The sequence below is a fragment of the Phyllobates terribilis genome, unplaced genomic scaffold, assembly GCF_046119375.1.
Source record: "Phyllobates terribilis strain yellow unplaced genomic scaffold, ASM4611937v1 Scaffold_3__8_contigs__length_932513732, whole genome shotgun sequence".
Taxonomy (NCBI): domain Eukaryota; kingdom Metazoa; phylum Chordata; class Amphibia; order Anura; family Dendrobatidae; genus Phyllobates; species Phyllobates terribilis.
This window is the reverse complement of record NW_027362763.1, coordinates 536209142-536281230: the sequence shown is the minus strand read 5'-3', so window position 1 is coordinate 536281230 and position 72089 is coordinate 536209142. Positions and strand designations below refer to the sequence as shown.

At 45.0% G+C, this 72089-nt stretch overlaps 1 protein-coding gene across 2 annotated transcripts; it reads right to left on the bottom strand.

The window, feature by feature from the left end:
• Positions 1–12776: 12776 nt before the first annotated feature.
• Positions 12777–41711, bottom strand: TNFAIP3 (TNF alpha induced protein 3). 2 transcript variants are annotated; one of them, XM_073671325.1, is made up of 9 exons: positions 41415–41711; positions 28036–28337; positions 24080–24270; positions 22366–22513; positions 21631–21801; positions 21321–21501; positions 20053–20540; positions 16516–16724; positions 12777–15280 (listed from the first exon to the last, which is right to left on the bottom strand). In XM_073671325.1, the coding sequence occupies exons 2-9, from the start codon at positions 28331–28333 to the stop codon at positions 15035–15037; spliced, it is 1932 nt and encodes a 643-aa protein (XP_073527426.1). In that variant the 5' UTR covers positions 28334–28337; positions 41415–41711; the 3' UTR covers positions 12777–15034. The 2 variants fall into 2 exon arrangements, with proteins under 2 accessions (XP_073527426.1, XP_073527425.1); XM_073671324.1 differs by having other exon boundaries at positions 12778–15280; positions 19663–20540.
• Between the last annotated feature and the right edge of the window lie 30378 nt (positions 41712–72089).

The window sequence follows — 72089 nt, the reverse complement described above, 5'->3', positions numbered from 1 at the left end:
GAAAATGGGCTGATGCAAAAGTTTGGGTACTCTTGGAGATTTATGTACTCAGATAACTTTGACCAGCTTCCTGTGATGTCACTTCAAATTCTCCCTTACTTCCAGGCTCTGGAAACTGGTGGGTAGGCATGGCGTGCTGCATGAGTACATGGGGCTTACAATGCAGGAGTGGCTCCATTCATTACAGCTCTCCCTGCAGACCCAGTCCTCCTTCTATCTGTATGTATACAGCAGGATGTACACACACTCTTGTATACCCTATGTACTGTATTTTCTCCTTTTTATTTTATATTTTTACTTCTAGATTCTTTTCTTCTATTCTTCCAATCTATTTTTTCCTTTCCTCTATTCTAAATGTAATACATTAACAAAAAAAAAGTTTTCACCAAACACAAATAAATAAAACTTGGTTATCCAACACACACACACACACACATACACACACACACACACACACACACACTCACACACACACACACACGTGCGAAAAGTACAGTAGACACACACACCACCTGCGTGAAATATAAAATGTCCTACTCTTCCCAAAGATGGTATTCAGCTTAGGACGCTCACTCCTTCCTTGCCTCCGACACTAATGGTGAGGGAGAGGATCCCACCTTCCTCTACCTAAGCTGCTGCGATGCCCTGCGCATAAGTGACATAGCGAATCAGAAGAACTATACTACATTTCTAATTGGAGGTATTTTATTACACATACTACATATTGAGAAAAAATCTTGGAGTTAGGAATACCCCTTTAAGGAAGGCATGGGGCCTGGCCAATCTCTGAGCAGCCTAAGGGAGGCATTTGGGCTGGCCTAGCCCAGTGTAGCCCAAGAGAGACATGAGGCCCCCCTGAGCCAAGCACAGTCCAAGGGCGACATGAGCCCCAGTGGAACTAAGCGCAACCCAATGTTGCCATGAGGCTTGGCCTAGCCAAGTACAACCCAAGGGAGCATAAAGCTTGGCTGAGCCAAGTTTACCCACCGCTTATCCTATCAGGATGAGACAAAGTTTCACCATTGAGTTGTGTAGTCAACTGCCATTTTACTATAGAATATTACATTGGGTTATTAATCTGGACGAGCTAATACTATTAAAGGGGTGCCCCAAAACTAACATGGATTTTAATGTCAAATGTCTGTCTATTTAATGTAATAATTTAATAGCTTTTCTAATATACTGAGGCTACACTACTGAGATGACACCTTGTCCAATTTTGATTTTGTTACATACCTGTCCCTGGTCTGGACTGCTCCATTTGCCCGGTCCATTGAACTTTTGGGTGCTCCACCTCGGGCTTTGCATGTGGCATGCCGTGTTTCCAACTGATGACCTGTCTGGGCCTATTTAAAGAGGTTGTCCATCATCTCCTCCTTCGGAAGAATAAATACTCCAGAGGCAGTGGGTGCTGCAACTCGCCGCTCACTCCTTCTTGATTATGAATACGTCTGAAGGCGGGGACAGTGATTGGGTAATATGCTCACGTGTCATAACAACCGCACATGAGCCCCAGGAACGCGAGTGCTGACACCGCTGGAACGGAGCTGGCACGGGAGATGAGAATAAGTGTTTTTATTTTATCGGGGCCAAGCATTGAGAATGAGAAGGGGTGGTCCAAATAGTGGACAACCCCATTAAGGGCTTCTAGGACACACACCTGGACCTTGCTATTGAATCTGAGAATAGACTTGTAGTTTGTGTGTGCACAGCAATCTGGCTGCGGGCTGCAGATCGTCTCCTGTAGACCAGTGGCTTCTAGTGCCTCTACCTACTTTTCTGCGGATTTTTGTGACTCCAGAGTTCTGTTGGCTACCTATCCCTGGTCTACTGGACCTCTTCTCAGTGTCCAGGACGTCTTCCTGGCTGTGTGCAGCTTCCTTGGTTGACTTTTCTTTTTACTCCGGAGCGCTACCTGCCTGCTGTTTCCAGCATTGCACTACTTACTTGCAATTTCCTGACGTCCACTGCCTGCCTGCGGTTTCCTGCACTCCGCCTCCCTCTGGTTTCCTGACATTCTCCGCCCGCCTGCGGTTTTTGCTGACGTCCTCCGCCTACTTGCACTCCGCTTACCCGTGGTTTCCTGATGTCCTCGGCCTGCTTGCAGTTTCCTGCACTTCACCTGCCTGTCTGTGGTTTCCTGTCATCCTCTGCCTCCCTGCGGTTTCCTGCACTCTGCCTGCATGCGATTTCCTGACGTGATCCGCCTGCTTACTGTCTTCCGCATTCCACCTACCTGCCTGCGGTCTCCTGCCCCTTAGCTGTCCATGTCCTGTGTGGTTCTGCTGTGATGACCCACATGGTCCGTGTGCCCCCAGACCTTGGAAGATCCACTTCACGTAGTGAGTGTAACAGATTTCTTAAACGTGCAGAATGACTTTGGGAGGAATTTATGATGGCTGAATGCATTGTAGAGTTGCATATTTTTGTGCAACACATATTTGGACAAAAATTTGCAACTTACTGCCGACTTCTCTATATTTCTAAAAAGTGGGTGGAATTTACTAGGATGGAGCAAGGCCGCCTGTGGCTTGACAGATTCACACCAGTAACTGTCATAAATTATAGCTAAAATCTACGTTGGCTTAGAGCTGGTGTAAATTTTCAGATTGTAATCACAGTGAGCCCACGCCATTTGTGTAGCTTGTTTAACATGAATATCACCAGCAATACCATTCATATTGGTTGTGGCTACATCTATATATGGGAGTCAGCTGTGGAGAGGTCAGATAACTGTTGCAACAATTGGGGCATGACATCACTACAGCTGTAACACTACCATGACCACCTGTTCCCATCATGGTGTCTCAGTGGTTAACATTGTTCTGCAACACTGGGTCCTGGGGTCCATCAAGGACAACATCTGCAAAGAGTTTGTATGTTTTCCCCATGTTTGCAAGGGTTTCTTCCAGTTTTTCCAGTTTTCTCCCACACTCCAAAAACAAACTGATATGGAATTTAGATTGTAAAGGCCCCGTCTCACATAGCGAGATCGCTGCTGTGTCACGGTTTTGGTGACGCAACAGCCACCTCACCAGTGATGTCGCTATGTGTGACACTTTGCAGCGATCAGGCCCCTGCTGTGAGGTCGCTGATCGTTGCAAAGTGTCCTGGACCATTTTTTGGTTGTTACCCTCCCGCTGGTCAGCACACATCCGCTGTGTGTGACCAGCGGGAGCAGCGATCAGGCTGGTAACCATGACAAACATCGGGTTACTAGGGGCACACGCACATTTAGTAACCCGTTGTTTATCATGGTTACGAGCCTGCTAAAGTGAGCGGTAACCTCCCGCTCACCGTAGCAGAGTGGTAACCATGATAAACAACGGGTTACTAGGTGCGCGTGTGCCCCTAGTAACCCGATGTTTATCATGGTTACCAGCCTGCTCCTGCTTCAGCAGGCTGGTAACCAGGAGCAGGACATCGTGGAAAGATTCTTTCCACGATGTCGCTGCTCCCCTGATCGTTGGTGAGCCTGCCTGTTTGACAGCTCACCAGCGACCACATAGCGACGCAGCAACGATCCCTGACAGGTCGTATCATTGTCGGGATCGTTGCAGTGTCGCTAAGTGTGATGGAGCCTTAAGCCTCAATGGGGCCAGTAATGATAATATCTCTAAATGCTATGTCATATGATGGCGCTGTATAACCAGCCATAAATAAATTATTGGAACAAATCTTTTTTTGTAGGTTCGGCAAAGTTACTTACCGGTAGTTATTTCATGGTAAGATCAAACAAAAATGGAATTGTTACTAATCACCAGTAAAATAATCACTTATTTTGACACCAACATATCCATAAGATCATTGCAATAAACCTCATGGTTTTTACTGCAATAAAAGCTTTTTGTATTAACATACTCTAAGGCCCATTCACATGTCCATTTTACACATATGGTAGATATAATAATTCAACACACACTTCTTAAAATGCTTGTTTATTGCCGTGTAAAAATCATACCAAGAAGAATAATTTCAGAACTTTTTCTACCTTTAACCCCTTACCGACCTTGGACGGATTGATATGTCCAGTCGATTTTGCGCTCACAAAGGTTGTGCGCACGTGATTGCCACTAGGTGTCAGCTGATTCTGACAGCTGACACCCAGCACTCAGTGCCAGGAGCGGTGCCCACTCTTTAACCCTCCAAAATGATGCGATTAATATTGATCGCAGAATTTAGAGAGCAGGCAGTGGGAGGAAGCCCCCCTCTGCCCTCCGATCGGCACCCCCGTGACGTCATCGTGGGGGCCCGATCGCTGCCATGGTGTCCCGATGTCGTCACCAGAGCTAGCAAACTTGCTACACCATGTTCAGAGCATGGTGTAGCAAGTTTGTCTGTCAGTGCAGTGCTGACAGCTTGTAAAGCATAGCATTGCTATGCTTTATAAGCAAGCAGCCTGCAAAAAGTGAAAGTCCCATAGTGGGACAAAGTAGAAAAGTAAAAAACAGTGAAAAAAAATTTGTAAAAATCGAAGAAAAAAAAAAATCACAAAATATTAAAAAAAAATAATAAAAATATATTGTACCCATAAATAAATATTTTTTATGGAAAAAAAAGTGCACATATTTGGTATTGCTGCGTCCGGAACGATCCGATGTATAAAACTTTCCCACTAGTTAACCTCTTTAGTGAACACTGTAAAAAATAAAATAAAAAATTAGGCAAAAAACGATGCTTTATCATCATACTGCCAAACAATAAGTGGAATAAAACGCAATCAAAAATACGAAAGTAAATAAAAATGGTACCACTGAAAAGGTCATCTTGTTCTGCAAAAAAAAAAGCCACCATACAGCGCCATCAGAGGAAAGATAAAAAAGCTATAGCTCTCAGAATAAAGCAATGCAAAAGTAATTATTTTTTCTATAAAAGTTTTGTGTAAAAGCGCCAAAACATAAAAAATTATATAAATGTGGTATCGCTGTAATCGTACTGACCCGAAGAATAAAACTGCCTTATCAATTTTACCGCACGTGGAACGAAATAAAATAAATCCAAAAAATCAATTCCTAAATTGCTGTTTTTTGTTCATTCTGCCTCCCAAAAGTCAGAATAGAAAGCGATCAAAAAATATCATGTGCCCATAAATGGTACCAACAAAAAAACAAGCCCTAACATGACTCAGTCGGCCGAAATATGGAAAAATTATAGCTCTCAAAATATGGCGATAGGCGGAAAAAAAGTGTCCTTTAGTGCATGACAGCAGCCAAACATAAAAAAAACTATATAAATCTGGTATCGCTGTAATCGCTGTTTTGTTCATTCTGCCTTCCAAAGATTGCAGTAAGGCTCGGCTTACATTTATCCTGGTCTCTATGCTCAGCGCTTACATCGGAGTTTCCGTGTAAATCTCTGAAATACATGATTCAGACAGAACCCTCCGCGGGAGATACCCTATATTGAGGCAGATGGTGACACTGTGGACGCCATTTGGCCTATGATCCTGTGGTCTCCATTTTTTTAGGCGTGCAAAAAAAGTGCCACCATCCACAGTTGTGTGCACCTCTGGAAAAAAAGGACAGCACTGAACAAAGGCCAGACGGAGTTGAGAGTAACTCTGCTATATCATTATAGTGAATAGATCATTTGGGGGTTTCATCTGAATCACGTCACTCAGAGATTTAGATGGAAACCCAGATATAAGTGCTCAGCATAGAGTGCAGGATAAATGTGATACCAAACGTTATGTAAAATGTTCCTAACAAAAGCTTCAAATCAATCCATAAAAAAGAAAGTTTCCATTCAGATCCGTCATCTGTCAGTGGAAATATACGGGCTTCCATGTTACTGGTAGCAAAAGAAATGCAGCGAATTCTGGGCTCCCAAATCTAAATGCCCCTTTGAACACCAGTCTGCCTAAACCGTAGCTAGCGTCCACATGTCTGTAGCAGTGAGAGCCAGCCTGTCTCCAGAAGCACGAGCTGGGCACAACGTACTGGTCACTACAACGTACTGGTCACTACAATGGCAGTTTGCAATTTTCATTCAGCAACATCCACTGCTGCTTGTTTCTGGAAAACACTCATTGATTCAAAATCGTCACTGTAGACAAATTCCCAAAGGGGTATAATTTCCAAAATGAGGTCACTTGCACTTAGGGGCTCTGTATATGGAGCTCTGTATATGGAGCCCACATACTATTCTAGGAAAATCTGCTCTCCAGGAGGCAAATATGACTCTGTCCCTCCCGAGTCTCGCCATGTGGCTAAGCTGTACTGCACAGTCATGGCCAAAAGTTTTGAGAATGACACCAAAATTATATTTTCACATGATCTGCTGGCCTCTGGTTTTTATTAGTGTTTGTCTGATGTTTATATCACATACAGAAATATAATTGCAATCATATTATGAGTACCAATAGGTTATATTGACAGTTAGAATGAGTTAATGCAGCAAGTCAATATTTGCAGTGTTGCCCCTTCTTCTTCAAGACCTCTGTAATTCTCCCTGGCATGCTCTCAATCAACTTTTGGACCAAATCCTGACTGATAGCAGTCCATTCTTGCATAATCAATGCTTGCATTTTGCCAGAATTTGTTGGTTTTTGTTTGTCCACCCCTCTCTTGATGATTAACCACAAGTTCTCAATCGGATTAAGATCTGGGGAGTTTCCAGGCCATGGACCCAAAATCTCTATGTTTTGTTCCATGAGCCATTTAGTTATCACTTTTGCTTTATGGCATGGTGCTCCATCATGCTGGAAAAGGCATTGTGGGGCGCCAAACTGCTCTTGGACGGTTGGGAGAAGTTGCTCTTGGAGGACATTCTGGTACCATTCTTTATTCATGGCTGTGTTTTTAGGCAAGACTGTGAGTGAGCCGATTCCCTTGGCTGAGAAGCAACCCCACACATGAATGGTTTCAGGATGCTTTACAGTTGGCATGAGACAAGACTGGTCGTAGCGCTCACCTCTTCTTCTCCGAATAAGCGGTTTTCCAGATGTCCCAAACAATCGAAAAGGGGATTCATCAGAGAAAATTACTTTGCCCCAGTCCTCAGCAGTCCACTCCCTGTACCTTTTGCAGAATATCAGTCCGTCCCTGATGTTTTTTCTGGAGAGAAGTGGCTTCTTTGCTGCCCTCCTTGAAACCAGCCCTTGCTCAAAGAGTCTCCGCCTCACAGTGCGTGCAGAAGCACTCACACCAGCCTGCTGCCATTCCTGAGCAAGCTCGGCACTGCTGGTAGTCCGATCCCGCAGCTGAAACAGTTTTAAGATACGGTCCTGGCGCTTGCTGGTCTTTCTTGGGCGCCCTGGAGCCTTTTTGACAACAATGGAAGCTCTCTCCTTGAAGTCTTGATGATGCGATAGATAGTTGACTGAGGTGCAATCTTTGTAGCTGCGATACTCTTCCCTGTTAGGCCATTTTTGTGCAGTGCAATGATGGCTGCACGTGTTTCTTTAGAGATAACCATGGTTAACTGAAGAGAAATAATGATACCAAGAACCAGCCTCCTTTTAAAGTGTCCAGTGATGTCATTCTTACTTAATCATGACTGATTGATCGCCAGCCCTGTCCTCATCAACACCCACACCTGTGTTAATGGATCAATCACTAAAACGATGTTAGCTGCTCCTTTTAAGGCAGGACTGCAATGATGTTGAAATGTGTTTTGGGGGTTAAAGTTCATTTTCTGGGCAAATATTGACTTTGCAAGTCCAGTAATTGCTGTTAAGCTGATCACTCTTTGACATTCAGGAGTATATGCAAATTGCCATTACAAAAAATGAAGCAGTAAACTTTAGAAAAATTACTATTTGTCTCATTCTCAATACTTTTGGCCATGACTGTACAGCCACATATTGGACATTTCTACATTCAGCAGAAATTTTGGGACACATTTTGGTGCCATTTTTACCCATTTCCCTGTGTGAAAATGTAAAATCTGAGGCTAAAACAAAATTTTGGTGTTAAAAATGTAATTATTTTTTTCTTTACAGCCCAATGGTATAAAATTCTGTGACCCACCTGTAGTGTCAATATGACACTGCACCTCTAAACGAATTCATTGAGAGGTATAGTTTTTAAAATGGGGTCTCTTATAAGGGGTTCTGCTGTTCTGGCCCCTCTACCAATATGACATGGCACCTTCAAACCAGTCCAGCAAAATCGGAACTCTAATATGGCGCTTCTTCCCGTCTGAGCTTTGCACTGTGCCTCAAAAGTAGTTTTTGTCCACATATTGGGTATCGGCGTACTCAGGAGAAATTGCACAACAAATTGTATGGTGCAATTTCTCCTGTTACCCTAGTGAAAGTGCTAAATTTAAGGCTAAAAAAAACATTTATGTGGAAAAACATGATTTCTTTATTTTCACGTCTCAACGTTACTGTAACGCCTCTCTCCCCCGGCAGAGACGCCGACCCTTCTTCGCCGTGGTCACCGGCCGAAGTGTCCCACTCCATCTCCCTCTTCTGAAGCTGCCCGGGTACGCGCACAAAGCGCAGATACCTGGGCACTGTGCTTAGGGTGCGCATGCTCCCTTAAAGAGGCCACACGTTCGCCGTCCTAAAGTGTCCCCAACCAGTGGCTGGGAGACACTTAGTGTTTAAGGCACCTCCTCCAACTTGAAGGTGCCTGAGCAACATTGTAAGTTTGTTATTGTTAATTCTCAGGTCCCAATGTGTGTATTCCTATATACCTAGCTATCAGCCGTGCCCGCCTGCCTATCAGCCGTGCCCACCTGACTGTTCATTAGCCGTGCCCGTCTGCCTGTCCATCAGCCATACCTTCCTGTGCTTGCCAACTCTACCATCCCTGGCCAATGCCTGCCTCCTGTCCCTTGAGAGTCAGCTGCCCTTCATGCTAGGTCAATCCGGGAGTAGCACTTGGTTCCACCTCCATCGTCTCTCGTCGTCAAGCTGCCGTACATCCGAGGTCAGACATGATGAGGTCTCTAGTCGTGCCCCTCCGGCCTCTCCTCGGATCACGGCACAGTGGTTCCACCACCCATCCCATTACAGTTACAAACTTCTGTGAAGCACTTGGGGGTTCAAGGTGCTTACCACACATCTAGATAAGTTCCCTGGGGGGCTAATTTCCAAAATGGTGTCACTTGTGGGCGGTTTCCACTGTTTAGGCTCATCCGGGGCTCTCCAAATGTGACATGGCGTATTCCAATTATTCCAGCAAATTTTACATTCAAAAAGTTAAATGGCGCTCCTTTCCTGCCGAGCCCTGCCGTGCGCCCAAGCCGTAGTTTTCCCCCCAAAAATTGGGGTATTGGCGTGCTCAGGAGAAATTGCACAACAAATTTTGAGGGTCCATTTTTTCCGGTTACCCTTGCGAAAATAAAAAAAATTTGAGTCTAAAGTAACATTTTTGTGAAAAAAAGTTAAATGGTCATTGTTCTCTTCTACATTCCAAAAATTTCTGTGAAGCACCTAAAGTGTTAATAAACTTCTTGAATGTGGTTGTTTTGAGCACCTTGAGGGGTGCAGTTTTTATAATGGTATCACTTTTGGGTATTTTCTGATATAAACGCCCCTCAAAGTCACTTCAAATGTGATGTGGTCCCTAAAAAAAAAAAAAAGTTTGGTTCCAAAATTGTGCTGATGTAAAGTAGACATGTGGGAAATGTTATGTATTAACTATTTTGTGTGACATATCTCTCTGATTTAAGGGCATGAAAATTCAAAGTTTGAAAATTGCAACATTTTCAACATTTTCGACAAATTTCAGATTTTTTTCACAAATAAACGCTAGTCATATCAAATAAATTTTACCACTATCATGAAGTTAAATATGTCACGAAAAAACAATCTCAGAATCAGTGGGATCCGTTGAAGTGTTCCAGAGTTATTACCTCATTAATTGACACTGGTCAGAATTGTAAAAATTGGCTTGGTCATTAATGTGCAAACGACCTTCAGGGGTAAAGGGATTAAATTTGGCACAACGGTGACATTACCTAGAACTGGAAGTCCCTCAAAAATTTATGAAAAAGCAAGACGAAAATTGGTCTGGGAGGCTGCCAAGAGGACAACAGCAACATTAAATGAGCTGCAGGAGTTTCTGGAAAGTACTCGTTGTGTACTTCATATGGCAACAATCTCCCATATTCTTCATGTGTTTGACCTGTGGGATAGAAAGGCAAGATGGAAGTCTTTTCTTACAAAGTAAAACATCCAAGCCTGGCTATGTTTTGCCAAAACCTACATCAAGTCTGCCAAAAGCATGTGGGAAAATATGTTATGGTCTGATGAGTCCAAGGTTGAACTTTTTGGCCATAATTCCAAAACGTTTCTTTGGCGCAAAGACAACACTGAGCATCACCAAAAGAGCACCATACACACAGTGACGCATGTTGCATGCAGCATTATGCTTTGGGGCTGTTTTTCGACAGCTGGAACTGGAGCTTTAGTCAATGTGGAGTGAATTATGAATAGTTCTAAATATCACTCAATTTTGCAACAAAACCTTCAGGCCAAGGAAATTTACTTTCCAGCATGTCAACGACCCTAAGCATACCTCCAAATCAACAAACGAATGCTTTGACAGAAGAAGATCAAAAGTTTTGGAATGACCCACCCAGAGACCAGACCTGAATCCTATTGTATCTGTGGGTTTACTAGGAAAGGGCTGAACACAGGAGATGCCCATGCGATCTGCTAGATTTGGAACGCTACTGCAAGGAAGAGTGGCCAAAGATTGCCAGTTCTAGATGTGCCAAGCTGATAGACTCATACCCAAAAAGACTGAATGCTGTCATAAATTCAAAGAGTACTTCAACAAAGTACTAGTTTAAGGGTGTGCATTTTTATGCAACTACATTATGTCAGTTCTTGTTTTTCAGAGTTCAGTTTATTTCTCAACTGATTTGTACAGCTCTGAAATGCATTTTCTTGGTAAGATTTTTTTACATGCCAAAAACTAGCATTTTAACAGGGGTATGTAGACTTTTTATATCAACCGTATATGTTCTACGGCCCTGTACCCAATATATTTTATATATGATTTTATTTGGACATTGCAACTTTTTGAGATTTGGTTTATGCTAAAAAAAGGCTATAAACTGATTAATAACGGCCATATTGTAGAAGTGTGAATATACACATGTGGTCAAAATTGTTGGTACCCCTCATTTAATGAAAGAAAAACCCACAATGGTCACAGAAATAACTTGAATCTGACAAAAGGAATAATAAATTAAAAATCTATGAAAATGAACAAATGAAAGTCAGACATTGCTTTTCTGCTTCCACAGAACTTTTAAAAAAATTAAACTCATGAAATAGGCCTGGACAGAAATGATGGTACCCCTGAAAATAATGTGACAAAAGGGACATGTTAAATCAAGTTGTGTCCACTAATTAGCATCACAGGTGTCTACAATCTTGTAATCAGTCAGTGGGCCTGTATATAGGGCTACAGATACTCACTGTGCTGTTTGGTAAAATGGTGTGTACCACACTCAACATGGACCAGAGGAAGCAAAGGAAAGAGTTGTCTCAGGAGATTAGAAAGAAAATTAAAGACACGCATGTTAAAGGTAAAGGTTATAAGACTATCTCCAAGCAGCTTGATGTTCCTGTCACTACAGTTGCACATATTATTCAGAAATTTCAGATCCATGGGACCTCCCTGGACGTGGCTGCAGGAGGAAAATTGATGACAAATGAAAGAGACGGAAAATACGAATGGTAACAAAAGAGCCCAGGATAACATCTAAAGAGATTAAAAGTGAACTTCAAGCTCAAGGAACATCAGTGTCAGGTCGCACCATCCGTCGTTGTTTGATCCAAAGTGGACTTCATGGGAGACGACCAAGGAGAACACCATTGTTGAAAAAAATATAAAAAAGCCAGACTGGAATTTGCCAAACTACATGTTGACAAGCCACAAAGCTTCTGGGAGAATGTCCTATGGACAGATGAGACAAAAATGGAAGTTTTTGGCAAGGCACATCAGCTCTATATTCACAGACGGAAAAATGAAGCATATCAAGAAAAGAACACTGTCCCTACTGTGAAACATGGAGGAGGCTCTGTTATGTTCTGGGGCTGCTTTGCTGCATCTGGCACAGGGAATCTTGAATCTGTGCAGCGTACAATAAAATCAAGACTATCAAGGGATTCTAGAGAGAAATGTGCTGCCCAGTGTCAGAAAGCTTGGTCTCAGTCGCAGGTCATGGGTCTTGCAACAGGATAATGACCTAAAACACACAGCTAAAAACACCCAAGAATGGCTAAGAGGAAAACATTGGACAATTCTGAAGTGGCCTTCTACGATCCCTGACCTAAATCCTATTGAGCATCTTTGGAAAGAGCTGAAACATGCCGTCTGGAAAAGGCAACCTTCAAACACGAGACAACTGGAGCTTTGCTCATGAAGAGTGGGCCAAAATACCTGTCGAGAGGTGCAGAAGTCTCATTGACAGTTACAGGAATCGTTTGATTGCAGCGATTGCCTAAAAAGGTTGTTCAACAAAATATTAAGTCTCAGTACCATCATTTCTGTCCAGGCCTATTTCATCAGTTTCATTTTTTTTTTAAATTCTGTGGAAGCAGGGTTGAAAAGCAATGTCTGACTTTCATTTGTTCATTTTCATAGATTTTTAATTTATTATTACTTTTGTCAGATTCAAGTTATTTCTGTGACCATTGTGGGTTTTTCTTTCATTAAACGAGGGGTACCAACAATTTTGACCAGGTGTGTAACTTGATATTTGAGTTTTCATGTTATTTATCACAAGAGAAATAGACATTATTATATTAAATAATTTATTAATCTAAAGTGAATGTTTAATATTCAATATTGTGCAAGAATAAAATTTCAATACATAATGTGGGCAAATAAATAATATCATTATAACACACGCTGTTGAGTATGCAAGAAAGCTGAAAATAAGAAAATAAACTAAGCAACTGTCACAAAAGGTATATGAGGTTCTTCCCACCTGCTCAGCCATCTCACAATACATCATAGATTACTTTCTAATAGTTGACTGGCCTAATGATTGTTCTGTTCCCATAAGAATTTGTCAGCCTCTGTAAACAGACCAGTAATCGAGGGCCAATCTACTTTTATACAGTCGATCGGTGCTCATTAAAAAGCCTAAATCGACCCATCTAAGTGGACCATTAAAAGATACAGTCTCTTGGAAAGATGAGCAAAAATTATCTTTTTCTTCTGCCATTGTAAACTATTTTTAAGAAAGACCTTAAGTCCTTAGAGAATAGAAAATGCCAAAACTTTTACACAGAATGTCATAAATTTTCTACGATAATATAAAAAGCTGCAAATAAAATATGATGAGATATGATATGAAGTGACTATTCTTTATCAATAATAATGGTCCCTTACTTTCGTCTTTTATCTACTGAAATGTGACTTTTAGGGAAGTACAGTGAAATCACTGCAGAACTGATTACAGGGAAATTCCTGTGAGAATCATAGTTTCCCATGTGAGTTCTCCCCTGGGATCATTAAGTCTGATGTCACTGTTGTCTCTCGTGGGTTTCTGAATAAGGATATTGCCAGTCAGTGCCTGTGATAAAAATGCTGCTGCAAAGGGCACAGTCTGCAGCATCTCTCGTGACTTTCCCTTTAACTTATATCTACATGCTGGTTCTCCAGACTCCTAGTCACAATTTGAAATGTATACCTTTCTCGTTTGATACATATAATGTGTACATAAAAATACTTTTTCCACAGATTACAGATGGTGAGTTTTACAATGCTGGACAGAAACTCAATAAAGGGGTATTATTCTTTTTATTAAATTGCTTTAATTAGTTAGCATGAAAACGAGCCAGTTTGCAATTGACTTGTTTTTTCAGTCAGCTGTCATTTTCCTTGTGAGTGCTTTTCTCTTCCATGATGTACAGCTGGTTTCCAAAGAGATTGGAAAAATAGAGATTGGCTGAGTGCACACAGTAGTTACATTCAGGAGAGAGCTTGATTCCTGATATCACAGCCACCTCTCTCCAGCCTATTGATTTCTACACAGCAGTTAGCTGCTCACCTCCCTCTCTGCTCCTGATAAGCTGCAGTAATAAATCTTGCAAAATCACAAGTCCCCACCATAGGCTTCTTCTAGAGAAAGACTCCAAATCATGGCTTTTACTTTCCTGTGCTGTTGCTTCTTCATATGCCCTGTTATCTGGGTCTGTAAATATAGTGATAACAGTGTAGACTCAGAACAAACCACTGATAGCTGATTGTGTTTCGGCAGAACTTGTGCTGAGCTTTATAGTTCTCCTAATACTAAAGTTCTGCTACTCACCAGAACTGTCACTCAAGGAGGAGTGGCAGTCCCCCCCCCTTATACACACCCATAAACCAAGCAGTAAGGAGACTGCAGATATGTATCTACAGCAGCGTTCACAAGCATTTGCAACTAAAAATGTTCAGAATTCCTGCTTGTGCACAAAGCTTGTGAATTACTGTATGGAAAGTTTAATCTATGCAGCAATGTGGGAAAACCAGATCTCTCAGTGCAGTAGTGCTTGATTTCAGCTAAATGTTAAGTTTTAGTGACAATTACTAGAATTAGAGACACAGCTCTGAATGATAATAGACTGTAAGACGAGCAGTATCTCTGGACTAGTGCATGGTACATACAGCAATTTGCTTTAGCTGTAAAGTAGCATTCAAAAATGAACATATACTTTAAGCACTTTAATCATTACTGGGTATCAGAAGATTATATAATTTGTACACAGCGTGTACCCGGACATCAACTGCCATTGGGTTCATCGGATTCTTAACTATTCGGATTTATTACAATATTGCAAGAGCATAAATACCTCAACAACAAAAAACAACAACCAGTAATTACAGACATGCATAAAAAAATAAATCTATTAAAGGGACAGTAGTATTTGCAGCATAATAAGAACAGTGATTCCACAAAACACAATTTCTCTTTGTTTTTCTGAGTATATTTACGTAATTACATATTAATGAGATAAATACTAAATTAATATCTTTAACCAAATATTTAGTATGAAGCAGTCTCTTCCACAATGTCTTTCTTATGGAGTGTTTAGAAGGTAGCACCATTGGTGGGTGTCCAGGTTTTTTCCAAGTTATCCATACATCTGTTTGAACTGGTAGCATTCATTGCAAAACCCATTGCACTTGTTATTGCCGTAGTGATCACACCCTGGTGCCCGACACCGCAGCTTGGGTGTATCTTCTCCAGATAACTTATGATGGCTTCCTCTGTGCTTGCACTGCTCACAAAGTTCATCATTTTTGCCTGTAACTGGGTTTCTGCAGACATCTCTGGCACAAATTTTCATGTGATTGCCAGTTCGACTTTGTCCAGATCTCTGAGGATAAAAATGATTTTGATTTCAGACATGGACAACTTCAAAACATTTCCTAAAACAATTACTCCTATTAAAAGGAAATCTATCACCAGATTTTTGATATGTAACTAGAGAGCAGCATGATGTAGGAGCTGAGACCCTGATTCCAGTGATGTGTCATTTTCTGGTCTGCATGCTGTCATTTTGATACAATCACTGTATTCTTTACTGCACATCTAGCAATGTTCAAAATGCTGGGCCCTATAACACCACATATAGCACTGATTAACAGCTTGTCTAATAGTAATAATCATCTGCTGATAAAGCACTGATTGTATTGAAACAGCAACACAGACTTACTAGGATAAGTGACACATCACTGGAATCATTCTCTGACGCTACATCATGCTGCTCTCAGATTACATAGCAAAAACCTGCTGAGAGTTTCCCTTTAAAGGGACTCTATGCTGAATCTACACTGTGAATGCACCATGTTTGATTTCTATATTATGATAAAATTCTTTCTGGATAATAATAATTTCTAAAAAAAATGGTGCCTTCATATTCTTGTGCTCAATCCAGTTTATTTAATTGCTGATCTTAAGGAGGCTGTCCACTACCTGGACAGCCCATTTTCTAATTAAGTTGTCCCCCTTGTAATATTAAAAAGTGTTATGTCACATTGTTAGGTCAGTTGAGCCCTGCAGCAATCAGCGGCCACTATTGGGATGCTGTGCACTTATTTCCCTTTGACAAGTGTAAGTAGTGAACGCAGCAGCCCAATAGCGACCGTTGATTGGCTGCATGTGTCATAACAATGTCACGTGAGACCAGTGACAACATCGTTGGAACAGGAAAAGTGCAGAAGTTAAGTATATGTTATTTTTCAAGGGAAATTACTTCTTTTAAATTTTCCATCATCACAAGGATTTTAATATAAGGTTTTATTACATGCAAGATATTAGCGGAGTTGTCCAATACCCGGACTACTTCTCTAATGTCGTGCATGTTGAAAATCTTATATTAAAACCCTTGTGATGATGCAAAAGTGGTCATCTTGCATGCAGTCAAAAAGGCTGGACTAAACCTAATCCGCAAATTACATCAGGAAAATATCTCCCTGAGCTTGGTTGCATCTGCAACAATAAGACCTGAATACTATCTGGTAATTGGATTTCTGATTAATCCTCTGACCAATGATACTAAAATTGCAGTGAACCTAGATGGTTTTAATACATGGGTATATCAATAACTACCTCTGTTGGTCTTTGTATCCGCTCCTCTGAATTTCTTGCTTCCTGGTATCTTTGGTTCTGAGCTTCAATGTAGCACTTCTGGCAGAATCCCTCAAACAATGTGCTGCCTAACGTGCTGCACTCCCGGCCCAAGCACCGACTCATGTTTTTGAAGGCAGCCACACTGACATTGCTTGGTGCTGATTTGTTGGATTTATTCAATTTAACTCCTGGAAAATATAAAACACATTATTAATATTAGTGGCACATATAACATCCGGACAGCATGTAGAGACTAACTAGAACTGTTCCCTACTACTATCCTATGAATGGGGAAAGCTCCTACAGCTCGTTCCATGTACGGAGGTGGCTTTACACCTAATCACTTAGATGTGTGGGAAAATTCAGTATTTGCCTAGAATTCTAATACCTGTCGCCACAGGCTAATCCTGCTGTAGCAAGCAAGAGAACCAGTATTTTCATATAGACTGACTATGGTTTATAAAAATGCCACTCAGGGTGAGATATAAATGCTCAAAATTAGGCTGTGGCCTAGTACAGAACAGAGGGAGATCTAATAAATGGCAGCTCTGGAGTTTGGGTGCAGGAAAACCATTGGCAAAGGATAACAGTGTACACAATACATTCCATTAACGCTTTTTCTATCCATTTCAGTTACAGTGCAGTTTGCAGACCTGAATATACATCTATTTTATCATTATCTGCAAATCCGCATTTCACATCTTAGTTTTTCTCATTTTCACAGAGCAAGAAAGATGTTGGTACTACCTCACCCTCATAAACAACTGTTAAGTTAGACTTCAGTAAGCAGCTCCCCACAATGAAGTGTGGGAATATATACTGATTTTTTATAGCTTTAAAGCATAATACTCCTTTGTATATACAGGTAGGTCCAGAAATATTTGGACAGTGCCACAAGTTTTGGCATTTTAGCAGTTTACCAAAATATATTCAAGATACAGTTATACATTCAAAATGGGGTTATATAATCAATATGGGCTTTGATGGTATTCACATCCTAATTGGAGTAAGGGTTTAGGAATTACAGCTCTTTAATATGTAGCTGCCTCTTTTTAAAGGGGCCAAAACTAATTATCTCAAAAGCTCTTTAATGGGCTGCACGGGCTATTCCCTTGTTAATCCATCATCAATTAAGGAGGTAAATGGTCTGGAGCTGATTCCAGGTGTGGTGTTTGTATTGGTAAGTTGTTGCTGTGAAACCACAGCATGTGGTCAAAAAAGCTCTCAACGGAAGAGAAACAGACCATCATTAGGCTGAAAAAAAAAATAAAAGAAATTCATCAGAGAGATTGCAGAAATGTTAGAAGTGGCCAAATCAACAGTTTGGTACATTCTCCAAGAAGAAAAAAAGATCGAACAGGAGAACTCGGGAACTCATAAAGGCCTGCACGTCCACGGAAGACAACAGTGGTGGATGACCACAGAAACCTTTCCATGGTGAAGAAAAACCCTTTCACAACATCCACCGAAATGAAGCACACTCTCCAGGAAGTAGGTGTTTCAGTATCTAAGTCTACTATAAAGAGAAGACTTCATGAGAGCAAAGGTGTAAACCATTAATCAGCCTTAAAAAAGAAAGGCCAGATTAGACTTTGCCAAAAAAACATCTAAAGAAGCCAGCCCAGTTTTAGAAAAGCATTCTTGGGACAGATAAAACTAAGATCAACCTGTACCAGAATGATAAAAAGTAGAAAGTATGGAGAAGGCTTGGGATGGCTCATGATCCAAAGCACTCCACATCCTCAGTAAAACATGGTGGAGGCATTTTGATGGCATGGGCATGCATGGCTTCAAATGGCCTTGGGTCACTAGTGTTTATACTTTCTGCTCAGATTAAACCAAATGCAGCAAGGTTGATTGGACGTCGCTTTACAGTACAGATGGACAATGACCCAAAGGCAAAGAAGTGGAATATTCTACAATGGCTGAGTCAATCACCAGATCTCAACCCCATTGAGCATGCATTTCACATGCTTAAGACAAAACTTAATGGGGTATTACCATCTTTAAGATCCTATTCCAATATGAAGTAGGTGTAATAAAAATATAAGCAAATGCCTCCAATTAGAAATGCAGTATAGTTCTTCTGATTCACTATATCATTTACCCCATGTGCAAGGCATTGCAGTAATTAAGTATCCATGATTACAACCACTAACTGCTGTCACTATATGAGTGGTTGTAACCACGGACACCTAAGCTACTGCAATGCCTGCACATGAGGTAAGCAACATAGCGAATCAGAAGAACTATAATACATTTCTAATTAAAGGTATTTGCTAATATTATTATACCTACTACATATTGGGATAGGATCTTTGAAATGGGAATACCCCTTTAAGGCAGAAAGATCCACAAACAAGCAACAACTGAAGTCAGCTGCAGTAAAGGCGTGACAAAAGCATCACAAAGGAGGAAGCCTGCAAAGGGTTCTCTTAAAAAGTATTAAAAATGAACATTTTATTTATAGTAAAGTTAATTTGTCCAATTAATTTTGAGCCCCTGAAATGAGTATACTTTATAGAAAAATGGTTGCAATTCCTAAACGTTTCACAGGTTATTTTTGTTCAACCCCTTTTATTAAACCTGGAAGTCTACACTTCAATTGCATTTCAGTTGCTTCATTTTAAATAAAAAATAGTGGCATGCAGAGCCAAATCATAAAGATTCAGTCACTGTCCAAATATTTCTGGACCTAACTGTATAAACCTGCACCTTTACTACTAAAAAACAGGGCTATGGAGTCGGTAAGCCAAACCTCCGACTCCGAAATTTCCATGACACCGACTCCACGACTCCACACCCTCATACATGGCTCATGTTTAAGTGATAAATTTACTGTAGCACAAATTAATCTCCGCTAAAAGTCTAGACCCTTAGATCAGGAATAGGACAGACATTTATAGGACATTTCAGAACTTTCCCAAATTCTTATGAAAAAATATTCCCCACAAACTGCATTGAACCACTGTACCCAACTTATTATATATTTTAGGAGTCGGAGTCGGACCATTTTATACCGACTCCACCAAAATGGGCTCCGACTGCACGACTCCGACTACACAGCCCTGCTAAAAAATATGTAAAATATTTATTTTATTAAGGAAAAGCAGAGAAATTACCTACCACTGTTTTCTTTATACTCAAAGAAGCATAGAGTGCAAAATCCTTCATTTTGTAGTGTACCAAAATATTGGCAACCAGGTTTTTTACATTTGTGGTAAGCCGTCCTCTCTTCTACATTGTAATTTGTCCCAGACTGTGACCCATGGCTTGATGTCTGCCTCTCATTGCTAATGGCCTCTTGACCTGATAAATTCACAAGGCTCCTTGACAAATTGACAGGATCAGAGACAGACCTCTGATGAAGCAAAGGGGGGATGCTGGAACTGTGGCAGCGTTCTGTTGTTCGTTTAAAGCAAGAACTGCAAATACCGTTAAAAGTTCTTGTGGTGTGCTGAAAACATATATTGCACCTAATTATGTCAGTAGTCCTAACCCTATCAGTATTGTTACCTAGCTGATGATGCCTGGCATTGTGACAGTGTTCACATAGTCCATTCAGCTCCACATTCAGTGTAAATGGGCAGTCGGCTGTTTTACATTTCATTGCATTCGTTTCGCTGAAAATAAAAAGGCTGGGTGCTGTTGCCAGTGCTGCAGCAGGGTCTGCCAACGACTCGTCTGTTCTTTCACATGACGGATCATGATATTCAGGCTTGAGATGTATAGATTCACCCATCTGTATTTGGGCTTTAGTCCTGTCAGTGGATTTCTGTTTCTTATCGAAGCACTCATGGCAGTAGGGCTGCGTGCTGACCGACATGAAGAAAGGACAGTTTATTGTTTCACATTTCACTTCAACGAGAGACAGCTGAGGAAGGGAAATCTCAAATCGGCTTTTTCCACCTTTGGTCTCTTGCCACCTCTTGTATTCATGCTGAACCAGCTGAAAATAGTCTTCTACCAAATTGATTTCCTTTGGTAAATTGCTTTCATCAAGCCTGCAAAAAATTAACAAATTGACCTATTAAATATTTTCAGACAAATTAAAACTATTGAAGAAGGTTTTCCCTATAATTTCATGGGCCAAGGGCAGTTGTCAGCACATGACAAGACCAAGATTAAAGGGAACCTGTCATGTCTGCAAGCGCTAATAACCTGCAGCTGTATTATTAATCTGCAGGTTAATAGCATTACAATGCAGGAAGGTCGCCTTACTGAAAGCACGGCTACCAGGAGGAAATTAACTTTATGCCTCTTAGGAGCTGCCGGCTTTCAGTCACAGAAGTGTACCTGAAGCTGCTTCAGTCACCACTCAGTACATAGTGAGTGGCAGCTCTAAGCACGCCCCTGCACTTTGATTAACAGCCCGTTCTGCAACGCAACTGTGCAAAGATAGCTGTCAATCAAAGCGCCAGGACGTGCTTACAGCAGCTGTTCACAATACTTTGAGCTGTGACTGTAGCCACTCTGGGCACGCCTCTATGACTGAAAGCCGGCTGCTCCTGGGAGGAGTAAATTTCATTTTCTCCCAGTAGCCACAGATTCATTAAGATGGCCAGACAGCAATGGAATGCTATTAACCTGTAGATTAACACATATATCTGCAGGTTAAAAGTGTTTGAAGACTTGACAAGTTCCTTTTAAATGCCGTTTCATTTAACACATATTTGTAAAACAAAGTATTGGTGGCATATTTCATAGAACACGACGGTTGCTAGAAATGCTGTATGTCACTGACTGTGTAAAGCAATGTGCATGCATTATAGAGAAGAACCAACCTGGCAGTGTTTACTAGGTGAGTGGTGCCAGACTCCCAGGACTGCACCGGCACCTCCAGCACATGCAAATACTCCTTCATCAGCTTCTCCCTGGATTTCTCTTCATGGTCCGTTAAAAAGTGCACTTTCATATCTTCAAATCTGCCTCTTTCATTGAACACCAATGGGACAGCTCGGATTTCTGTGTGGATAGCAAGATTTATTAGCATCAGTATGGGAAGTTAAATACTATTCATGAAATAATACTACAAAGTAAAATAAAATGTAAGAAACTAAAATCTTTCTTGTTGTTCAGCAGAGCTGTACGTACCTGGTCCTGTGTCTTTCATTGTGACAAGAGGTGCAAAGTGCTGGCTGTCATAGCCAAGGATAATAGGGTATCTATAACATTCCTGTGCAGGCCAATGAAGAGGTAGGTAAATTCCAGCAACATTAAGAGGTGAAAAACTGGAGCCAGACTCCATACTTCTGAACACGTTATCTGTTGAGGAAGAATTTACAATAGTTACTAATATGCTTTCAGAAAATATAATATACCTGTAAAGGACGGAGCCACGTCTGCTGATGGGTTGTATCTGGGACTGCACTTCAGTATCGATCACTTAATGGGGATGAATGCAATATAAGCCTGTGGACAGAGGTGGCACTGTTTTTGGGAATAAAGCATTTTCTCCCACTAATGCTGGACAACTCCTTTAAGAACTATTTAAATATGTCTACTAAAGGGTTTTTCCAGAATTCTCAAATATTAGCTAAAAGGAGTAAATAGCATAAAGTAACTAAAAAACTAGTACTTAGCTGATGAATCCCCTTCTGCTTCAGCGCTGTTACTATAGTGCCCCCATTGCTACTTCCTTGCAGCAGTCACATGCTGTCTACCTACGAGACCACTGCTTCCGCAGTCTATGACATGATCGACTGTGCTAGAACCCCAACGCATTTATCAGCAAAGTAATAGTTCTTTTACTTTTTATGCCATTTACTCTCTTTAGCCTATTTGTACACCCTGATTCATACATTAAGTCTGTAATTTTTGTTTTCTTACCTGCAATAACAATAATTGACCTCCGAAGGATGTTGGCCAACACAAATATGTGAATCTCTTCTAGGCAATTGTACTGTAGGCCGCTGTGGCCTACCGAGGTATCCGTGGATGCCATATTGACAAGATGCTCCCATTCTTCATCCCAGTTCTATAGTTAAAAAAATATAAAATTAATTATTGATTTCATTTTTAGAAAAAAAAAGTCATATTTGTGCAATCTGGTTAGCAACATGACAAACATTAAAAATTAAACCAAGTTAAAATGATATTCATATATGCCATAGATGCATGTGTAAAAGTCTGTGATCTTAGACCTCTATAGAACGCTGAAATCAATGGCAATTAACGGAGAAATCTGTCAAACTAAAATCTATGATCAGTTCAAAAGGGGTTTGATCTCTCTATATAGATGTTTCATTCTGTAAATTGATAGCGGTCCGAGATAACAGACTAATTTACAATAACAGATCAGAAAGTAGTTTTAAAGGGGTATTGCCATCGCGTACACTTATGGTATATCCACGGGACATGGTAAAAATGTATAGTGGATGAGAGTCCCACTCAGGAACAGGGCTCTGATCCGTGCCACTGCTGGACTTGCATCTATCATATATTTACAGCATATTCTGTGAATATTCCATGAATGTTTAAGGTGGGAATGCCCCTTTAACTAGACTTATTCTTAGGGTATGTGCACACGATCCGGACAAGCAGTGCTTTGGAAGCAGCATACTTTATGCTGCGTCCAAAGCGCTGCGTTTTATTGAAAGCAGGTGAATCCACATGTGTTCATTGAACCATGCAGATTCACCGCATTCAATATGTTGTACTGATCAGATTTCTCTTGCGAAGAATGTATTGAATGTGGTCTTGAACGACGCACCGCATGTCTGTGTCTGCTGGTGATCCGCAGACACAGATGAACAAAAAACCTACAAAGAAAAGCCGAAAAAGGTCATATAAGGACGGGACTAAAGATGTTCCATAAAAAACCTTTATTAGTATAGTCCATGGTTATTGAATGGCACTGCAAGGAGGAGTGCACACACACAATTACATAAAATTATTAAAAACCGGACCTAGGCCATAACATTTTTTCCAAGTGGTCAGCCATTCATGGTCTGGGCAGATATATGTCAATTTATTTAATGTGTGATTGACATTACTCGTCCCTACATTGTATTGACATATTATTACTGCCATAGTCCAGTATTTTTTCTAATTAGGCACAGATGAACGCATAGTGGACATGGGATTTCTAGAAAATCCATCCACTATGCTGTAACATCTCGCCGCTGCTTATGCAGCGTCACATTTAAAATAAGTAACTTGTGGGCTAGAACTGCTTAAAATTATACAGCAGTAGCCCTATATACATCATTTGATGTATGAATATTCATTTATAAATAATTTTTATAAAACAAGAGTTTTTTAATTATATTAATAAAAGCTAAATTTTATTCACACATCTTTTTCTTTCTTTATACCCTTTCCGATCTATACTAGCTATTTGAATCAGTGGTGACCACTAGTGTGAATTTCGTCCATTATCCTAATCAGTATTCTATGTAATTTGCAGCGTCAAACCTGCTACGGCTCCTGATTGTGGGCACATATCCTTTAAGCTAAAAACCGCCATTTACACGGCCATAATCAGCACTGCCTGACTTCTAGAAACTATCTTGTTTCAATAAAGACTGCTGGAACATCTTACCCGTGTGTCAAATCGCAGTTCTGTCTGTTGAAACACTGTGGATTTCACGCAGTCCAGCTGCCAGCGGAATTTAAAGTTTCGTGTATCTGTTGTCTTCAGGACATTGTGCAATGTTTTCCGGAGCACTAAATCCGTGTCCTGTACACCCCACATATACATGGATGCAGCATGCATTAAACAGTTGCCATCACCTACACAGAGGTAAAGATAAATAAGTAAGATATACAATATGAAGTTATAATTGTAAAATATAAACTATTAAACCTAAAAAAGACAACTAAAAAAATTCTGTCATACTCTATACTGGTAAAAAGAGGTAAGCACAGTGCAGTGACTCCACTAAAAAATAAAGATGTATACCGCAGTACTGAAGATCTGTTATAATGCTCAGAGCAGGGGTTTCTCCCTGATAATTATACATTTATAGATGCGGCAGAGCTGGGTTTGCCATATGGGGGAGATCTAAGAACACTTATGCAATAAAATACAGGTGGTTGTGTTCATTTTACTACGGGGCTGTGAAAAGCGCCGGGTGGAATCTGACTAGAATGGGCAATTACTGCACTTTTTTTTTCTTCGTGTGTGCATTACCTTTACTGAGTTATTTCAAGTCAGTAAAATGGCAGTCTATACAATAATAAAAAGTGTAACATTACAGATTCAGCTTTTCCATTTGTAACGGATAGGAATTATCTATAAATAAGTGGTTAATGGTGATTAGTGGTTATTGGTTAATGGTTATTAGTGCTCTGGTTAATGAACATGTGATTATTAATCATACAGTCTATAAAATAACAGTGCACCATGATTTCTCCATATGCACAAGTCTTCCCCACTATAGATGGGACAGGAAAAATATATCTTTGTACCACTATAGATGGTAAATTCAGCAAAATCCCACTGCTCACTAACTGGGAAATTTCCCTCCTATTGTCAAAAGAAGAACAAAGCTACGAGTTGTTCTGCACACACAGAACCAGCAGCATAAAATTCCGTGTCACTTGGAATTTCCCAGCGAGAGGCTCTGCGAGAAGCAATTGGCTGAAGTCTATTGTACTTTTTTGTTCTTTCGACATTGTAGCAGACAGGACTTTCCAAAAGGGTGGGGACAAGCCTGGCAGGATTGCATATTCATCAAGCAAGTGAAATCAGTGCAGCCAATTCATGCCGGAGTTTTTCTTCTGTCTTCTTCTCAAGTTTCAATTCTGATATGACCATCTTCCTCATATCCGTCATTCTTATATCCTGAAGTATATGGGGGTGAATCACTCAGACTTTACTGCAGGGTATTCAGACATGGCAGCTCTTTGCTGCGTTCCCACGATGAGTTTTTGACGTTGCAGATTTTCTGCACCCATTAAATAAAATAGGTAACTTGCATTTTTTTTTAAAAATATGCAGTGTAAAAAACTCACCAAAAACTTTTCGTGGGAATGTAGCCTTAAAGCTGTCAGGTATTCAGGCACTGGTAAACCATGTTCCCACCTAACTGCGGTTTTCCTCATGTGTCTGCCCCAAAATACGTAATAGCAATCTGTTCTGATTATTGCATTTTGCTGCATATTTTAAATGTGTTACATCTTTTTTGTGTGTTTCTGGTGTCATTTTTTTTTTAATTTTTGAACGTTGTGATTCTGCACTTAAAAATGCGATAGCGTTTTTTACATGCATTTTTTTTAAAGCCTATAGACAAAAATGCACTCACTTGCCTTGAACTTTTAAAAAGTGGGAAATTTACTTTGAATTGCAGAGACTTTTAGAAATATTCCCCAGTCCCACATTTTCTAACTTGGCAATGCCAATGTCACTGATTAGCTCTACATTGCCAATAGCAAACATTGCGTAAAATAGCGTAAATGCACAAACTGTTCTATACTTGGTCCTATGAACAGGAAAGCATGAAGAGGAGAGGTCAATATCCTGCACTTTGGATGACACAGGAGGTGTATGCAAGACAGACAATCTCAGACTCCCTTAGGCATTGTAGCTAAGCAGTAGTTGTATTAGGCTGTGTTCACACGATGCGTATTTCATGCGTTTCCGCGGCGTTTTTGCAGTTGCGTAAACGCCGCGGAAACGCATGAAAAACGCATGGTAGAAGGGCAGCAATGTTCCCCAATGGAAATCCGCATGTGCTGTGCCCATGATGCGGATTTTTCCGCAGCGTTAACGCTGCGGTCAAAAATCCGCAGCATGTCAATTAATTTTGCGGAAACGCGGCGATTTCGCCGCCATTGACTTGCATTAGAACGCGCCAATTCCGCAAGACTGCATCTGTACTTGCGTAATTGGTGCGTTCTAATGTGCGGATGGTACCCGGGTGTGGAGGAGAGGAGAGTCTCATCCACACCCAGGTATCATTAAAAAAGCTGTAAAAAGAAGAATAAAATAAAAAATAAATGTATTCTTACCTTCTGTCGGCCCGCGCAGCGCTCCCGCTTGGTTCCCGGCACTTGCAGTGAGTTGTAGGACCTGCGGTGACGTCAGAGTCATGTGACGGGTCACGTGACGCTGACGTCGGCAGGTCTTTCAATTCAAAGTTGCCGGCAGCCGGGAGAACGGAGTGAGCAGGACAGCACGGGCCATCGGAGGTAAGTATATACACTTTCTCGGTTCACACTGTATAAATCCATGCTGTTTGCATGGATTTATATAGTGTGACCTAGTTGTCAAGCACTTTCCAGGTGATGCTAACATCGCCTGGAAAGCGCTTGTCAATCTGCATGCGGAAACGCATGTGAATCTGCATGTGGATCCGCATGTATTCTGCAGGAAAAACGCATGCACAATCTGCATGCGTTTTTTCTGCCAGGGAGATGCAGAAATGATGCAGAAATTTTCTGCTTCATTTCTGCATCGTGTGCACATACCCTTATTAGACCCACAACTGCAGGCAAATGACACAGATCATTGTCACAAGGGACACAGACTGACTAACCACCGTCTCACCAGTCACCTGACAATGAAGTAATACTAAACTGCTTCAAATAAAAAATGTTGAAAAATGTTCCGCATGTATAATGAAATACTGTGATTTCAAGATCTGGATGTCAACAAGAATGTTTCTATTCAGTGACAGCAATGATCTACCGTGTTTTGAAAACTGTGAAATGAAATAAAGTAGAGAGTTGCAGAACTTCTCAATATACAGGTATTGGACATAAAACTGCAAAACACCCCTGGATGTGTATTTCTATGCACAGGAGAATATTTTAGCGACAACATATGAAGATAACTTTGCATTCAGATTATACGACTAAATTCACATCATACTTTTCATCCTATTAAAAAGATTTTTTTTTTGTCATGGAAAGAAACAATGGTTGTCAAACAGGATCCCTTATCTTGTAGAATCATAAATTTACATTATAAAAAAAATGATCTGTCAGGATTCCGTTGTTCAAAACTGTTGATAAAAATATATCCTGACGGACACTTGAAAGGGATCTATTAAAAAAACAGACATCTTAAAAGGGTAGCCAAACATGATGTGAACAAGCCCTGAGTCAGGAAGATGCTGTGTGTTATCCTTGTTAATGTCGTTTGTACGGAGACCATCAGAAATCACACTTGTAACATAAGATAGCAGGAGACCATGAGAAAAGTACAAAGAAGCCCCCCAGTCTGTCATCTGGTTTTGTATTGAGCCTTCATTATTTAATGGCAATGGGGAAAAAATGTCCAGAAATATTTTATACACATAGTATACCATATTTAACATTAAATAAGATATTTAAGAAAAAAGGCTCAAATACATTGTCAGCTTTGCCAAAGACCCTCTAGGATACTAGTCCCCCCACAGACAAATGCCCCTATACCATTCATGAAAATCACAGTACAATACAATCCGCACAACACGTCTTTCTGTAAATCTAATAGTAGTCACACACTAAGACCACCGAGATGCCACAGCTACACAGAGGCAGTGGTTACATCTATTAGAAAGCGCTTCTTACCATTTGTCCGTAAGGGGGCAAGTTTCTTCACTTCTTTACATGCATTTAGCTTCTTGTGACTTTCCAATGCAACTTGCATTGATCTATTGAAAAGAGTCTTTTGCAGAATCTCTCGAAATCTTGTGCAAAACTGACAAATCATGAAGAGTTCTATAGTGAATCGGTGCATGGTCCGGAAGTGGTGGATGATGCCATTGCTGGGCTTCACTATGTCCTGTGGGGTCCTCTCTCGGATTTTCACAGCTTTCAGCATATTGCTCATGTACAAGTCTTGGGGAAGGACCTGCTGTGTTGCCATCTTTCTGTTGAATAAGAAAAGAAAATAGTTGTAATTCTGTACCGATCATCCACTGGAATCTGTAAATGTTTCTTTTTTACATGAGGCACAGCTGAAAAAAATCCCCTGTAGTTACAAAAGAGTTACAATAAGTTTCCAACATTTCACAAAGAAAAAAAAGAGACTTAGTCATACGGGTCTGAGGTCATTCAGATAAGACAGAATCTAGAGGGAAAGTACTACATGCTTTACACACAGTTCATTAATAGTCTGCCATGACTATAATTATACATGATGTCACATGTATACCCTCACTGCCTGTAGTGATGACCGTAACTTCAGCACTGACATACAAGCGGCCCTGGGAAGATGCACATTCACATGCACAGATAGCGAATGAATAATGCCACACAGCTCTGTATATGAAGCTGGAACTATATAGCGGGATTTTCCACTGTCGCCGAGCATGTTTTTACATGCCGTAGGCACTAGTGTTACAGTCCATCCCCTGGGAATTAGCCATTTACTCCCTCAAATTATTAGTAAGGGGTAGGGGGTGGAGAATTCAGAAAACCCCTGTTACGAAGAGAACTGCAAAATGAAAAAAAAATGGCCTACTGGCTGTTTATAGAAAATGAGGCAGCTTCCATTCATGGACATGTAGGTACCTCCAGGTGCAGGAAAGTCCACATCTGGAAAATCCCAAGAGCCAGGTAGCCAATACACCTAAACATCTGGGTTTATTTGTCTAGTGACCTTTGGAAGTTCCAAGTGGTTGACTAAGGGCGCAGTCAGACAGACGTATACCACGGACAACGATAGCATCGCAGTGCACAGACTGGCCGGCACCTTTCCTGACCCAAGCGTGACAGCTGCATACAAATACATGAAGCTGTCACGCTCAGGTCAGGAGAGGTGTCAGCTAGTCCATTGTTTTCTCATGCCAATTCGCAGATCTGCACTGCCCCATAGTATAACATTGCCATCCAATAATAAATCACATAGCACTCAGCCGTGTTATAGGTTCATGTGAGCGAGCCCTAAAAAAATTGTCTTATCTTCACCTATAAGGAGTCCCCTCTAAGCAATGTATGCCCATGTCATAGTAGTGGTGCGCTGCTTACTACTTCTACTTATCTGTGACAAACTGAGACAGGGCTCTGTTTACACTACGAGAAACAGCTTTCAATCAGCTTTTTGGTGTTTTTTTATGAAAGAATATTGTGCTCTGCAGCTACATTATTCTTACTGTAAAAAACTGCAACCCCTAAGGACCTCATTGAGTCGTTGGGGTTGTGAGAGTGCTATTCTGTAGGACTTACACATGTGAATACAGCCTGTGGAATGAGATATAACATATATGCAAATGCTCTTTAAATGTTGTGCTTCTAATTTACGCTTCACTTTTTTTTTTTAGAAGTCTACAACCAGTGCCTTGTCTGCACAGATCTATAGGGGGCATATAAACTTTTTTGTGATTCAGAGCAAAACCTTAAAAGTACAAGGTTCTAGTTTCACTATTTCCCACATTTGTACTTTTACTTTTCTACAATGGTAACATCCCACAAAGATACACAGTCTATTACATGCTGATATTTCTGATTCAGGTTTATGCTGCTATATGGCTTGACTCACTCAATCAATCGCAAGGCAGCTTTCAGTTTTCAGAACAATTTAAAAAATAATATGATCTTTGATTGGTTCTTTAAATACAGCTAAAGGTGCTCAAATACCTTAGACAGCAGTGGTCTGACACTGATTTCTCCCAACTCCCTCATATACCAGCATACATGTGTTTCCAACAGGGAGAGGGGAGCAAGACATTGCCAGTTATCCCTGCAGATGGCTTATCACAATGGGCAATGAAATTCAACAGCCTAATCCTTCTTTCCACAAAAATCAACTGCCAGATCCTTGTATATAAGATATTTGGCCAGTCTTATGTGTATGGAGGCCTTAACTGAGCACCTTGAAAATGGAAAATATATTGCAGAGACAAAACTACTGATTTTAGTTTATGAAAGGGAGTCTATCATGTCCAAAGCTGTGCGGCCGCCAAACTGAAAGCCTGGCTACTGGGAGGAAATAAAGTTTATTCCTCGGCTTTCAGTTATAGAGTTGTGCCAGAGCGGCTTCAGCCACTACTCAGTACAGCGGTAGCTGTGATCGCGCTCTGGAACATTGACTGACTGCCGGCTCTGCACACATACGCTGTAGAGCCAGCTGTAAGTTAATGTGCCAGAGCGCACTTACAGCTGTTACTCACTGAGTGGTGACTGAAGCCGCGCCGACAAACCTCTATGACTGAAAGCCGGAGAAATAAAGTTTGTTTCCTCCTTGTAGCCATGCTGTGAGTATAGCGGCTGCATGGCTTTGGAATGCAATTAACCTGCTGAGTAATCCTATATCTGCAGATTAATAGCGTTTTGGGACATGACAGGTTTTCTTTAAATTCAATCTCTTTAATTTAAACAGTATGGGGAACATTTACTAATGCCGGCATATCCCTGTCTTAATCATTAGAGCACTGGAGTGAAAAGCAAGCCCCCTCCTGTCTGCTGGCATCTCTCTTAATTAGTATTCCTGGCTCGAAGTCATGTGTGTGTCACGTTCCAACAATAACATCACTTTGGGCCTAGTAATCAGAAGAGGCAGTAAGGATGGCATTAAGTAGGAGGAGGCTCACAGAGCTCTTATCCAGTGTCCACAGACTACCCATGTCCACTCTGGACCTGTCTGGACCAGGTTCCTGCAAATCTTTTTTCTCAACTCTATAGAATGCAAAAAATGGAGCACCAAGTCAGGGGAACTCTTGTGATTATTATTATCCTCCCTATTTATTAATTTTTTTAAATACTTATATCAAAAAATGTTTCACTATGTAAAGTGTTTGCATTTGTAAGTTCATATAAAATTAATGATCTTATTTTTTTTTCCTATGCGTGCATGTGGTTAATATTTCTAATTGTGGTCAAAACAATTACAGGGCAATCACCTTCTGATAGCAGCACAAACAGCTCTGTAACAAGGGTTGTCTGAGCATAAAATCTTCCATTAAGTGGTAGGAATTAAGGTACACATTAAAGGAAACCTATAAGAACATTTTTACATATGGAAGTTGTGGTATGGCAATATGAGTACTTGTCCCTCAATAAAATAAAAAAACAAAACCTTTTTTTGTAGAGCTCTGTTATTTTCAAACAAAACAAAACAAAACAAGGGTCATCTCTTCTTTCCCTGACAATCCAGTGATGACACTCCAGTGGTTCTCCCAGTCTTTGTTTACTATAGATTGGCAATTGTATCCTGCAGTTAATCAGTGGCCACAGCAGTCATGTGCTGTACAATTAGGAAGAGCACACAGCGATGGAAGCCATGATTCCAGTGGTAAGGCCATGACACTGATGTGACTGGCTGCAGCGGTCATGTGCTGGCTTGTTGTAAACAACGACTGGGAGGACTACCAGAATGTCAGCACTGGGTGTCTGGTGGGAAGAATGAAAGAGCTCCGTTTTCCTGGTGGAAAAAAGGGATGAGTAGCATTTCATTGTTTTAGAACATCTGCAACTGTTGGATAATCCCAGTAAGGAAACCGGAAAGCTGATTGATGGTGCCTGAACCAAGAGCAGCATGAATCAGCTGTCAGGTAAATATGAGACTGAAGACCCAAGATTTAAAAAAAAAAAAAAAAGACAGTGGCACTGTGTTGCACAATACCTGCAAGCCACAAAGACCACAGTAAACAGCTCTATTAACAAATATCAAGAGAACAATAAGGCTATGTGCCCACGACGCAGAAATGCTCCGGATTTTTCCTGAGCGTTTCTGCATCTCCCTGGCAGAAAAAATGCATGCGGATTATACATGCATTTTTTCTGCCAGGTAGAAGCATAAGTGAAGCGTTTTGAACATGCGATTTCGCATGCGGGTTGTCAAGCGCTTTCCAAGCGATTTTAGCATCACTTGGAAAGTGCTTGACAACTTGGTCACACTATATAAATCCATGCAACCGGCATGGATTTATATATTGTGACAAAGTTACAATGCCGCAAATGCTGAATCAATAGTAAAAAAAACAAAAAAAACATTATACTCACCTTCAGATGGCCCCCGGTCTCCTTAGCGATGCGTCTGGTATCTTCAGTGGCTCCCGGTGCTCTAAAAAGGACCTTTCCATGACGTCATTTAGTCATGTGATGGTCACACGACCATCACCTGACCGCTGACGTCAGCGGTCACGTGACTGTCACATGACTAAATGACGTCACGGAAGGTCCTTGCAGACCACCGCCGGAAGCCAAGGAGACAGCAGCGCCGCTCAGAGGAGACCGGGGGGCGCCGGAAAGGTGAGTATAACAGTTTTTTTTAATTTTAATTCTTTTTTAACTACAGGTACTATGGTACCCGGGTCTGGAGGAGAATCTCTTCTTCTCCAGACCCGGGTACCATCCCACATTGAACCGCATGATATTCGCATGTGCACGTGTAGTCATGCGGATGTCATGCGGTCCAATGCAAGTCAATGGTGGCTAAAACACCGCGATTCCGCAAAATAAATGAACGTGCTGCGGATTTTTCCGCAATGATAATGCGCAGCGGAAATTTCCGCAACATGTGCACAGCACATGCGGATTATCATTGGGGAACATTGCACACCTTCTACCAAGCGTTTTTAAAGTGCTTCCGAGGCGGAATTGCCACTGCGGAAACGCTTAAAAAATGCATAGTGGACACAGCCTAATACTTCAGTATAGGCAAAGGGGAAAAAAAATCTGTTTATTCACATAAGTTCCTTAGTGATGCTGCTCATCTATGCTGTTGGGGATGGGCTCTAGAAAGAATGTCTCCTTCCCTCCCTGACAGCTGACAATATAGTCTATTTTTTCTTCCTCTTCAGCAGGAGATCTTTCAGTTATAGAGTGTTTGCATCTTAACTCACAAGCAGAACAAGAAGCTATTTCTACTGGCTGCTCTGCAGCGACCAGAGACTATAACTGAGCTTTGGTGTCCGCCAGCACTCAGGTCACTGCACCCAGCTCACTAGGTGGAGGTTCACATTTCTATACACTGAACACCAGGTGGATCCACACTAGATAAATAAATGTAATAACTCTTCACTTAATCATTTTTTTACTGCATGGAAAAATATGTTATTTTTATTATCAATACAAGAATAATAATGGATATGTCTCCATGGTTTCTGTACTGTTTCTTTTGTCCTACGTTTATATAGATATTATAATAAGTTTAAGAATGTTCTGATGTTAAAGAAGCACTCCTTCCATCAAAGTTTTTATCCTCTTTAATATATTGCAATCATCATATTATATAGCCCTGTGTACTTAAAATTGCTCATTCTGCCCTGTGTACTTAAAATTGCTCATTCTGCCCTGTGTACTTAAAATTGCTCATTTTGCCCCCCAGATAATTCTTCAATTCTTTCCTTTTCCATTAGGTCTATGATATAATGTTATTAAAAACTGTCTAGCTGAATCCTTCTAAGTTCTATGTAGAAACAGGAAGTCTCTTTTCCATGCATGAGTCATCACCCTCTTCAACTCCTGACCCAGCTGCTCCGCTCCTCCCCCCTGCCAGGGACTTTGCAGTGATGTAGAATTGTAGTTCTAATGATAACTCATGAAGGGATCACATTCTAATAATCATATGTTTTGAACTGAATCTCCTTTCATTACCTATTGTACGTTCTTGCTTATCCATTGTTTATTTACTTCTTATATTGAAAAATAAATAAATCTTTAATTGGAAAATAAATAAATAAATAAATAACTGACAATACTGCACATCATGTATACACCCGGTGGGATACCCTGAGCTACATAAAACCTCTAGAAACAGCTGAATCGTCACACTATGAATGACAACATTTTTTCCTTTGCATCTACCGGAATCCTGCTGTTTGTTTTTCATACAAGTATATCGGCAGGTGGAGGTGTAATGTGTTCCTGAGAAGTCAACTGTGAATGCTATAAACCGCAAGTAAAAAAAACAGGGAAACAATGTCATTTTTATTAGTTCTGTTAGTGCTTTTTATATTATAGGCTGGTTTTCTATTGTTGATGTGGGTTCTTATAACTTCTAAGCGTATGTTCACACCATGTTTTTTTCAAGACAGTTTGGAGCAGGTCTACCCCACCTGAAAAAGCACTAACAATACGCTCAGAAGAATGAACATATTCATGTCTATGTAAAAAAGACCTGCTGTTCAAATGTTCAGGCTTCTGAGCGTCATTTACCAACTCCAAGTTTCCAAATATGCCAAGCGACGAAAAGAAGTGAGCAGACCGTTCTCCTGCATCTTTTGCTTTGAAGACGCTCTACATCACACATGTCAAACTCTGGCCTGTGGGCCAAATTTGGCCCGCAGGGTGATTGGATTTGGCCCGCGAAATTGGCACTGCCCCCCTCCCCCGGCATTGCACCTTCAACTGTATCAGCATCTCGGATTTCGCGCCCACTGTGTAGAGCAGTGAAGAGCTGCAGAAGACACGCTACAGAGACCGGAGCAGCGGGGGATCGGGGTAGAGGAATTTTTTTTTTTTAATGTGGGGCCCATTATACTGTATGGAGGCTCATTATTCTGTAAGGAGGACTACGTGGGCCCATTATTCTGTAAGGAGGACTATGTAGGGCGCATTATTCTGTAAGGAGGACTATGGGGGCCCATTATTCTGTAAGGAGGACTATGTAGGGCGCATTATTCTGTAAGGAGGACTATGGGGGCCCATTATTCAGTATGGAGGACTATGTGGGGCCCATTATTCTGTATGGAGGACTATGGGGGCCCATTATTCTGTATGGAGGACTATGGGGGCCCATTATTCAGTATGGAGGACTATGTGGAGCCCATTATTCTGTATGGAGGACTATGTGGAGCCCATTATTCTGTATGGAGGACTATGTGGGGCCCATTATTCTGTATGGAGGACTATGGGGGCCCATTATTCTGTATGGAGGACTATGTAGGCCCATTATTCTGTATGGAGGACTATGTAGGCCCATTATTCTGTAAGGAGGACTATGTAGGGCGCATTATTCTGTAAGGAGGACTATGGGGGCCCATTATTCTGTAAGGAGGACTATGTAGGGCGCATTATTCTGTAAGGAGGACTATGGGGGCCCATTATTCAGTATGGAGGACTATGTGGGGCCCATTATTCTGTATGGAGGACTATGGGGGCCCATTATTCTGTATGGAGGACTATGTAGGGCGCAATATTCTGTAAGGAGGACTATGGGGGCCCATTATTCTGGATGGAGGACTATGTAGGCTCATTATTCTGTAAGGAGGACTACGTGGGCCCATTATTCTGCAAGGAGGACTATGTGGGGCCCATTTTTCTGTAAGGAGGACTATGTAGGCCCATTATTCTGTAAGGAGGACTATGTAGGGCGCATTATTCTGTAAGGAGGACTATGTAGGGCGCATTATTCTGTAAGGAGGACTATGGGGGCCCATTATTCTGTAAAGAGGACTATGTAGGCCCATTATTCTGTAAGGAGGACTATGTAGGCCCATCATTATTCTGTAAGGAGGACTATGTAGGCCCATTATTCTGTAAGGAGGACTATGTAGGCTCATTATTCTGTAAGGAGGACTATGTAGGCCCATCATTCTGTAAGGAGGACTATGTATGCCCATTATTCTGTATGGAGGACTATGTGGGGCGCATTATTCTGTATGGAGGCTCATTATTCTGTTAGGAGGACTATGGGGGCCCATTATACTGTATGGAGGCTCATTATTCTGTAAGGAGGACTATGTAGGCTCATTATTCTGTAAGGAGAACTATGTGGGCCCATCATTCTGTAAGGAGGACTATGTGGGGCGCATTATTCTGTATGGAGGACTATGTATGCCCATTATTCTGTAAGGAGGACTATGTGGGGCGCATTATTCTGTAAGGAGGACTATGGGGGCCCCTTATTCTGTAAGGAGGACTATGTAGGCCCATTATTCTGTAAGGAGGACTATGTAGACCCATTATTCTGTAAGGAGGACTATGTGGGGCCCGTTATTCTATAAGGAGGCCTATGTGGGGCCATTATTCTGTATGGAGGACCATGTGGGGCCATTATTCTGTATGGGGGAATATGTGGGGCCCGCTATTCTGTAAGGAGGACTATGTGGGGCCCGCTATTCTGTAAGGAGGACTATGTGGGGCCCGTTATTCTGTATGGAGGACTATGTTTGGGCCCATTATTCTGTATGGAGGACTTTGTGGGGCCCATTATTCCATAAGGAGGACTATGTGGGGCCCATCATTCTGTATGGAGGACTATGTGGGGCCTATTATTCTGTATGGAGGACTATATGGGGTCAATTATTCTGTATGGAGGACCACGTGGGGCCATTATTCTGTATGGGGGACTATGTGGGGCCCGCTATTCTGTAAGGAGGACTATGTGGGGCCCGCTATTCTGTAAGGAGGACTATGTGGGGCCCGTTATTCTGTATGGAGGACTATGTTTGGGCCCATTATTCTGTATGGAGGACTATGTGGGGCCCATTATTCCGTAAGGAGGACTATGTGGGGCCCATCATTCTGTATGGAGGACTATGTGGGGCCTATTATTCTGTATGGAGGACTATATGGGGTCAATTATTCTGTATGGAGGACTATGTGGGGCTCATTATTCTGTAAGGAGGACTATGTGGGACCCATTATTATGTATGGAGAACTATGTGGAGCCATTATACTGTATGGAGGACTATGTGGGGCTCATTATTCTGTAAGGAGGACTATGTGGGACCCATTATTCTGTATGGAGGACTATGTGGAGCCATTATACTGTATGGAGGACTATGTGCGGCCCAATATTCTGTATGGAGAATATGTGGGGCCCATTATTCTTTATGGAGGACTATGTGGGGCCCATTATACTGTATGGAGGACTATGTGGGGCCCATTATATTGAATGGAGGACTATGTGAGACCCAATACTCTTTAAAGAATGATAAGGAAAAAAGTCCTCAATTATAGACATTTTTTTAATAAATAACAAGTTTGACCTTCGCCTTTGTCCAAGTTTTTAATTTTGGTCCTCTGTGTATTTGAGTTTGACATCCCTGCTCTACACTTTACAAAACAAGCCAATGGGAAGTCTCAAATGTTGCTCTTTGAGCAATTTGTCAGAATTTTTGCTTCAAAAACCACTAGAAAGCTTCAGGCCATCACTACATCTATTTGCTTATCTATGTCTATATATTATATTTGTGAATTTAGTACCTATCCTCTTGATATCATATTGTACTGCGCCACAGAATATAATGGCACTTTATAAATAATGATAGCTACTTGAAGGGGTTTTCTGACAATCGGAGAGCCCCTAAAATTCTCCCAAAGCAGAAACATTTCCGATCTGGCAACTGTGGTCACATGATGTCATAATGATGGGGAAGGGGTGATGGAGGAGCATTTGAAAGGTATGTATATTATATTATTTAATACCCTTGGAGCTACCTAAACGAATACAGTAACAGACCCCACAAGTGCCAAAATTGGCATCTTTTAACAATTGTTCACATATTATATACTTGAACTTAAGTAATACAGCCCGTGTAAGAACATTAAATGATACAACTAGTAAACAGGGTGTCCATGTTATAGCAATAACATGGCACAATGTGTTTCTTTACACTGACTGCATGGACTGAATCAGATAATTACAAGCTTGCGTAAAAACTCTACACTATTAAAAGGAAGTAGTAAAACATACCTCTGCCTAATAGAACATGTGTGTATGGTCTAAATATGAACCATATGCACAGCATGAATGTTATATACCGGACATGGGAGCAACAACTCTTTCTACCCCACATAAAACCACCATAAATGGAGTTTCACATTGGCGTCGGCTCAGTACTATCAGTTCTTTATGTCTTCTGCCTCCTCAGTCACCTGAATGCTGCACAGAAAGAATGACACACGGAGGAGCAGCATCCTGTCTCACCCCCGCTGCTCAAAGGACTGCGTACAGTCAGAACCAGACCCAAGACAGCTCTCACGGTGACAGCTACTATAACAGTTAAGAAAATGGTGCAACTATTCTGGGTCATTAAATATTCTAAAAGTCTAAATAAAAAGAATTTATAGGACATGTTTCATTATGATAACGTTTGCTCACAAGCCCTACTAGAGCACAGGTCTCCTATGATGTAGAATGAAGAGCTGGTGACATTACAGAAATATATCTCTTCTGGACCCCGTATGTTCATGTATGGCGTAAGTGCCCTTTAATATGAAAGGTCACCATGCAATACTACTTTTAGGCTACGTTACCACGATGAGCTTTTGATGTTGCAGAATTTCTGCACCTATTACTTAAATTAGGTTCCTTGCGATTTTTCATTGTGTTTTTGTGTGCGTTTTTTTTGGCTCTGGTTTGTCATTCTTTAAAATAAATCAAATGGTAAAACTGGAGAGCCCAAAAGTGCAAATAGGGTCTTATCTGATTACCAAGTAGTATAAAATATTATAGGTATGCTTACCTGATGGCGTTGTGACAGTCACAACTACTATAGAAGCATGTAAAGGCTGCAACAGGACCACCAATGAGATATGATGCAATAAATGAGGAATACGGTAGTTTAGAGTCCGTGCTGCAGCGCACTCTGAACCATCGTATTCTTCATTTATTGCAACATTCTTTAAAATAAAGCTGACTTGTTTTTGAAATTTTCTGGTATTTTGATTTCACAGAAGTTTATTGATATACTTTGGTGCGGATTACAAGTGTTTTTGATGCGTTTCTGCAGTGTAAAAGCAATAAAAACACATGCATTTTTTACCTGCGGCTTTTCCAAATCTAATGTAAGGCTATGTGCCCACGATGCAGAAATGAAGCAGAAAATTTCTGCAGCATTTCTGCATCTTCCTGGCAGAAAAAACACATGCAGATTGACAAGCGCTTTCCAGGCGATAGCATCACTTGGAAAGTGCTTGACAACTAGGTCACACTGTATAAATCCATGCAAACAGCATGGATTTATACAGTGTGAACCGTAAAAATTAAAACAAATAAAGCTATACTCACCCCCGAGGCCCCGGCGTGGCTGCAGCGCTCGTTCCTGTCTGGTTCCCGGCTGCCGGCATATCGCGAGACAGAGCGGTGAAGGGCCTGCAGTCACATGACTGTGACGTCACCGCAGGTCCTCAAGCGATGCCGGCATTCAGAGAAAAGCCTTCGGAAAGGTGAGTATAAACTTTATTTGTTATTTTATTTTTTTTTTACAGGTACAATGGTACCCAGGTCTGGATGAGAGTCTCCTCTCCTCCAGAACTGGGTACCATCCGCACATAGAGACGCATAGAAGCCGCTTGTACGAATGTACAGTCGCGGTTTCTATGCGTTTCAATGCAAGTCAATGGCGGGAGTTCCGCTGCGCTTCCGCAAAATTAAATGACATGCTGCGGATTTTTGTACGCAGCATAAACGCTGCGGAAAAATCCGCAGCGTGTGCATAGAACATGCGAAATCCCCTTGGGGACCATGGGGAGCGGATTACCTAGCGTTTAACAAGCGTTTCCGCTGCGGAAATTCCGCAGCATAAACGCTTGAAAAACGCTACGTGGGCACCCAGCCTAAGTCTATGGGGAAAATCTGCACATAAAACTCAACGTACCCGCAAGAGAAACTGACATGTTGTGGATTTGAAAACGCACCAAAGATCAGATTATGCAGCGTAAATAAGAAGCACAGTGGACGTGAGATTTCTATATATCCCATCCACTCTGCTGAAACTGTAAGACACTGTGTTTATGCCGCAGGAAAAACACACAGCATCAAAAACGTGAAAAAAGCTCACCGTGGGAACGTAGCCTAAAGCACTTTTTTATTTCAGCGCTGAAGTGGTGCTACTAATCTAAGTTCCCTGACCATATTATCATACTCACCAGACAGTGTCTTCATCTGTTATCAGCGCTGCTCCAGTCCCGATCCTCTATCTTCTGACTGACCGGAAGTCAGTGGTAACGGTCACAAGCTCTCAGTGTGAGTCTATGCGAGTCTTGTTCAGTCCTCGATCTGACTCTCATAGACTTGAATTGTGACTTCCATCTCGCACAGCAAAAACTGGAGCGATCTGACGGATCACACACTGCTGGAGACTGACCGAAGCGGCGCCGATAACAGATGAAGATGGCGGTTGCAGAGTATAATACTAGGGGGCAGTGAACTAAGATTACTTGCACCACGCTGTTCCCTCTTGCCCATGCAACCTATGTCGCAGCAAAAGTTGCCGTATCGTTCCAGCCTTACAAGGTTTTCCCCTTTCAGAAAATCTTGGTCCCTGAGTGCAGCAAACTGCGCTTTACTTACAATCAACAGCACTGAGTCTACACCGTCTCGGGTGTCCAGCATTAGCTGCGGTGATGAGGTCACGTCAACTGCAGAGTAGCCAATCAGTGAGCTCAGCTGCTCTGAGGGGGGCAGCCCGTCTACACGGACAGAGCTGCTGAGCTCACTGATTGGCTGCTGCACTGTCGACGTGATGTCAGCCAACCTTGGGAGCATCAGCAGAGGCTCAAAGCTGGACCTGGGGCAGTAAGGCACAGTTTAAATTATTTTTTTTCTATACCTGTGCCCTGGGACCCAGATTTCTGAAAGAGGACAACCCATTTAAGGAAAAATGTCAGCAGTTTAGGATTACCTGAACCACGGCAGCATGAAGTCCAGTACATAGAGCTATGGCCTCCCTGAGACTGTGGCTTCTCCCTGCCTGGTTTCACTGACAGGTCTCACCCAATTTACACATAGGGGAAGCCTGTCAATCAAGGCATGTGGGGAGGAGCCAGAAGGAGCTGTCCAGCCAGCTAGCTCTTTAGTAAAATCCTGGCATTTCAGAGCAGACCCATGATCTGTGGCTAGTGCTGAATAAGGGTACAGACGTGTGGAGCACAGCTGGGCGGTAACATGGCTCCCCTCATGGCCACACACTATGCTGCCCTCTAATAACCATCACCTCAGACCGCACAGATGCAGCACAAGCCGCGCATGCGCACAGGCCCGAGGCACCACACGACAAACATCAAGCATTTATCATGCATTTTATGCGCAGTATTGTACATAGGCGACGTCTTACCTGGACAAGTGTAAACGAGCGGGACACTGGCGGGTACACAGCTGTCAGGAGGCCGACAGTGCTCACATTACTTCCAGGCGAGGTAGCAGCGAATGCTCAGGTCTATGGAGGACACCAGCACCAGCGCTGCCTGCTCTCCGCTCCCTGCGCTGATACTGCGCCCTGTCACCGCACACCCGAAGAATTTGCACTCCAATAACTCTTGCACTGCACATCGGGGTTAGACGCGAAGTCCCCCGCCTCCTCCCTATGGGGATTTCCCAGGCCCGGGACTTTCCAGTACTGTTGACCAGCAGAGGGCGCGCCAGGCAACGATTGCTATGTAAATAAATATATATATATATATAGTATTTATATTATATATGCACAGTGCAGACCAAAAGTTTGGACACACCTCATTTAAAGATTTTTCTGTATTTTCATGACTATGAAAATTGTACATTCACACTGAAGGCATCAAAACTATGAATTAACACATGTGGAATTATATACTTAACAAAAAAGTGTGAAACAACTGAAAATATGTCTTATATTCTAGGTTCTTCAGAGTAGCCACCTTTTGCTTTGATGACTGCTTTGCACACTCTTGGCATTCTCTTGATGAGCTTCAAGAGGTAGTCACCGGAAATGGTTTTCACTTCACAGGTGTGCCCTGTCAGGTTTAATAAGTGGGATTTCTTGCCTTATAATTGGGGTTGGGACCATCAGTTGTGTTGTGCAGAAGTCAGGTGGATACACAGCTGATAGTCCTACTGAATAGACTGTTAGAATTTGTATTATGGCAAGAAAAAAGCAGCTAAGTAAAGAAAAATGAGTGGCCATCATTACTTTAAGAAATGAAGGTCAGTCAGTCTGAAAAATTGGGACACTTTCAAAGTGTCCCCAAGTGCAGTTGCAAAAACCATCAAGCGCTACAAAGAAACTGGCTCACATGAGGACCGCCCCAGGAAAGGAAGACCAAGAGTCACCTCTGCTTCTGAGGATAAGTTTATCCGAGTCACCAGCCTCAGAAATCGCAGGTTAACAGCAGCTCAGATTAGAGACCAGGTCAATGCCACACAGAGTTCTAGCAGCAGACACATCTCTACAACAACTGTTAAGAGGAGACTTTGTGCAGCAGGCCTTCATGGTAAAAGAGCTGCTAGGAAACCACTGCTAAGGACAGGCAACAAGCAGAAGAGACTTGTTTGGGCTAAAGAACACAAGGAATGGACATTAGACCAGTGGAAATCTGTGCTTTGGTCTGATGAGTCCAAATTTGAGATCTTCGGTTCCAACCACCGTGTCTTTGTGTGACGCAGAAAAGGTGAACGGATGGACTCAACATGCCTGGTTCCCACCGTGAAGCATGGAGGAGGAGGTGTGATGGTGTGGGGGTGCTTTGCTGGTGACACTGTTGGGGATTTGTTCAAAATTTGAAGGCATACTGAACCAGCATGGCTACCACAGCATCTTGCAGAGGCATGCTATTCCATCCGGTTTGCGTTTAGTTGGACCATCATTTATTTTTCAACAGGACAATTACCCCAAACACACCTCCAGGCTGTGTAAGGGCTATTTGACCAAGAAAGAGAGTGATGGGGTGCTACGCCAGATGACCTGGCCTCCACAGTCACCAGACCTGAACCCAATCGAGATGGTTTGGGGTGAGCTGGACCGCAGAGTGAAGGCAAAAGGGCCAACAAGTGCTAAGCATCTCTGGGAACTCCTTCAAGATTGTTGGAGGACCATTTCCGGTGACTACCTCTTAAAGCTCATCAAGAGAATGCCAAGAGTGTGCAAAGCAGTCATCAAAGCAAAAGGTGGCTACTTTGAAGAACCTAGAATATAAGACATATTTTCAGTGGTTTCACACTTTTTTGTTAAGTATATAATTCCACATGTGTTAATTCATAGTTTTGATGCCTTCAGTGTGAATGTACAATTTTCATAGTCATGAAAATACAGAAAAATCTTTAAATGAGAAGGTGTGTCCAAACTTTTGGTCTATACTGTGTGTATATATATATACACACATACATACACAGCTCCTCCATTATTTAAGTGCACACAGAGTTTTCTTACAAGTCTGTGGTAGTGGGTCTATTCTAAAAAACACCTGAATAAAGTCACTCAAAAAGCTCCTGACTCTTCCTATTTCTATTATAAAGGCGTTTTACTGTGCCCATGCTCAGTGTTTTGAGCGTTTTTCTTCTGCTCCAGGTTTTGAATAGCACCTGATAGGAGACATCACTTCTTCTGAAGCGTTTCCTGATGGAAATCTCCCCAAACCAGGCACTGTCCAATCAAAACGCTGCAAAAAAACACTTCAGTGTTAAAACTGTTGAAAAACTCCTTCAAAACCTCTTCCGGGATCGAAAAACTCCTTCAAAACCTCCACGTCTCTTGAAGTGGTATCCACTAGAAAACTAGTAGTTTATGACCACCTCAAAAAACCATAGTATGAATATATCCATAGGGTATGTGAACGCAACGTCTTTGTCAGGCCGGTGAATCTGTTGAGCTTTTCATGAAGAAAAAAATGCTGGAAAAGCGCTCAAAATAATTGCTGGCGGTCAAAGATCCAAAGCGCTCAGGAAACAACCAAAGAACACTTTAAAAGATGCTTCAGTATTTTTTGTTGTTGTTTCCTGAGCACTTTTTCGATGGTTTTGACCGCCATCAGTCACTATGAGCATTTTTGTGGCGTCTTTTGTACCGCCGTTTTCTGATCTTTTTTTTTTTTAAACTCCATTCAACAATGAAGAAACTACTAGTGATTTTTGTAGCTAAAATTCTGAAAACTGCTTTTGACCCTTCCCAGGAACTAGTGGCGTAACTTAGAGCACATGGGCCCCAATGCAAAAGCTCCGAGACCCCCAATTATTGCACGTCTTTAATAGCATTGGTCTTTTTATAGTGGGAAAAGGGACTTTTGGGGCCCACTAAGCTCAAGGGCCCGGGTGCGATTGCAACCCCTGCAGCATTAATTAGATGACCGGTTCCCTTTAAAGTGTAGTGCATTAGTACTCTGCACCATCTAATAAACAGAAAATGACTTTCACTTTTTAGAATGGCAGATGTCCATGTTTCTAAAGGACATTTTTCCTTATGTTTAGGCGAATGTAGTGTTGGTCTGAATGCTGTGTGCCCAACAAGCCACAGATGGACCCTGATAAGGCTATGTGCCCACGCTGCGGAAATGAAGCAGAAATTTTCTGCTTCATTTCTGCATGTCCTCTCCCGGATAAATGCATGCGGAATTCCGCACGCGTTTATCATGCGTTTATCGCGCGATTTCCACATGCGGAATTGCCTTGCGTTTTTTATTGCACTGCAAAGGCAATTCCGCTTGCGGAAACGCAAAATTAATGAACATGCTGCGGATTTTTCCCCGCAGCAAAAACGCTGCAGAAAAATCCGCAGCATGGGCATTGAACTTGCGTAATCACATTGAGGACCATGGGGGGCAGATAACAGCGTTTCACAAGCGTTTACGCTGCGGAAATTCCGCAGCATATCCGCTTGAAAAATGCTACGTGGGCACATACCCTAAGTCAGCGTGCTGGTGAGGCTCCAGGAAATTAAAGGGGATATCTAGGACTTAAAAAAAAAAAGAAAATGTGCCTAACCACTAGCAGGCATGTAGTTGCTACCTACTTGCCTGTTGTGCCTGACGTTGTTCTCCGCTGGCACAAAGCCATCACAGACTTCCTCTGACGTCATGTCAACAGAGCGGCTGTTTCTTTTCCTGTTGACAGGGCGGGACCACTGGTGTCATGCTGATTGACAGCAGTTTCTCTGCTGCTTAATTGGGGGAAGCCAGCTGTCAATCAGCATGACAATATTAGTCCCGCCCTGTCAACAGGAAAAGAAACTGTTGCTCTATTGACAAAGAGCAGCTGAACCTCCAACAAGAGCAGTCGAAGACTGGCACGGGTACATCAGGCAGGTAGTTGACTCTGTTAGAAACTACATATCTGTTAGTGCTTAGGCACATTTTTTTTTTAAAGTTCCGGATATCCCCTTTAATAAAAGGGAACAAAACATAGTATATTTCGCAACTTGGTACCATTGCAAAAACATCTGTTCGACACAAAAAAGAAGCCCACATGTCACAGCTCCATCGAAGGAAAAATAAGATCTGTCTCTGAGTCTCTGAAAATGGCATCACAAAGTACATTTTTTTCTCCATTTTAAAAAAAAAAAAAAAAACTATACAAGTTCGGTATTAATGTAAATCATCCTGACCTGGAAAATCATAAGACTTGGTATTGCAGAAATGATATGGCCCGGTCAGTTTTACTGAACGATTCGAGCTCTAAAACAAAATTCAAAAAACAATGATAAAATTGCATATTTTTTGTCATTTTGACCACTTGGATTCCCCCCCCCCCTGTTTTTCAGCGCATTGAATGGTCAAGTGAATGGTTTTATTCAAAACTATAACTCATCCCGCAAAAAACAAGCCGTCATATGACTAAGTCGACGGAAAAATAAAAAAGTTATGAAGAAGAGAAGGAAAAACAAATGCAGAAAAATGAAAATTGGCCTGTACGGTAAGGTCTTACAGGATATGGATACCTATGTGTTTTGGGTTAAGCAGAAAAAAAAATATTTTTGTATCTGGTTTTCATTCATTGTCTTTTACAGGGTCCTTGTTTCCCTGAATATTGTGGCTGCAGAATGAGTTAACCATGGTGGTAAAAGAATACATATTAACCCCTCCACTCCGCTCACTTTTCCAGCGCTGCCACTACAGCGCTTTCCATCGGACTAGAAGCAATGACATTACTGACCAATAGTGACCTGATCTTGCTGTCCCTAAACACTTCATATGTATGGAAAAATAACTTGTAGTGCTGTTCGGTATTTGCAAATTAGTCAGGACAAGCCTGGCGGGGCGTTTATTTTTCAGACTAGTCCGCCTAAGGTCCTGTAATCACTCCCCTTTTCATGTTATATCTTCAGTTCAGGACGTTGTGCACATCTCTGAGTTTTACTGCACTGAAAATATCATGGAAGAAAATGTCAATCATCGCCGAAAGGGGTGTGAATACAAGACCTGAGGCTGGAGTAGCCTGGGGAAATAGATGCTTTACAAGACAAGTCCTGACGTTGTGATTTTTCTATACATGTCAAGAGTTTTTTGGTTCCACATGGACTGGAATAGAATACAAGAATAGGGCTCGGACAGGTAATAGTGGTGATTCGGGGACCTGACAGCTTGCCTTTAAATTGGGGCACCAGAGATACATTTCATGGCCAATCATTAGCGCCTTTGTACCAGAACACATGACCTCATGTGGAATACAAAACAGCAAGTGTTGAATTTTTTTAATTATTGGAAAACATTTGTGTAATCACAACGTGCATTATGGCCCAGAGAGAGATCACACAGAGGATCTCCCCAACTTTCCCTGTTGTCACTGTTGTGGGATGAATGTCTTTGAAAGTCAATTTTTGGGTGCAGCAGTGCCGTCCTAATGGATGACAAACCTTATAGTTCTCAACAGTTAGCTGCTGCATACACATGATGTGATACTAAACAACACATCAAGTACTGATGTGAACCTGAAGAAGGGAGAGAACCCAATAGTGTTTTAGGGGAAAAAATCCTCTTTGAAGTCTAGTAAACTTCATTGCTTATCTTGTAATTATTTTTATATACACCCATCTCTTCTACACCTACATCCAAACTGAAAGTAAAAATACTGCTCGGTCTTCATCTGAAAACTGATTATCTTCACTTTGCAAACATTCAGCTTAAAGAAGCACTCCCATGAATTTTTTTATTCCCTAAACCTGTGTAAATGTACGTATAGTGTAGTGTAAGTGGGGTAATATACTCACTGTTCGCTGTCTTCCCCGCTTTCCAGCTCCTCTTCTCCACTCACGTGACTTATGTTCTAGCTTTCTGGATCACTGTATGCTCTATGATTGGGCCGGAAATTGTTTTTACAATGAATGCCTATGGAGATTTGTTCTGACGCTCCATAGAATTACATTGTAAAAGCCACTTCTGGCTCATATGGCTCAAACATAAATTCCAGTGTGAGCTGGCAAGTCAGAACAGAAGTCACGTGAGTGGAGAAGGGGATTAGAGAGGAGCTGGAAACTGGGGAAGACGGTGATCGGTGAGTATATTACCGCAGTTACAGTACTGTACATGCATTTACACAGATTTAGCTAATAAAAAAAATTAATGGAAGCTATTCTTTAACTTTGTCATCTGAACTCCCATAATTCACTGCTCTTTGAAAAAGTAAGCACAACTCATCAGTTATAATCACATAATCACTAGGACTCCCATTCATCCCAAGAGCAGAGCTCTGAAATGCCCCGCTTAAATTGAGACATGGCCAAGCATGCTCACCACGACGCTTTTTTGTGCATGGGCTTTAGGAGAGGCTTCCATTGTAGATGACACCCTTGCATGCCATTCCTGTGCAGGTTTTGTGACATTTCTCTTCCATGTGGTGCCATTCCTGATGGCATGAAATATTAAGGTGTTTTCTTTGGTTAGTAACACTTTTTTATAGTTAACTGTCTGCTGGACACCTGTTTAAAGGACAACCCCTTCTCAATCAGCATGTTTGCCCCTGAAAGTAGAAACACTTATACTGACCTCCTTTGCTGTTCCAGTGGTGTCATCACTCACTCTCTCGGGGCTCGCATGAGATTGTTAGGCCATGTGAGCCCTGTGTCCAGTCAGGACTGGCTTCGCTTTCAACGCCTTTGGACATACCAAACATCAAGAGTAAGTGAGCGGCCAGCCACAGCTCTGACTTCATGTTGATGCCTGATTCATCTGAAGGCAGGGAGAGTGAAGCCATTGCTGATTGGGCACACGGCTCACGTGACATAACAATGTCACGTGAGCCTAGGGAGAGCGAGTGCCTAAACTGCAGGAACGGTGCCAGCACCGGAGGTGAGTATAAGTGTTGTTATTTTACAGGGGGCAAACGTGCTAGTTGACAAGGGATTGTCTGAGTAGTAAATGACCCCATTTATGAATAATTTGACTTACCTGTGGTTGAATTCTTGCTAATTAGGATTTTGTAGTCTAAACTTTAGCTTTGCTACTAAGACTTTTATTGGGGTGTACTAATTTTTACACCATGATCTTGAATTAATTTGTTAGGAAAATTACTTTTGTGGCTGTTCAAAATAACAAATTTTGTTTGCAATCAATTTCTGACAAAGGAAACTAAAAGTCTTCTGACAAATCTGTTGGGGTGTATTCATTTATGCTGAGCACTGTATGTATAGTTTATATGAATGTAAGAGGAAGTGATAGTACTCCTGAAGAGCCCTTGCGTAACGTGACATTGGAGAAGAAAGACTCCCATCTGCTGGAGGGGTGAAGCCAGGCGGAACCAATCAGTACTAGAAGAGTTGCAGTGGGAGCGATTTCCTTTGCTAGACCTGATCAGGTGCCACACACGCCAGAGTTCTTGGATATAAAAGCCCTGCTCACCAAACCGCAGAAGGATTTAGTGCCAAGGAGGAGCTTGAAGCAGATGCAGATGAGAGATTACGCTGAGGCCAGTGTGACAGGCTGGAGCGTAGGTGTCGGTCGTCGCCAGACAAGGTCCAGACGATGCCTGGTGAGACCCAGATACCTGACTACGCCAGTCAAGACCCAGAGTCATGAACTGCGCCTGTCAAAACTTAGAGTTCAGACTGCGCCGGTCAAGACCAGAACCTGCGCCCTATGCCGGTCAAGTCCCAGAGGCCAGACGACACCCGTCGAGATTCGGGACCCAGCCCTTTCCGCCTCAGACCTAGGAGAAATCCTCCGCTGGTAAGGCATCAGAGATTTGTGAGGAGATGATGACCAGAGGAGCATGCCTGCAGTTACAAAGAGACACCACCTGTGAGCAGGGCCGTCACTTCCAGCTATAACATACGGTACCGGGGTTGGCCTGGGCTTGGACAACAATCAACGCGCATTAATAGACTTTGTCAGAAAGACTTGCGGCCTAGCGGGCAAACCCGATGACCCCCTACTAGGGCCAGTTCTACCGGAAGAACTAACGTGGTAGCTCCCATGAACGGGTGTGATAGCTCCCATGAATGGGCATACCACCCTCGTACGGAGAACATTAGCACAGTATATTGAAGAACTTTTCTGTTATAACAAATATAACATTTTATGGTTCATTGTTGAATTGTATTGTTTAATAGCATTAATTGTTTTGTAATTACTGTAAATTTTCGCTGCATCTGAACAGAACTATTCACTGACAGTTCTTGCCTCGTTTTTTCTCTGCGTTGCATCCGGTCACCTGCATTACATGAATACAATTGAATCTATACCTTTATTAACCAACAACTGTGCTCTGTTGCAGGGATCCACTTTAGAAGTGATATGCAATTGAGCCCCGAGGTGCCCTGGGTGGGACGGAACACTTCCACTCTCTCGGCTCCCAGCTCCATTCTCAGCCTAACTACGTCCTGTACATAGGTAATTGATAGGCTGCAGCAGTGCTAACTTACTGCTAATAACCTAGTGGAGGGTGGTATTAGACTGAGAAATGGAGCTGAGGCAGTGAAAGTCCTTTCCACCCAAAGCACCTCTCTTCAAATGGATCTCTATTCAACAGAGCAGCGATTTTGGTTAATAAACATATAGTTTAGTTTCACTTTTGTTCTTATAACTTTCACACAGACACACACACACGTAAAATTGGTTTGGTGTGTAGAATGAGCTGACAGATTCCCTTTGAGTCTATGGCCAGCTTAATATAATACTAAATCTTAAAAAAAAACATAAAAGAACACATTTAAAGTGCCAATATATGCCTGGATGAATTTCAGAGAGCCATAGAAAGATGTTTTACTGAAATTTTGCAAAGAAGTCACTTCCCCTCTACCTTATCTATCTTCAGTTGGTGACTGAATATTATCAGCAGTGTGCACCAGCATGACTACAGTCATGGCCAAAAGTATTGAGAATGAGACAAATAGTAATTTTTCCAAAGTTTACTGCTTCATTTTTTGTAATGGCAATTTGCATATACTCCTGAATGTCAAAGAGTGATCAGCTTAACAGCAATTACTGTACTTGCAAAGTCAATATTTGCCCAGAAAATGAACTTTAACCCCCAAAACACATTTCAACATCATTGCAGTCCTGCCTTAAAAGGAGCAGCTAACATTGTTTTAGTGATTGATCCATTAACACAGGTGTGGGTGTTGATGAGGACAGGGCTGGCGATCAATCAGTCATGATTAAGTAAGAATGACATCACTGGACACTTTAAAAGGAGGCTGGTTCTTGGTATCATTGTTTCTCTTCAATTAACCATGGTTATCTCTAAAGAAACATGTGCAGCCATCATTGCACTGCACAAAAATGGCCTAACAGGGAAGAGTATCGCAGCTACAAAGATTGCACCTCAGTCAACAATCTATCGCATCATCAAGAACTTCAAGGAGAGAGCTTCCATTGTTGTCAAAAAGGCTCCAGGGCGCCCAAGAAAGACCAGCAAGCGCCAGGACCGTATCTTAAAACTGTTTCAGCTGCGGGATCGGACTACCAGCAGTGCCGAGCTTGCTCAGGAATGGCAGCAGGCTGGTGTGAGTGCTTCTGCACGCACTGTGAGGCGGAGACTCTTTGAGCAAGGGCTGGTTTCAAGGAGGGCAGCAAAGAAGCCACTTCTTTCCAGAAAAAACATCAGGGACCGACTGATATTCTGCAAAAGGTACAGGGAGTGGACTGGTGAGGACTGGGGCAAAGTCATTTTCTCTGATGAATCCCCTTTTCGATTGTTTGGGACATCTGGAAAACAGCTTATTCGGAGAAGAAGAGGTGAGCGCTACCACCAGTCTTGTCTCATGCCAACTGTAAAGCATCCTGAAACCATTCATGTGTGGGGTTGCTCCTCAGCCAAGGGAATCGGCTCACTCACAGTCTTGCCTAAAAACACAGCCATGAATAAAGAATGGTACCAGAATGTCCTCCAAGAGCAACTTCTCCCAACCGTCCAAGAGCAGTTTGGCGCCCAACAATGCCTTTTCCAGCATGATGGAGCACCTTGCCATAAAGCAAAGGTGATAACTAAATGGCTCATGGAACAAAACATAGAGATTTTGGGTCCATGGCCTGGAAACTCCCCAGATCTTAATCCCATTGAGAACTTGTGGTCAATCATCAAGAGACGGGTGGACAAACAAAAACCAACAAATTCTGGCAAAATGCAAGCATTGATTATGCAAGAATGGACTGCTATAAGTCAGGATTTGGTCCAAAAGGTGATTGAGAGCATGCCAGGGAGAATTACAGAGGTCTTGAAGAAGAAGGGGCAACACTGCAAATATTGACTTGCTGCATTAACTCATTCTAACTGTCAATATAACCTATTGGTACTCATAATATGATTGCAATTATATTTCTGTATGTGATATAAGCATCAGACAAACACTAATAAAAACCAGAGGCCAGCAGATCATGTGAAAATATAATTTTGGTGTCATTCTCAAAACTTTTGGCCATGACTGTACAATGCTGAAAACTTCAAGTTCAGAGAAAGGGGCTTAGGCCAAATTTCAACGTCTGTGAAACATGGTCCGTATACTGACTGATTTACTGACTGGCAGTGGGTCTACTGGCCCAAATGCAACAGCCTCATACATGCCTATGGGGCTGTTTAGTTCACGTCAGTTAAATGTCTCAATTTGGCCTTATTCCTTGGCTATATTGGAATCTGTTAGCAGGGCTATGATGAAGCAGGGTTTGCGTACAAATTGTAGGAACATTTTTTTCTCTCAAGAAATGGAATCATGAGTGGTTTATCAGCCTTCTGACTCCTTGCAGGAAAGAAATTGCTAAAAAAGTGTTGTAAAGTTGAACATAAAATGACCCATGGATGTTTAATATGAACAAAAACCCTGAATTTAGTAACAAGAAAAAGGAAGGAAATGAATAATGAAAGCATTGGGAAATGAGAGGCGAAACAGGAGTATACAAGCTATAAACTGAAAATCTGATCAAAGGGATCCTGTCGCATCCAAAATAAAACCCCCAAAAGAGTCCTAAAGGTCCAAATTTGGCACGTCCATAAAGGGTTAAAGATGTTTGCTAAAGTAAAAACAATTCACCAGCAAAGAAATGTATGTTTCTGCCAGATGTGTTTTAGGCCAGCTTTATACTTCTGCACTTCATGGTCCGTGTACAGACAACCATTTACTGACCATCTATGGGTCTGTGGAGCTGAACTGACAGACTCCAATACGTCTATGATGCTGTTAGTTCAGATCAGTAGAGTCGTAGTCCTTACACAGTCCATGAAATTCGAATGTATCAAATTTACCTCAGTGAACAGATTGGATGAATCAAGAATTTACAACAGACATATTATTATTATTATTATCAGGGCTGCATGAATATACATTGCTCAAAAAAATAAAGGGAACACTCAAGTAACACATCCTAGATCTGAATGAATGAAATATTCTCATTGAATACTTTGTTCTGTACAAAGCTGAATGTGCTGACAACAAAATCACACAAAAATCATCAATGGAAATGAAATTTATTAACCAATGGAGGCCTGGATTTGGAGTCACCCCCAAAATTAAAGTGGAAAAACACACTACAGGCTGATCCAACTTTGATGTAATGTCCTTAAAACAAGTCAAAATGAGGCTCAGTATTGTGTGTGGCCTCCACGTGCCTGTATGACCTCCCTACAATGCCTGGGCATGCTCCTGATAAGGTTGCGGATGGTCTCCTGTGGGATCTCCTCCCAGACCTGGACTAAAGCATCCGCCAACTCCTGGACAGTCTGTGGTGCAACGTGACGTTGGTGGATGGAGCGAGACATGATGTCCCAGATGTGCTAAATCGGATTCAGGTCTGGGGAACGGGCGGGCCAGTCCATAGCTTCAGTGCCTTCATCTTGCAGGAACTGCTGACACACTCCAGCCACATGAGGTCCGGCATTGTCCTGCATTTGGAGGAACCCAGTGTAATGCACACACCCGGGCTGAGTGGCGTGTGCGTGTATATGTAGTGATTCCACTGGACCGTGCCGGAGAGTGAATGCCTGGAGGGGCGTAACTAAGTATCCACCCGATCCGACCTGGGTCGCACGACGGCATATGACGCCAGTGCACCAAGGAGGAACCAAGCAGAGGGACCAGGTGCTACTCCAGGTCAAACCCCAGACACGGCTGTTGACCCACACAGGGGAATACAGGAACAGGCAGGTTAGGCTGGCACACAGACTGCTGGGTATAGGCAGACACGGCTGGTATGCAGACTGGCGGATGCTGGTAAGCACGACTGGTATGCAGGCAGGGAGGTACTGGCAGGTACGACAGGTTGGAGCACCAAGTGGATAGGACCCAGTACAGACTGGGACTCAGGAACAGAACCGCAGATGCGGTGGACAAACAGCAGAGTGAGGCGGCCCAGAGCGGCGAGCAAGAGCAGAACAAGACGAGACCGCCTGGAGCGGTGAGCGAGAGAGGAGCAGGACGAGACTGCTGAAGCAGCGAGCAAAGGGTCAGAGCAGAGCGAGACTGCCGGAGCAGCGAGCAAAGGGTCAGAGCAGAGCGAGACTGCCGGAGCAGCGAGCAAAGGGTTAGAGCAGAGCGAGACTGCCGGAGCAGCGAGCAAAGGGTCAGAGCAGAGCGAGACTGCCGGAGCAGCGAGCAAAGGGTCAGAGCAGAGAGAGATTGCCGGAGCAGCGAGCAAAGGATCAGAGCAGAGCGAGACTGCCGGAGCAGCGAGCAAAGGGTCAGAGCAGAGCGAGACTGCCGGAGCAGCGAGCAAAGAGTCAGAGCAGAGCGAGACTGCCGGAGCAGCGAGCAAAGGATCAGAGCAGAGCGAGACTGCCGGAGCAGCGAGCAAAGGGTCAGAGCAGAGCGAGATTGCTGGAGCAGCGAGCAAAGGGTCAGAGCAGAGCGAGACTGCCGGAGCAGCGAGCAAAGGGTCAGAGCAGGGCGAGACTGCCGGAGCAGCGAGTAAAGGGTCAGAGCAGAGCGGAAACCGCAGGAGCGGTGAGCAAGGCAGAGCAGACAAGAACCGCCGGAGCGGTGAGCAAGGCAGAGCAGAGGGGACAGGGCTCTGTTCACACGGAACAGACTGGAAGGGAAATGCAGAACCAGGTACACACAGGATACTTGCAATGAAGTAGCGAGTGGACTCTAAACTCACAAACGGGAGTACAGGGACAACGAGTAGGAGTTAGGTACGGGATCAGATTCTGCAGGAAAAGGGAAGGTACGGACATAGAGAAAAACAGGTAACAGGCTAGGAGAGTATTCAGACAAGAACAGACACAGCAGCAAGATACAGGAGCGGGTCTAGGTATGCAGCTCCTAGAAGGCGGAATGAAAAGGCTAGGAGCGTGTTCAGACAGGAACAGGCAAGATACAGGAACGGGTCTAGGTATGCGTCCCCTAGAAGGCGGAAAGAACAGGCCAGGAGCGTGTACACACTGGCCTGGAAAAACAGCCTCCAGGATAGGCAGAAGACAACAGGCTAGAAGATAGTTCAGACAGGACACAGTTCAGACACGGGAACTGATACCGCAAGGCAGGAAGCATAGACAGGACCTGGCACATCAGTGACCGGAAGCCAACTGACAGAACACAATGCTCAGGTATGGATTCCAGGGAGGAGCTGGGTTAAATACCAGGTGACAGACAGCAATAGGCTGAGGATGCACAAGGGGTGTGCCTGCAGCAGCTACAAGAAGCAGGAAGTGATCGGGCGCCGCGCTTAAGCAGCAGAAACAGAGGCAAGCAGACAGCATGGAGGGAAGCCAGGCTAGCAGACTGGACTGGAGATCAAGGTCGCGCTCTTACACAGTGGGAGATGGACCACTATGCAAGGATGCCGCCAGGTATGTTACAGTACCCCCCCCCTTACGCCCCCTCTTCTTCAGGCCTGCCAGAATGTTCCGCAGGGAATTCGAGGGCCAATCCTTCACTTCAAGGAAGGAGATTACTTCCACTGTCCACAGGAAACACTGGTCTCATTTGAGTAGCTAGGATGCTACCTCCTATCCAGCCATCCTCAGCAACAGACGAAATGGGTGGAGTACCAGGAACAGTACACAAGGAAGTCTCTCTCCACTTATTATCAGGTAGCACCCCAGGGGGTTCAGGAGACAACTGGAAGTCCTCCGCCGGATTGGAGGGGTACAGAGACTCAGGGGTAACCTCTGCTTCGGGGTACATCTTGTCAAGCTCACAGGATGAAATGGGCGAGGTATCAGGTACAAGGTGTAGAAAAGTCACTGTCTCTTTGTTATCTAGTGGTACCCCGGAGGATTCAGGAAGCAACTAGGGGTCCTCCGCCGGGTCGGAAGAGTGCAGAGACTCGAGGGTAACCTCTGCTTCGGAGTACACTAGGTCGGACTCGCTGGAAGATGCGGGCGAGGTATCAGGTACCGAGTATAGGAGAGTCCCTGTCCATTCGCTATCAGGTAGCACCCCGAAGGGTTCAGGAGACAACTGGAGGTCCTCCGCCTGGTCGGAGGGGTGTAGAGACTCGGGGATAACCTCTGCTTCGGAGTACACTAGGTCGGACTCACTGGAAGAAGCGGCCGAGGTATCAGGTACCGAGTATAGGAGAGTCTCTGTCCATTCGCTATCAGGTAGCACCCCGAAGGGTTCAGGAGACAACTGGAGGTCCTCCGCCTGGTCGGAGGGGTGTAGAGACTCGGGGATAACCTCTGCTTCGGAGTACACTAGGTCGGACTCACTGGACGAAGCGGGCGAGGTATCTGGTACAGAGTATAGGGAAGACTCTGTCCATTCGCTACCAGGTAGCACCCCGAAGGGTTCTGGAGACAACTGGCGGTCCTCCGCCTAGTCGGAGGGGTGTAGAGACTCGGGGTTAACTACCGCTTTGAGGTACCCATTGTCAGGCTCACAGGACGGAGCGAACGAAATATCGGGTACCGGGTGTAGGGAAGTCTCTCTCCATTTGTCATCAGGTGGTATCCCGGAGGATTCAGGAGGCAACAGGGGGTCCTCCGCCAGGTAGTAGAGATACACAGACTCGGAGGTAATCACTGCTTCGGAGTACCGTTGGACAGGCTCACCGGTTAAAGTGGGTGAAGCATCAGATACCGGGTGCAGGAAGTCCTCCTGTGTGGATTCTAGGTGGGCAGAAGTCTCTTCGGGCAGGAGAACTGGTGCGCTACCCACGCACATTACCCGTCGGGGCTGCTCCGGGATACAGGGAAGTGAAGCTTCAGCAGGGACCTCAAGGTTGGGGTCAGGAGGTCTTTGGGAGGACAGACCCTGGCGTGACGGCTTGCCTCTATGGCTAGCACGTCTGGACTGCCTCTTGAGGTTGGGAGAAGTATTCCGGAGAGCATAGTCATCCTGTGTGGATTCTGAGTGGGCAGTAGTCTCTTCGGGCAGGAGGACTAGTGCGCTACCCACACACATTACCCAACGGGGCTGCTCCGGGTTATTGGGAAGTGAAGCTTCAGCAGGAGCCTCTGGATTAGGGTCATCGAAGACCATTAGAAAGGCCACCAGGAAGGCCATTATGTCCAGGACGATAGGATCCTGTGCGTCCCATAGGGGGTGATCCATTTCAAGGCATCACCCGCTAGGTAAGACATCATGAATCCCACCTTAGCCCGATCGGTGGGAAAACAAAGAGGGTAGAACTTGAAGTGTAGCATGCATTGCTCCACAAATGCACGACTCTGTCTTGGATCACCATAGTACCGTGGCGGATCCGCAAGAACGGGTGCAGAAAGCTCCATCTGGACGGGTGCGAAATTCGCCTGGAACTCAGCTAGTAGCAAAAAAAAAATAAATTTCTTCTAGATGCACGTATTCGCTGGAAAAGGTCTCAGAGAGCGAAGGCCGTGGGGCTCAACGGGAACCATGGCCTGAGCATGCTGTAATGCACACACCCGGGCTGAGTGGCGTGTACGTGTATATGTAGTGATTCCACTGGACCGTGCCGGAGAGTGAATGCCTGGAGGGGCGTAACTAAGTATCCACCCGATCCGACCGGGGTCGCACGACGGCATACGACGCCAGTGCACCAAGGAGGAACCGAGCAGAGGGACCAGGTGCTACTCCAGGTCAGACCCCAGACACGGCTGTTGACCCACACAGGGGAATACAGGAACAGGCAGGTTAGGCTGGCACACAGACTGCTGGGTATAGGCAGACACGGCTGGTATGCAGACTGGCGGATGCTGGTAAGCACGACTGGTATGCAGGCAGGGAGGTACTGGCAGGTACGACAGGTTGGAGCACCGAGTGGATAGGACCCAGTACAGACTGGGACTCAGGAACAGAACCGCAGATGCAGTGGACAAACAGCAGAGTGAGGCCGCACAGAGCGGCGAGCAAGAGCAGAACAAGACGAGACCGCCTGGAACAGGGAGCGAGAGAGGAGCAGGACGAGACTGCCGAAGCAGCGAGCAAAGGGTCAGAGCAGAGCGAGACTGCCGGAGCAGCGAGCAAAGGGTCAGAGCAGAGCGAGACTGCCGGAGCAGCAAGCAAAGGGTCAGAGCCGAGCGAGACTGCCGGAGCAGCGAGCAAAGGGTCAGAGCAGAGAGAGACTGCCGGAGCAGCGAGCAAAGGGTCAGAGCAGAGCGAGACTGCCGGAGCAGCGAGCAAAGGGTCAGAGCAGAGCGAGACTGCCGGAGCAGCGAGCAAAGGGTCAGAGCAGAGCGAGACTGCCGGAGCAGCGAGCAAAGGGTCAGAGCAGAGCGAGATTGCCGGAGCAGCGAGTTTAGGGTCAGAGCAGAGCGGAAACCGCAGGAGCGGTGAGCAAGGCAGAGCAGGCAAGAACCGCCGGAGCGGTAGAGCAAGGCAGAGCAGAGGGGACAGGGCTCTGTTCACACGGAACAGACTGGAAGGGAAAGGCAGAACCAGGTACACACAGGATACTTGCAATGAAGTAGCGAGTGGACTCTAAACTCACAAATGGGAGTACAGGGACAACGAGTAGGAGTTAGGTACGGGATCAGATTCTGCAGGAAAAGGGAAGGTACGGACATAGAGAAAAACAGGTAACAGGCTAGGAGAGTATTCAGACAAGAACAGACACAGCAGCAAGATACAGGAGCGGGTCTAGGTATGCGGCCCCTAGAAGGCGGAACGAAAAGGCTAGGAGCGTGTTCAGACAGGAACAGGCAAGATACAGGAACGGGTCTAGGTATGCGGCCCCTAGAAGGCGGAAAGAACAGGCTAGGAGCGTGTACACACTGGCCTGGAAATACAGCCTCCAGGATAGGCAGAAGACAACAGGCTAGAAGATAGTTCAGACAGGACACAGTTCAGACACGGGAACTGATACCGCAAGGCAGGAAGCATAGACAGGACCTGGCACATCAGTGACCGGAAGCCAACTGACAGAACACAATGCTCAGGCATGGATTCCAGGGAGGAGCTGGGTTAAATACCAGGTGACAGACAGCAATAGGCTGAGGATGCACAAGGGGTGTGCCTGCAGCAGCTACAAGAAGCAGGAAGTGATCGGGCGGCACCCTTAAGCAGCAGAAACAGAGGCAAGCAGACAGCATGGAGGGAAGCCAGGCTAGCAGACTGGACTGGAGATCAAGTGCGCGCTCTTGCACAGTGGGAGATGGACCACTATGCAAGGACGCCGCCAGGTATGTTACACCCAGGGCCATCCGCACTAGCATATGGTCTCACAAGGGGTCCGAGGATCTCACCTCGGTACCTAATGGCAGTCAGGCTACCTCTGGTGAGCACATGGAGGGTTGTGCGGCCCTCCAAAGAAATGCCACCCCATACCATTACTGACCCACTGCCAAACCGGTCATGCTGAAGGATATTGCAGGCAGCAGATCGCTCTCCACGGCATCTCCAGACTCTGTCACATCTGTCACATGTGCTCACTGTGAACCTGCTTTCATCTGTGAAGAGCACAGGGCGCCAGTGGCGACTTTGCCAATCCTGGTGTTCTGTGGCAAATGCCAAGCGTCCTGCACGGTGTTGGGCTGTGAGCACAACCCCCATCTGTGGACGTCGGGCCCTAATACCACCCTCATGGAGTCAGTTTCTAACTGTTTGTGCAGACACATGCCCATTTGTGGCCTGCTGGAGGTCATTTTGCAGGGCTCTGGCAGTGCTCCTGCTGTTCCTCCTTGCACAAAAGCGGAGGTAGCGGTCCTGCTACTGAGTTGTTGCCCTCCTTCGGCCCCTCCACATCTCCTGGTGTACTGGCCTGTCTCCTGGTAGTGCCTCCAGCCTCTGGACACTACGCTGACAGACACAGCAAACATTCTTGCCACAGCTCGCATTGATGTGCCTTCGTGGATGAGCTGCACTTCCTGAGCAACTTCTGTGGGTTGTAGAGTCCGTCTCATGCTACCATGAGTGTGAAAGCACAACCAACATTCAAAACTGACCAAAACATCAGCCAGAAAGCATTGGTACTGAGATGTGGTCTGTGGTCCCCACCTGCAGAACCACTCCTTTATTGAGGGTGTCTTGATAATTGCCAATAATTTCCATCTATTGTCTATTCCATTTTCACAACAGCATGTGAAATTGATTGTCAATCAGTGTTGCTTCCTAAGTGGACAGTTTGATTTCACAGAAGATTGATTTACTTGGAGTTATATTCTGTTGTTTAAGTGTTCCCTTTATTTTTTTGAGCAGTGTATATTGCACAATGCAGGCTTCTTAAAAGAATAAAACAATGGGTACAATTAAAAGGATTTTTAACTACTGAACTGATCCCATTATTCTCAGAATGAAAGAATTTGATGGCATGGATCAGCAAAAGCATGAAGGGAGATTTTTAAATCATTAGGGAAATGGTCAGCAATAAAGACCGGTAAAACTACACTAGAAGTTCAAGACTTACACATTTTGAAAACTTGTGGATTCGGCAAATGGCAGTGTGAACGAAGTCAATAGAAAGGCTTCCATGACATTCAAGCAGTGTCCAACGATCCATCGGAATACCAGAAGATGCTCTGAAGGACTCAGACATTTACATAATAATGGACTCCTAAGACTACAAAGACCTAAGAGGTGCAGTAGAAGACAACCAAATTTGAAGATATTCATCTGCTGTTCAAACCATCTATTAAATTATGCTGATATATGCTGTGTAAACAATGATAATATGGTTGACGATGAAATCAAAGTGAACATGTACATGTTCTTTATAGATGGAGTGTGAACACTCAACTTAATTTCTTTAGCTTTGGATACTTATGTGTGCTTGTGTGAACGGGTTACCATTTGAGATTATCAAATAAATTTGATGCAAATCAATCTAAATTCTAATTTTATGAAATTAGCAGGCCCCGGCAAACTCATACAGTTTGTGATATACTGGATATATACATTGTGAGGCAGTGAGGGGGATCATATGCGAGGGATGGTATGTATCCCCCAGGATGCACATAGAGGCATATTGAACCTGCTGGAGTGCATTGTGTAATGCACACGCACGGGCTGAGCGGCGTGTGCGTGTGATTCCACTGGACCGTGCCGGAGAGTGAATGCCTGGAGGGGCGTAACTAGGTATACACCCGATCCGACCAGGGTCGCACGACGGCATACGACGCCAGTGCACCAAGGAGGAACCGAGCAGAGGGACCAGGTGCTACTCCAGGACAGACCCCGGACACGGCTGTTGACCCACACAGGGGAATACAGGAACAGACTGGTTAGGCTGGCACACAGACTGGTGGGAATAGGCAGGCACGACTGGTATGCAGGCAGGCGGGTATGCAGGCAGGGGGGTACAGGCAAGCACGGCTAGAGTGCAGACAGGAAGGCACTAGCAGGTAGGAACACAGGCGGGATAGGACCCAGTACACACTGGGACTCTGGAACAGAACCACAGATGTGGCGGACAAACAGCAGAGTGAGGCCGCCCAGAGAGGTGAGCGAGAGCAGAGCAGGACGAGACCGCCCGGAGCGGTGAGCAAGAGCAGAGCAGGACGAGACCGCCCGGAGCGGTGAGCAAGAGCAGAGCAGGACGAGACCGCCCGGAGCGGTGAGCAAGAGCAGAGCAGGACGAGACCGCCCGGAGCGGTGAGCAAGAGCAGAGCAGGACGAGACCGCCCGGAGCGGTGAGCAAGAGCAGAGCAGGACGAGACCGCCTGGAGCGGTGAGAAAGAGCAGAGCAGGACGAGACCGCCTGGAGCGGTGAGCAAGAGCAGAGCAGGACGAGACCGCCTGGAGCGGTGAGCAAGAGCAGAGCAGGACGAGACCGCCTGGAGCGGTGAGCAAGAGCAGAGCAGGACGAGACCGCCTGGAGCGGTGAGCAAGAGCAGAGCAGGACGAGACCGCCTGGAGCGGTGAGCAAGAGCAGAGCAGGACGAGACCGCCTGGAGCGGCGAGCAAGGGCAGAGCAGGACGAGACCGCCTGGAGCGGTGAGCAAGGGCAGAGCAGGACGAGACCGCCTGCAGCGGTGAGCAAGAGCAGAGCAGGACGAGACCGCCTGGAGCGGTGAGCAAGAGCGGAGCAGGACGAGACCGCCAGGAGCGGTGAGCAAAGGGTCAGAGCTGAGCGAGACTGCCGGAGCAGTGAGCAAGGAGTCAGAGCAGGACGAGGCCGCCTGGAGCAGTGACCAAGAGTAGAGCAAGACTGCTGGAGCAGTGAGCAAAAGGATAAGAGCGGAGCGAGACTGCCGGAGCAGTGAGCAAAAGGATAAGAGCGGAGCAAGGCTGCCGGAGCAGTGAGCAAAAGGGTCAGAGCGGAGCAAGGCTGCCGGAGCAGTGAGCAAAAGGGTCAGAGCGGAGCAAGGCTGCCGGAGCAGTGAGCAAAAGGGTCAGAGCGGAGCAAGGCTGCCAGAGCAGTGAGCAAGGAGTCAGAGCAGGACTGACAGGGCTCTGTTCACACGGAACAGACAGGAAGGGAAAGGCAGAGCCAGATACTCACAGGGTACTTGCAGTGAAGTAGCGAGTGGACCACAAACTCACAAACAGGAGTACAGAGACAACAAGCAGGAGTTAGGTACGAGTTCAGACTCTGCAGAAAAAGGAAAGGAACGGACATAGAGAAAAAACAGGTAAAAGATAGGAGAGAGTTCAGACTGGAACTGAGTGTACGGAGGAGACCGACACAGCAGCGGGATACAGGAGCGGGTCTGGGAATACGGCCCCCAGAGAGGTGGGACGAACAGGCAAGGAGCGTGTTCAGACAGGACAGACAAGATACAGGAGCTGGTCTAGGTAATCGGCCCCTAGAAGGCGGGAGGAACAGGCTAGGAGCGTGTTCAGACAGGCCTGGAAATACAGCCTCCAGGATAGGCAGACAAGAGAACACAGAACGGGACCTGGCACCTTCAGAGTGCAAGCACACACTGAAAGAAACACAATGCTCAGGCAGGGATTGATTGGGGCAGCTGGGTTAAATACCAGGTGACAGACAGCAATAGGCTGAGGACGCACAAGGGGTGTGACCCACAGCAGGTACAAAAAGCAGGAAGTGATCGGGTGCCGCCCTTAAGCAGCAGAAACAGACACAAACAGACAGCATGGAGGGAAGCCAGAGAGACATTGTGGACTGGAGATCAAGTGCGCGCTCTTGCACAGTGGGAGATGGACCACTATGCAAGGACGCCGCCAGGTATGTTACAGTACCCCCCCCCCTTACGCCCCCTCTTCTTCAGGCCTGCCAGAATCTTCCGCAGGGAATTCGAGGGCCAATCCTTCACTTCAAGGAGATCACTTCCACTGTCCACAGGAAAAACTCGTCTCATCTGGTTAGCTAGGATGCTACCTCCTATCCAGCCATCCTCAGCAACAGACGAAACGGGTGGAGTACCAGGAACAGCATACAAGGAAGTCTCTCTCCACATATTTTCAGGTGGCACCCCAGAGGGTACAGGAGACAACTGGAAGTCCTCCACCGGGTTGGAGGGGAGCAGAGACTTGGGGGTAATCTCTGCTTCGAGGTACATCTTGTCAAATTCACAGGAAGAAATAGACGGGTTATCAGGTACAGGGTGAGAAAAAGTCACTGTCTCTTTGTTATCTGGTGGTACCCCGGAGGAGTCAGGAAACAACTGGAGGTCCTCTGCCGGGTCAGAAGAGTGCAGAGGCTCGGGGAAAACATCTGCTTCAGAGTACACTAGGTCGGACTCACTGGACGAAGCAGGCGAGGTATCGGGTACCGAGTATTGGAAAGTCTCTGTCCATTCACCACCAGGTGGCACCCCGAAGGGTTCTGGAGACAACTGGAGGTCCTCTGCCTGGTCAGAGGGGTGTAGAGACTCATGGGTAACCTCTGCTTCAGAGTACACTAGGTCGGACTCACTGGACGAAGCAAGCGAGGTATCAGATCCAGGATATAGGAAAGTCTCTGTCCATTCACCACCAGGTGGCACCCCGAAGGGTTTTGGAGACAACTGGAGGTCCTCCGCCTGGTCGGAGGGGTGTAGAGACTCGGGAGTAACCTCTGCTTCGGAGTACACTAGGTGGGACTCACTGGATGAAGTGAGCAAGGTATCAGGTACAGAGTATAGGAGCGTCTCTGTCCTTTCGCTACCAGGTAGCACCCCGAAGGGCTCAGGAGACAACTGGAGGTCCTCCGCCAGGTCGGAGGGGTGAAGAGACTCATGGGTAACCTCTGCTTCAGAGTACACTAGGTCGGACTCACTGGAAGAAGCAGCCGAGGTATCAGGTACCGAGTATAGGAAAGTCTCTGTCCATTCGCTACCAGGTAGCACCCTGAAGGGTTCAGGAGACAACTGGAGATCCTCCGCCTGATCGGAGGGGTGTAGAGACTCAGGGGTAACCTCTGCTTCGGAGAACACTAGGTCGGACTCACTGGATGAAGCGGGCGAGGTATCAGGTGCAGGGTATAGGGAAGTCTCTCTCCAATTGTCCTCAAGTGGTATCCCAGGGGATTCAGGAGGCAACAGGGGGTCCTCCGGTGTGAATTCTGGGTGGGCAGCAGTCTCTTCTGGCAGGAGAACTGGTGCACTACCCACGCACATTACCCGTTGGGGCTTCTCCGTGTTACAGGGAGATGAAGCTTCAGTAGGGACTTCAAGGTTGGGGTCAGGAGGTCCCAGGGAGGACAGACCCTGGCGTGGCGGCTTGCCTCTACGTCTAGCACGTCTGGACTGCCTCTTGAGGTTGGGAGAATTATTCCGGAGAGTGTAGTCACCCTGTGAGGATTCTGGGTGGGCAGTAGTCTCATTGGGCTGGAGGACTATTGCGCTACCCACACACATTACCCATCGGGGCTGCTCCGGGATACTGGGAAGTGAAGCTTCAGCAAGAGCCTCCGGGTTAGGATCATCGAAGACCATTAGAAAGGCCACCAGGAAGGCCATTATGTCTAGGACGATAGGATCCTGTGCGTCCCATAGGGGAATGATCCAATTCAAGGCATCACCCGCTAGGTAAGACATCATGAATCCCACCTTAACCTGATCTGTGGGAAAACATAGAGGGTAGAACTTGAAGTGTAGCATGCATTGCTCCACAAATGCACGACTCTGTCTTGGATCCCCATAGTAACGTGGCGGATCCGCAGGAACGAGAGCTGATAGATCCATCTGGACAGGTGCGTAATTCGCCTGGAACTCAGCTAAGGAAAAAAAAAATATTTATTTATTTTTAATGCACGTATTCGCTGGAAAACATCTCAGAGAGCGAAGGCCGTGGGGCTCAACGGGAACCATGGCCTGAGCATGCTGTAATGCACAAGCACGGGCTGAGCGGCGTGTGCGTGTAATTCCACTGGACCGTGCCGGAGAGTGAATGCCTGGAGGGGCGTAACTAGGTATTCACCCGATCCAGGGTCGCACGACGGCATACGACGCCAGTGCACCAAGGAGGAACCAAGCAGAGGGACCAGGTGCTACTCCAGGACAGACCCCGGACACGGCTGTTGACCCACACAGGGGAATACAGGAACAGACTGGTTAGGCTGGCACACAGACTGGTGGGAATAGGCAGGCACGACTGGTATGCAGGCAGGCGGGTATGCAGGCAGGGGGGTACAGGCAAGCACGGCTAGAGTGCAGACAGGAAGGCACTAGCAGGTAGGAACACAGGCGGGATAGGACCCAGTACACACTGGGACTCTGGAACAGAACCACAGATGTGGCGGACAAACAGCAGAGTGAGGCCGAAAAGAGAGGTGAGCGAGAGCAGAGCAGGACGAGACCGCCCGGAGCGGTGAGCAAGAGCAGAGCAGGACGAGACCGCCCGGAGCGGTGAGCAAGAGCAGAGCAGGACGAGACCGCCCGGAGCGGTGAGCAAGAGCAGAGCAGGACGAGACCGCCCGGAGCGGTGAGCAAGAGCAGAGCAGGACGAGACCGCCCGGAGCGGTGAGCAAGAGCAGAGCTGGACGAGACCACCCGGAGCGGTGAGCAAGAGCAGAGCAGGACGAGACCGCCTGGAGCGGTGAGCAAGAGCAGAGCATGACGAGACCGCCTGGAGCGGTGAGCAAGAGCAGAGCAGGACGAGACCGCCTGGAGCGGTGAGCAAGAGCAGAGCAGGACGAGACCGCCTGGAGCGGTGAGCAAGAGCAGAGCAGGACGAGACCGCCTGGAGCGGTGAGCAAGAGCAGAGCAGGACGAGACCGCCTGGAGCGGTGAGCAAGAGCAGAGCAGGACGAGACCGCCTGGAGCGGTGAGCAAGAGCAGAGCAGGACGAGACCGCCTGGAGCGGTGAGCAAGAGCAGAGCAGGACGAGACCGCCTGGAGCGGTGAGCAAGGGCAGAGCAGGACGAGACCGCCTGGAGCGGTGAGCAAGGGCAGAGCAGGACGAGACCGCCTGCAGCGGTGAGCAAGAGCAGAGCAGGACGAGACCGCCTGGAGCGGTGAGCAAGAGCAGAGCAGGACGAGACCGCCAGGAGCGGTGAGCAAAGGGTCAGAGCTGAGCGAGACTGCCGGAGCAGTGAGCAAGGAGTCAGAGCAGAACGAGGCCACCTGGAGCAGTGACCAAGAGTAGAGCAAGACTGCCGGAGCAGTGAGCAAAAGGATAAGAGCGGAGCGAGACTGCCGGAGCAGTGAGCAAAAGGATAAGAGCGGAGCAAGGCTGCCGGAGCAGTGAGCAAAAGGATAAGAGCGGAGCAAGGCTGCCGGAGCAGTGAGCAAAAGAGTCAGAACGGAGCAAGGCTGCCGGAGCAGTGAGCAAAAGGGTCAGAGCGGAGCAAGGCTGCCGGAGCAGTGAGCAAGGAGTCAGAGCAGGACTGACAGGGCTCTGTTCACACGGAACAGACAGGAAGGGAAAGGCAGAGCCAGATACCCACAGGGTACTTGCAGTGAAGTAGCGAGTGGACCACAAACTCACAAACAGGAGTACAGAGACAACAAGCAGGAGTTAGGTACGAGTTCAGACTCTGCAGAAAAAGGAAAGGAACGGACATAGAGAAAAAACAGGTAAAAGATAGGAGAGAGTTCAGACTGGAACTGAGTGTACGGAGGAGACCGACACAGCAGCGGGATACAGGAGCGGGTCTGGGAATACGGCCCCCAGAGAGGTGGGACGAACAGGCAAGGAGCGTGTTCAGACAGGACAGACAAGATACAGGAGCTGGTCTAGTTAATCGGCCCCTAGAAGGCGGGAGGAACAGGCTAGGAGCGTGTTCAGACAGGCCTGGAAATACAGCCTCCAGGATAGGCAGACAAGAGAACACAGAACGGGACCTGGCACCTTCAGAGTGCAAGCACACACTGAAAGAAACACAATGCTCAGGCAGGGATTGATTGGGGCAGCTGGGTTAAATACCAGGTGACAGACAGCAATAGGCTGAGGACGCACAAGGGGTGTGACCCACAGCAGGTACAAAAAGCAGGAAGTGATCGGGTGCCGCCCTTAAGCAGCAGAAACAGACACAAACAGACAGCATGGAGGGAAGCCAGAGAGACATTGTGGACTGGAGATCAAGTGCGCGCTCTTGCACAGTGGGAGATGGACCACTATGCAAGGACGCCGCCAGGTATGTTACACATTGCAGTCAAAGGCACAGCTGTGATTGCAGTGCAAAATAAAAGTAAAGTTTGGACTTGGTCAAACTATTTGGCTAAGTTGGATTTAAGAAAACCTGGCATGGGATTTAATTTTGGGAGTGATCTACAGGTGGCAGTGGGGCGGGTCACTCCCTCCAGCCTGGTCTTACAAGTGGCTCATGGCCACAGATTCCTTTTAAAAACCTGCAGCAAAGGTTTGGGTGTGTCAGTGTTGGGATTGCTAGCAGCAGAGCAGGAAGCTCTGCACTGCCAGCCTCTGTGAAGCTGAACACAGGCCTGTGAAGACAACGTATCTGATGCACTCTAAGTGACATGGCGCGGCCGTCTCCCACGGCAACAGGTTTACACGAACTGTGTGGATATCCCGGCTGCAATCCGGAGGACAGAATTTGCATTTGAGCTGTGAGTTTTTGGACAATAAAAACTTAAAGTTTGACATTCTTAAGTCACTGCCTGTTAAATCGCCGCCGCACTACAATATATACAGTGGGGAAAATAAATATTTGATACACTGCCGATTTTACAAGTTTTCCCACCTACAAAAAATTAAGAGGTCTGTAATTTGTATTGTAGGTACACTATAACTGTGAGAGACAGAATCTTAAAAAACATCCAGAAAAATCACAAAGTATGATGTTTTCCCCACCATGTTTCAGGTTGGGACGGTGTTCTTGGAGTTTTGCTCATCCTTCTTTTTCCTCCAAACACGGCGAGTGGAGTTGATACCAAAAGTTCTATTTTGGTCTCATCTGACCACATGACCTTCTCCCATGCCTCCTTTGGATCATCCAGATGGTCATTGGTGAACTTCAAATGGGCCTGGACATGTTCTGGCGTGAGCAAGGCGACCTTGTGTGCCCTACAGGATTTTAATACATGACGGCGTAGTGTGTTACTAATGGTAATGTTTGAGAATGTGGTCCCAGCTCTCTTTAGGTCATTGACCAGGTCCTCTTGTATAGTTCTGGGCTGATTCCTGACCTTTCTCAGAATCATACTTACCCCACGAGGTGACATCTTGCATGGAGCCCCAGACCAAGGAAGATTGAGAGTCATCTTGTGTTTCTTCCATTTTTTTATAATTTTACCAACAGTTGTTGTCTTCTTACCAAGCTGCTTGCCTATTGTCCTGTAGCCCATCCCAGCCTTGTGCAGGTCTACAATTTTGTCCCTGGTGTCCTTAGACAGCTCTTTGGTCTTGGCCATGGTGGAGAGGTTGGAGTGTGATTGATTGAGTGTGTGGTAAGATGTCTTTTATACAGGTAACAAGTTCAAACAGGTGCAATTGACGCGCCCCCTGGGCCGTGGGGTACTCGGTAGCCGGGCCGGTCGGTGCTGGGGATGTCACGGTGGCGGTGACCCGGTCCGTGACCCAGGGCGGTCAATAAAAGGGGATTAGTAAAAGGAGAATAAAGTTTTTATATATATTGTTCGTGACGCCACCTGTGGTATGGGGCTATATGGAGCTGCCGCTGCGGTGCAGATGCTCTGGAGCTGATGGTGACACAGCAGAGTTGGTTCAGCTCTCCACAGGCAGAGCTTAGCTCCAGGGCAGGATGTAGTGCTACTATAGGGTATATGTGGTTGGTGCGGTATAATGCAGGTGATGGCGCAGATAATGACGAGTCCACAACTTAATGGCGGTTTCCTCTTATCTTTACTTGCGGTTGTGAAGCAGACCGGGGCACAGGTACTAGCTGGTAGTAGAGGTCCGGGCGGCCTGGAAGCAAGTTGGGGATCTACCTCGCCAGGTAAAGTTGTAGGCCTTCCCCCTTGCCTAATCTCTTTGGCCCTGCTGCTTGTAGCTATGCTGCGGCCCTCATCCCTGAGTAAAACGTCTGTTCCTCACCCATATGGCAGGCAGCTCGGGCCTTCTTGGAGTGTCACTCCCACGTGGCGGTGCTGGGCCCTATGGTGCTGCTGAGCCTCCGGGCGACTGATGGGGCCAGGAGACCTGCAGTCTCCTGCCCTCCGGTTTCTGCTGCTGGGCCTTCAGTGCCCCACAACCTCGGACTCTGGTGTCCGGTTCTTCTGCTCTTCCCTCTTGGGTGAGCTGACTCACAGCTCCACTCCCCAGGTCCTTCCTCGTCGCTGTCCTGTCTTCAACTCCTCTCAACTACTCTAACTAACCCCGCCTCCAGATTCCAGTTGCTAAGGGGAGGAGCTCCCTTTTCTGATCTGGAGCCAGGAAAGTGTTGCATGCTAGTGAACCTGATTAGGGGATCCCTCCTTGCTTCCAGGCATGACAGCACCCCTTGTGAGGGAGGCAATGCCACTGTGGCAACCGAACCCCTGGGGTGCCACACAATTAATACAGGTAATGAGTGCAGAGTAGGAGGGCTTCTTAAAGAAAAACTAACAGGCCTATGAGCCAGAATGGTTGGTCTTGCTGGCTGGTAGGTGATCAAATACTTATTTCATGCAATAAAATGCAATTTAATTATTTAAAAATCATACAATGTATATCAAATACTTATTTTCCCCATTGCATATACACTTATAAGTATATATACATAAATGAGTACTTCCCATCATCATAAATGTGTACTCCCAAACAGATTAGTCAGAAAACCTTTAGTTTCCTTTCAGAATAAACATTTTCTATGGGATACCATACTTCAAAATACTCCAACAAATGTGGGCCATTGATCGCAAACAAGATTTATTCTTTTGAATACCCAAAAAAGGTATTTTGTTAACAAATTTATTCCATGTTGTGAAAATGAGTATGACGCGCCCCCTGGGCCTGTGGGGAACCCGGAAGCGGGCCTTTTAGGATGAATGCTGGGGGTTGTAGTCCTCGTGGCGATGACCCGTTCCGTGCCCAGGGTGGTCAAATCAGAGGCAGGGTTATTGGTATGATGATAGTCCGACTACGCCACCCGTGGATTGCGGTCAGTGGGGACCGCCGCTGCAGGGCTGACTGCTGAGGCCGGTATTATGTGTGCAGCTTAGAATGGGATGACTCCCCACTCTGAGCAAGTAGGATCTCCCCTGGCCAGGTGGAGTTGTAGGCCTCCCCGTCTATCTGCACTCTTTCCTGGCTACCTTGCTGTATGCGGGTAGAAGTAGCCCACGTCCCTGAGTATACCGTGTGGTGCTCACCCGTATGGCCGGTGACTTGGGGCCTTCTGTTAGCCACTCCACGACGGCGGTGCTGGTCCCTTGCTTGTGACCGTGCCTCCGGGCTTCTATGGCCAGAGGACATGGAATCCCCTGCCGGTTGGATTCTGCTGCTGGACCTGGATGTCCCCACAGCCTCGGACTCCGTGTCCGGTATTAGTGTCTTCAGCCAAGGCGAGCTATCTAGCTTCCAGCCCCTGGCACTCGCTCCTGCTCCTACAGAGCTCCTAGTTCTTGCTTTCCCTGTGTCTGCTGTCCTCCAGACCAGACTGCGTCTCTGTCTGGGACTTCACTCACTAGGCTCTGACTGACCTAATCCCGCCCCAGACCCAGTTTATAAGGGCAGAATCCTCCCCTCCCAGGTCTGGGCGGGCGGTGCTGCATGCTTAGGGCTCCTGACCAGAGAAACCTCCCACTTGCTCTCAGACATAATATTTCTATTACTGTGGTAACCAGACCCCTGGGGTGCCACATTCCCCCCTAGTAAAATTTAGTACTCCGGGACTAAACACATTTTTAAAGAAACATAAATACAAGGGTATAAACGATAATACAATAACATATTTACAAGAAGCTTTAGTTCTTTAAAGGTCACGGCGTGTCCGCAACCGGGTGTCCATATCACCCAAGGTGAAGTTTTAAGCGAAGTAGGGAACCTGTCCAAAGCAAACCCCTTGCGTTGGCCTTGGGCGTGGCTGCAAGGCGAGACTAACTACTTTGGGCCGCAAGGAGGCCACGCCAGACAGGTTTTCTCTTCCGCGGCCATCTTCGCAAGAGGCACAATGTGCAACTATCTACAAGAATTGTTCCAGTTATTCAGCGTCCATAACCTGTTAGTCCATAGAAATCTGCAGGGTAACTGAGAAACATAATTAATAACAGGCAGCAACAAAAACCATAAACATTTTCAAGAAACAGGTAAATTTACAGTGCATCACTTTATATTCTCCAGCTAGCGGGCATCTGACCTCTAGTGACTCTAGTGGACCTACGGAGTTCACTAACTGGTTCTGCACTACAGGGTTTAGGGGATGTTATAGGTAAGCTGGGCAGCTGTCTGCGTACTCTTTGGCTCACTAGGGGCACGGCAGGCTCACTACTAGCAGAGGGTTGATCCTCCTGCGCTGCTGGTGTGGACTCTTCTGCCTCCTGGGCCGGCTGCTCTTCCAGCTCTACCTGGTCTTCTGTAGGCACTTGAGGGGCTGGCTGGAGAAAGGTGAGGACGAGCACCACGATAGCGTTGTTTACTTGTGTCCATGACCGGGGAAAGTCTCCGAGTACGGTGCTGATCATTTCCTCCTTTTCCTCTACGGGTTGAGGGTCTTCCTGATCTTCATCCGTGCTTTGCAACTTCTCGGGGCACTTTTTCAGGTGGTCTCTGGAGACAGTGGCTGTGGTCTCTCCTCCATCCTTGCTGATGACGTACACCTTTGGATTATTGTGGCTTGAGGGCAGTACGGTGTACGGGTCCTTTTCCCACTGGTCGTCCAACTTATGGAGCCGCCTTTTTCTTTTCAAGACCTGCTCTCCAGGTACCAGGGGAACAGCGGGAGCATGTTGGTTATAAGTCCTCTCCTGCCTTTCTCTTGATTGACAGAGACTTCGCTCGACGCTCTCCTGTACTTTCCGGTACTGCTGCTGCCGTTCTGTA

Coding starts and splice junctions, on each gene's coding strand:
- TNFAIP3 (XM_073671324.1), bottom strand. CDS start 28,333: ATGGCAACACAGCAGGTCCTTCCCCAAGACTTGTACATGAGCAATATG. Junction 21,502..21,630: donor AATGAAAGACACAGGACCAG/GTACGTACAGCT, acceptor CTATCCACACAG/AAATCCGAGCTGTCCCATTG. Junction 15,281..16,515: donor GGATACAAAGACCAACAGAG/GTAGTTATTGAT, acceptor TTTTATCCTCAG/AGATCTGGACAAAGTCGAAC.